Source organism: Lactuca sativa, chromosome 8 (genome assembly GCF_002870075.4).
Source record: "Lactuca sativa cultivar Salinas chromosome 8, Lsat_Salinas_v11, whole genome shotgun sequence".
NCBI lineage: Eukaryota > Viridiplantae > Streptophyta > Magnoliopsida > Asterales > Asteraceae > Lactuca > Lactuca sativa.
In genome coordinates this window covers 19,168,111-19,229,058 of record NC_056630.2, presented here as the reverse complement: position 1 = coordinate 19,229,058, position 60,948 = coordinate 19,168,111, and the positions used below count along the sequence as shown (strand labels likewise).

The following is a 60,948-nucleotide window of genomic DNA, read 5'->3' as shown; positions in this document are numbered from 1 at the left end:
CCAAATTAAGCGCATGAGTACGCGCAACATACACCCCAGTATGCCCACCGTACTCATTTCCTACAAAATTCACTTAAGGGCTAATCTTGGCAACTTGACAAAAGAGAAAGGGTTAAATAGCTTTACCTTAATATTTGGGATGTTACAACATTCTTTACATATTCTAATAGAATATGTACATACAACACATCCTATCTACTAGAACATTATCAACCATCCATTCTACATTCGTTTTAAACACTAATGATTTGGGTATTCTACCAGAATTACAACATACAAACATAAAAGATGAATAAAATTCTAAAGACTTGAATAGTGTAATTGTTAACCACACACACACACACACACACACACATATATATATATATATATATATATATATATATATATATATATATATATATATATATGCTAATTCTAATAGAATATAAAGTAAACTTTTCCTTCTAAAATCGATTTTTCATCATTCTAATAGAATACACCTACTCTACTTTTTGATCTACCAAAGTCTGATGTCAACTACAAACTACCAAAGTTTGATGCCAACTATACCAAAGTCTGATGCCTACAATAAAGAGCATTACAACACAACTTACACTTTAAATTCTAATATCGACTTAATATCATTCTAATAGAATACACCAATTATACTTTTCATTCTACCAAAGTCACTACGTTCTTTACATATTCTAACAGAATATGTACATTCACCACATCCTATCTACCAGAATATTATCAACCATCCATTCTACATTTGTTCTAAGCACTAATTATTTGGATATTCTACCAAAAATATAACATACAAACATAAAAGATAAATAAAATTCTAAAGACTTGAATAGTGTAATTGTTAACCGCATATTATGTTTAAAAACTACCATCCATATTCCTCCAGGAAACACACGTTTTTTTAATTCAAAATAAATACTACTTAATAACAAACCATTTAAAAGTTGAACAAAAAACCAAAAAAAAGAAAAAAAAAAAAAAACAAATTCAGCACACTTCATTTAAGTTCTTAATACCAAAAAATAACAAAGCTAATGAAACCGAACTGCAAAGTTAACATCGACGTATTCCTCTTCTTTTCTTCCTTTCGGCTGCTGATTCTTGCAAAAGTAACTCTCTTTCAAGTACATCAAGCTTTGAGAATTCAACACAATCCCTCTCTAGCATTTTTTTATACACATTGAATTCGGCTTTCATCATTCTAGCCAAATACTTCGTCCTTCAATTCATAACTGCAACTATATCTGCATTTCCTTTTCCTTTAAAACCAGAATCCCATCGCCATTTTCCTTCTCCCATATAACTTTCCATGTGTCTCATAAGATATATTCTGCAATCAGTTCTAGTTTCGCTACGCCCCAATGAATGTTCATCACATGTGGTTCGGCTGCACTTAAAGCTTTTGCTATTGAATGATGTTGTACTGATAAGTAGTTGCACAAAAGTTTCAACTGTCATAATAAAATAAACATTTACGATAAAATAATAAAATAGAAATATATTCAGTGATAGAATGATTATAAATGATTATATTATTCTACTATCACCAAAACCATAGGTGTTGTTCCATATATACTGTCAATGCTTCCTTTGCGGTTCACATGATCAATTATCAAGCAGTTTCCTGTCCTCAGATCAAAGCACACCACGTAATACATAGCCAGATCCACTATTGGGATGAAAACCTGTTAAAAACACAAAAAAACTAAATATTAAATTCTCATGAATGTGTAAAAAAAATTAATTCCAAAAAAACTAACCAGCCCAACATCTTTCAAACTTGGTAACACTGTAAGCTTATGAATGTAAAATCTTAGCAATCCATCAAACAATCTGCATGTTTCGACTCCTAAACCCGATTTGTGCAACATTTCACTTGTCTGTAATAATAAGAAAAACACAAATTTCAGTATTACAATTACTTATTTACATTGAAATTTACAAAATTTTATGTACATTATATACCAGAAATTTTATGTCCAAGAACAATCTACCTATCGATCCTTTGTCCCTGTACTCCTCCATCTTATTAAGCAAAGTTGCCCAACAATCTATTATTCTAGAATGGATATACACATCCCTCTTAAAATGGTACACGAATCCTTGCTGCCTTTGGATTTCTGCCACCATTCAGCCCCTTGCACCTTCACTTTTCATGGTATTTTCTCATCAAATTACCTCTTAAAGTTACTTGATTTGCTGCATTAAAATGGGTTATCAAAACAGTGAGTAAACCACTGTTTTTCTTACTTCTTTGATGGAAAATCGTGACAACAATTAGCCAAAACAGTGGCTGTTTTTCGAGTGTTATACAACCCACAAAAGTTTCAATTTTTGCTTCCATATTTCGAGATCTAAACAGCCCCATAAGGTTCTGATTTCGAGTGTATATAAACCCAAGAAAACCTTCATCTTGTTCCTTAGAATCGTTGTGTTTCAACACTCTTTTGGTAACACACTTTGGATCCAAGATAAACTAGGTGATTATATGATTTCCACCTTTCCTTTTTATCATAAAACTCACTTGTTTTAAGTGAGTTAAAGCTTGATAAAATTCTAACTTATTGTTAATGAATGTCTTTATTTGTTAAGACATCCCAAAAATCATTCAAATCTCAAGCTTCGTTGGAACCGGAAATTTCACGAATCTTTCTCGAACCGAAAAACGTTACGCGACGAAAGTGAGTTTCTATGGATCCTCTTTTGTGTTTTACAAGTTTTTGGGGAGAATACATGCTAAATGATTTCTAGTTAGATGAAATAAAGGCTTGGTTAACTAAAAGTACAAGTTATTTCTCTAAACATTTCTAAACTTAATTTTCAGCTTTTTTACAGAAAAATTGCGGTCTGTTCAAGAACTGTTTTGCCCGTCTTAAAACCTTATGGTTTGCAAAACAGTATAATATGCAAGTAGTTAATATTAATACCTTTTTAGGTACTACTCGCACACGTTCATACGATTTTTCTATAATTTATGATGATTTTTACAAAACTGTCATTTTAGAACATTTCGAACTAGTCTGTAAAAACGGACCTTTACCCTGGTTAGTATTCACATAAAGTCATGGAAAAAAATCATGGACAAAGTAGACTCAAAATCTAAACCTCTAGATTTTACGGATCCTAATTCCGACCCTTGGTGATTTTTGTAGAATTTTTCTAAAACAGAGACAGAATAGACATTTTAAATTAATTTCCCAACCTTGTCTCGTTAGGTTAAATTAGCTTTAAGTGATATAGATGTTGTATGTAGGTGTTGATTTTTAAGTGTATATACATATTTTATCACCCAAATGATAATAAAATATGTACATATATATTGTTATAAAAAAAGGTTTTCCATATATATATGTATATATATGTTATGTACATAAATGGTTGTATTTATATACATTTATATATCAAAAGAACGTAAACGGAAATGTTATATGTGTTCATTAAAATGTTTGCCTTGTGTATGTACACGTTTAAATTTCATTGTTTTCTCACGTATTTTACTACTATAGTTGTACAGGTTTAGATTGTTAAGGTTTTGGTTGGTTTCAAGTAGGTTGAAATCTAGTTTTAGTCAAAACGCAATCATTATGCTGCCTAATTTGGATAGGAACATTTTTGTAGTTTTACACTTAGGATTCATTAAGCTTTACAACCAAAATTTTCTTAACATAAACACTTGGGAATTTTAACTAAAACTTTGATATGAAGACTTTTGTAGCTTTACACATGTATTAAGCTTTACAACCAAAAGTTTCTGAACATAAGCAATTGGCAATTGTAACTAAAACAAGGGATTGTTATGATAGTTTCTCATTCATCAAACTAAGAACACTAACTTAGTGAAGTCCTCTGTAATAACTGTTAATCCTTTGTGAGCATAGAATGTTGTGTATAGATCTATACGTGTTGACAACCTTGTATGTATGGTTATTAGCTACAACCTTCGTGTGACGTGAAAAATCGGATGATAACTCCTTGTTTTTATCTTATTTCTTTTATCACAACGTTGATGAAGCATTTTTGGGACAACAAGCACCTTATTGTGCTTCACAGATTCTTGAACAAGTCACAACTCGGTTATTTACTCCACAAAATCCTGGAAAAATAAATACTAATACAAACTTTGCCAAGATTGTATGTAGTATAAAGATTGTTTGTAGATTGTTAACCAGTTTGCTAGTGTTTATTATACAAACACTTAATATTTCACTTCATGAAAATATGGTATTTTTTACTTATTCATTATAAGTATATTAATATGAATACTTATCTCGGATTACAAGTATTGGGTCTCACATGGTGCACATCGGTAACATTGTTGACTATGCGGATAAACATTCTACATTTTATAAACATTTACTCTCAGATCAGGATTAAGTGTAGTGTATTATTTAAATAAAATAAGCACTTAAGAGTATACAATACGAAATCATGTTGACTTCAACTTATATTTCATAAGTAAATCAACATCCATACTTGTATGGGATTACAAGTACATTTACACTTAGGTCAAGATGACACTTCTCATTATTGTTTTACCACTTTGAATTATAAAAGTAGCATTTTTATACAATCTGATAACGGTTTACTTTTACACAAAATACTCTTTTAAACAATGCAAATAGAGTCAAAACATGTAGAACTCACCAACAATTTTTTTGACATATTCTCGCGTGTATTCTCAAGGAAATCGAAGTTGGATGATAAGCCTCGCGAGTTGGAATAACCTTTCTTGGCTAACCTCTTCAAGCCTTTTTTTTTGTTTTAGTTAAATTATGCCTTGCTGAACTTGTTTTGTAAGCTTGTATTTCGAAGCTTGACTCAATGAAATCCTTGTATTCAAATCTATGAAGACATGTAATGTTCTTCAAGTCTTGTACTATCCAATTTATGCCTTGTAGCTGTGATCCAATTTTCAACGTCGCAACCTTGGCGCTTCCGCCGCTGGCCAGGGTGTGACACTGAGTAATAAAGTTTCTCAAAAGGTTCTCCGACAAACCTTTCTAGAAATTCACAACAACTATGTCAATCCATTCCAGAGAAATCATGATCAGTAAACATGAACGTATCATCTCCAATATATCTATGTGGGTGTCTTGTAAAAACATCGATATAGTTCAAATGCACGTTCAAGTAAATAGCATCAACGTTTTTGTTTACCACGCTTTTTCAATTGAATACCAAAAAATCTACTACAAAAGAACCTAGACGAGAGAAAACTTACTTAACTGGGAGAGAAAAACCCTAGAATCTTGAGCACTTCAACATGATTTTGATAAATAACACATGTAAAGCCCTTTTTAAATAGTTATACGAATGCAAAGTTGACGTTTCATTGATGACATATCATTTAATTGAAGAAATCGGAGGTCTAAAGGCCATGTTACATTTAATTATCGGGTGACCAGCTCGCATCATCTAAAATGGTGTAAATGACACGTAATTTGTCACTTTAGTGGGGTCAGAGGTATGAAAATTAGTTGAAGACCTTTTAAAACCAAATGGAAAACATTATTGTGCTTCTATGTCATTAACCCTTGAAAAAACTAGATTATTAGTTAGTCAACACTTCTATTTTAGTAACATATATTTGTAGTCTTTTCGTTTTCTTTTTACATATTCATCTACCCTCAACTTGTGTCATTGTTTCAGGCAAGTATTTATAAAAATAACAACATACTTACATTTTTTATAAGAAATAGCAACGTACTAGTAAGTTTTAACATAAATAACATGACCTGACTTCATTGTTAACTTGTCTAAAATGATTGCAAGCACGACCCTGTGGCAAAAAAAACTTGACTGGAATGCTCCCTATGTACAAAAACATTACATAATTAGTCCTTATAGCAATATCTTATCCTAATCACTAAGATTACGGATCATCTCTCTCTCTCTCTCTCTCTCTCTCTCTCTCTCTCTCTATATATATATATATATATATATATATATATATATATATATATATATATATATATATATACATACACACACACACACTCACATACGTAAAACCTGCTAATATACATAAGATCACCGGCCAAGAATATTAGCTCATGCTGACGCTGATAAGATCTGATGTTGGCGTTGGCGTTGGTGGTCAGCGACTCAGCGTGTAGTGTTTGACTCATCATATCATAATGTATGACCTTACATTAGGAAGTGGTTATTTGACAGCATTTGAATTTTAAGATGTCTGGTTTTTTTAAGACTCTTAATTTTTAAGAGGTCGGAGAGAAGAGTGGAATGAAAAAATGAGACGGTCGTATGAAATAGAAAAGGAATATGGAAAAAGGTTTGCTGAAAAGTTATGGCATTTCAATAACATGCTCGTTTTTTTATTATTTAGATACAACTCATTCTTTTAAAAATTAAGAGGTACTAACAATTAATAAATACAAATTAAGAGCCTATCAAACGTTTTGAATCTAAAATTTAAGAGTCTCCATCGCCAAACAATAATTCTTTAATTACGTTCCCTTTAAAGTTTAAAGGATTAGAGTTGATTTCTTTTGATAAATTCAACTTTCGTTGCAAACCATGTTTCTTTTTCGAATATCAATAATTTGTCGGATTAGAAAGTAAATAACAATAGATTTCTGTCACGATAATTCTAACTCTAATTTTAGTTGGTTTAATACCGAATTCTATAAAGAGGAATAAGACAAATAAGAAAATAAAAGGGCAACACACGCTTTCCAGACATGCAATATTACATGTCCCTTGGCAATATATTTACCTATAAATTGTCAATTTTACTATTACTTTTGTTTTTCTTTTATAGGGAATCATCTTTATTGTTTCACTTTTTTTTTTTTTTTTTTTTTTTTTTTTTTTTTTTTTTTTTTTTTTTTTTTGTTTTTGTTTTTGTTGTTGTTGTTGTTGTTGTTGTTGTAGCAATGTGTGTGTGAGTGTGAATGTGAGTGTGAGTGTGTCATACCTCAACATAAGCAGCCACCCATGGTGGATGTTTCAAACAAACCATTTTTTCATTCTTTACTATATCTCACAAAATTCCAATTACCATTATCGAAATAATGGATTTTGCTTTATTAGACAATCTTAAAATATATTAGTTCCAACTCTAGTGGGATAAAACGTGCCTCATTTTAAAAAGCTCAAACCCAGTCCTAGATTGACCCGATCATTTTATGTATTAGATCTTACTTTAGATGAAGGACCGAAGAAAACCCGTACGAATTAAAAAAATGTTGACACAAATTATTGGATGCAATTTGACACAATAAACAGATTAATAAATCATTAAATCAATAATTATAATAATAACTTAACATAAGAGCCTAAAAGAATCGTACCCGGCCGATATTAGAGTATTTTTATTTATAATCATATCCATCTCAACCATTCAATTAAAAATATTTTGTCTTTCATCCAACTAGAGAGGTTATCATCACAACCTTAACATCTGTTCTAAAACTAGTGAAGCGGTCCATGTTTTGTATGGGTCAAAAATGTTATTGTTTTTCATGGTGCATTCGATTTGAATTTATGAACACGCAGAATGTAAAAATCTAAAATTGTAAGTGTCACCAATGCAAAACAAGCGTATTAATATGCATATTTTTTAAGAACTTTGGTGTGAGTTCACATGTGGAACCAAAATTGCATTGTATGATAGTTAAAATCTATTTTCTTAAAAATCATTCATTCAGACAACATTTTATTTAGATACGATGCTTTGAAAAGTCAAATGTAAGTCAATTTGCAAAATATAAGTCCATTTGCAAAATAAGACACTAACATTGCATGGTGAGGGTTCATGACCATTCCATAATTCATACGTATCAATCATATCTATGGCTCCTTCTTTTGTTGTTTTCATCAACCTGGTTCAACTTGTAGCCTTGCACTCTCCGATTGATGAGAAACATCAAAACATAATTGAAAGATCAAAACAACCCCAAAAGTGGAATGATTTATTAAATTTCATTGTCATGTTTGTGAGATTTGGTGTTTTCCTTTGAACGTATGCATTTGTTAAAATCAGAATATATACATCTTACAAATGAGCTGAAATACATAAAAGCCTAAATACAATTAGACTCACTAAAAATAGAATATATAAACAAATATTAACACCCGCTAACAGCCCCCCCCCCCCCCCCCCCCTCGGGCAATAAGAACGGGAGAATCATGAACGTTTAGATTCGACCGAAAATCAAGGAAAAGTGGAGAATGTAGACTTTTGGCAATGATATCCGCATATTGAGACGAATATGGAACATGAAGAACTCAAACATGACCAGTGGCAACCTTGTTGCGAAAAAAATGAAGATCAATCTCAATATGCTTGGTCCTATGATGTTGAATCAGATTAGACGACACACACACACACACACTGATATGTGTATTTTTATATATATTTTTATGCATTATATCTTAATATTTTGGCCTTTATTATTCTCTTTTAGAACTAAAAAGTACTCATAATGCTTTGAATTATGTTTTGCAGCTATTCGTTGTCGATAAAACACAAAAGAAAAGACTGAAGCGGAAATCGGGCTTAGAAGCTAAAAGAAAGGAAAAATGCTGGAGGGCCATTTACGCCCCGCGTAATAAACTTCTACGCTAAGCGTAGTGACCAAATTCAAGTTACGCCCAGCGTAACTTTAGATTACGCCCCGCGTAATGGCTGGCATCGGATAAACTCAATCGCGTAGAAATCTTCATTACGCCCAGCGTAATCTGACTTATGCCCATCGTACGTAAGTCGGCTACAAGGGTTATAAAAGTCGATTTTCAGCTAACCAGAAGGGGGGATTCGACTTCCAACTCAATTTAGTTGATATTAAACTTATGTTAAGCCGTTTTGAGAGTCTAGAAGGCGGCCGGAAGGCCGTTAAGCTAACGGGAGCGGAGATCGGAAGGGTTGGAGAGCGGATACATGTCGGTAATCATATGGGTTGTTAACATGACCATGTTTAGCATTCCATTGTGTTACTATTCTGTATTTAGTTTCTGATTTGAGTGTAAAAACCTTTTACTTTGCGTTTATGATTGAATGAAACTTTGATTATTAGACTAATTGCTATATTGAATTGTTTATTTGTGTTTAATTTATCTTGCCAAGCTTGTTAAAAGATCCTTACGTATTAATGATAATTATTTGTTGTTAATTGTTAAGTGAATCGAGTTGTATGAACATCTGTTTGGTTGCTTGTCTCTTATGATTTTGATGACCATCGAGATTATAAGTCTAAGAATAACGAATGTGAAACTAGGATTAACTTGGAAATAAGTAAGTTAATGTGTGAGCCTTGTTTGATGACCATCAACAAGAGGTTATTGAATAACTAATTTGATTAACTATATTTACAAGTCTTCCTTGATACGAACTGAACACTAGGAAGCATGTTAGTTTAACCAACTGATCACTGTTTGAATTGATGTGTTTGCTAAAGGATTAGTTATAGTGAACGCGAATCTAATCATTTTAGGAATCGGTGAACATGAATAAATGAATTTGTGTATGCAATTGTCTATGTTTTTAAGGTGTAATTTATCTAAACCAAAGTACCTAAAGAGATTTGCTTTCCTGTTAGTTTATCGAGAGTTGTTAATTAATTGTTAGTTTGAGATTTATTAAACTAATTCTTTATTCTTTTCATGTGACCTGTAACCTATAATCAAATATATTAAATTAATTCACCACCGTTCCCAGTGATCGACACCCAACTTACCTAAGCTATACTGTAATCTGACTAGGTACACTGCCTATAAGTGCATAGTTAGTCTAAGTTTGTTAGGTTATAAATATTAAAATTAGTGGGTACTTTTGTGCACATCACACACACACACACACACACACACACACATATATATATATATATATATATATATATATATATATATATATATATATATATATATATATATATATAACGCTCACACTATCACAATAGACAATAGTAGCCCGTAGCCCGATGAGGTGAGTAATGAAACTCAAGTAACAAATTTCGTAACCAACATTTTCTCCAACAGTATTAGCAACACCTCAACATTCTGCTTCTACACTAGAATGAGAGATAGTATTTTGGCATTTAGAGGACCACAGAAGAAAATTATGTCCTAAAAAGACACAGTAGCCGGAAGTGGAGCATCTAGTAACCGGAAAACACCCCCCCCCCCCCCCCCCCCCCCCGCGGTCAGCATCAAAGTATGCAACGAGATCACAGGAAGGCGAACTATATAGTTGAAGACTGTGAGCAGAGGTACCTTTAATGTAGCGAAGAATGCATTTGAGAGAAGATAAATGAGGCTCATGAGGATCATGCATGTACAAGCATATATGTTGAACAACATATGTAATATTCGATCTTGTAAAAGTAAGATACTGAAGCACAACCGCTAAACTACAATACATGGTTGAATCAACAACATGAGAACCAAAACCATCCAACTTGGTAGAAAAATCGGACGGGGTACGATCAGGTTTACAATTAAGCATGGAAGCATGATCTATAATGTCAATAACATATTTCCGTTGAGAGAGAAAAAAGCCTGCATCATTCCTGGTGACAGAGATACCCAGAAAGTAGTGAAGGTTACCCAGTTCAAACATAGAGAACTCGCGACTGAGAGTTCAGATGATGCTTGTCAGAAAAGGAGATGAAGATCCAATAAGAACTATCTCATCCATATATAGCAATAAGTATGCAATGTGACATTCATGTCTGTAAATAAAAGTAATGAATCACACTTGCTATGAACAAAACCAATACAGGAGAGAAACTGAGCAAATCACTGAAACCATGCACAAGGTTTCTTGTTTTAGGCCTTAGAGTGATCTCTGAAGTAAACATACATGATTCGGTCTAGAATGGTCTTTGAACCCAGGTTGTTGCATATAAACAGTTTCTTGGAAATGACCATGAAGAAACACATTGTTTACATCAAGCTGTTTGATGGGCCACTTGTGAGTGACAACAATACTAATAACAATATGTATGGTGGCCGGTTTAACCATGAGACTAAACGTCTCATCACAATCAATTCTAGGTCTTTGACTTCTACCATAGCTACAAGATGATCTTTGTAACGTGATAAAATGTCATATGCATTAGTTTTTTTTTTAAACAGCCAAATACAATTGATCACATTAGCAGTATGAGGCCGAGGTACAAGTACCCAAGTCTTATTAGATATAAGAGCACAAAATTCATCAATCATGGCATTTAGCCAGTTAGGATCCTTAAAGGCTTGAGAGTATGTGTAAGGAACAAGAGAAGAAGAATCAACATGAATATTCATTTTTCTAATGGCTTAAAAATTCCATGTTTAACACGAGTTCCATAGGATGAATGGAAGAAGATGGAGCTGTGGTGTTGATGGAAGGAGAGATATTTGTGGTAGGAGAGGAGATAGTAGATGTCGGAGTGTCCGGAGGAATATTTGGAGTGGATGAGGCCGATGGATAGGTAGTCTCGAGAGGAGAAACAACCTTAGATGAGAAAGGAATATAGGAGGGAGATGAGGTATTGTTTTTGGCAATAGGGGTGGGAAGTGTATTAGATGATGGTGTAAGAGTAATAGTGGGTGTAGGTGTAGGATGAAAAGTGATATCCGTAGGTAATGTTGTAATATGATCAAGAAATGTATACAAAAGAGAAGAGTCAGGGGACATAGAACTGAAAGGAAAATTTAACTCGTTAAACACGACATGGCAAGATATAATAATAGTATTGGTGTGAAAGTTAAGACACCATCCCTTATGGTGAGAGGGATATACCAGAGCAACACAAGGGGTGGATTAGAGATGCACAAAACCTGAATCTGATCTGGTTTCGCTTACGTCATCAAGAATCTGATCCGGTCAAAATCTGATCCGAATCCGGTCAAAATCCGATCCGGATCCGGTCAAAATCCGAATCCGGTTCTAATCCGGTTTAAACCGATTTTAGTGGGTTTGAAGTGGATTTTGGGGCGAATTTGGATCCGGTTTTTAGCAAATCCGGTTTACGATCCGTATCAAATCCGATTTGAAATGTAGGATTAGGATCCGATTGAAAATCCGGTTTTGAATCCGATCCGATCCGGTTTGGTCAAAACTAGTTTTGACGCAATCCGGTTTCGGATTGGATCCGGTTTTGAATAGTGAAACCGGTTTTTGTGTGCATCTGTAGGGTGGATCTTGGTGATAATTTATATGGGGTGACAATGTGAGGAAAGTAAAGACATCCAAAAACCCGAAGGTGAGTGTAGGAAGGTTGTTTGTGAAAAAATTTGTGGAAAGCAGTGTTATTGTTTAAAGTAGTGGTGGGAAGTATATTTAAGAGGTGAGTAGCCATGTGAAGAGCTTCCACCCAAAATGTAGGAGGAATTCGAGCATTAAAAAGGAGGGTACGTATGACATTGTTTATAGTCTGGAGCATACGTTCAGATTTACCGTTTTGTTGAGTGGTATGAGGACAATAGAAGCGTATGTGAATACAATTTTGATCAAAAAGTTCATGAAATTTACTATTATTGTATTCACCACCATTGTCACACTGAAAATATTTGATGTCGATTTTGAATTGGTTTTGAACATAAGAGCAAAATTGAATAAATTTAAAGAACACATCAGATTTAACATAAAGGGGATACACCCATAAAAAATGAGAGTAATCATATAGAAAAATAACATAATATTTAATACCACTAATGATTGTAACCGGAGATGTCCACACATCAGAGTGTACAAGTTCAAAAGGAGAATGAGAAACAGACACATATATGATAAAAGACAATTTAACATGTTTGTCCATTTGACATGCATGACAAAGACTAGTGCTTTCAATAGAACACGAAATTAAATTGTTATTGACTAGGTGTTGAAAAACACGGTGACCGGGATATCCAAGAAGTTGATGCCAAAGAGAAGAATCAATAGATGTGAAGGCTTGAGGAGTCGACTTTGTGACAAGACAGAGGTCATCAGAATTGTCACATCGCATGAGAGTGTGTTTACTCTATAAATCCTTCATAGAAAAACCAAACAGGTCAAATTCAATGGAAACCATATAATCACAAGTAAACCGACAAACAAAAATGAGATTTTTTATGATTTGTGGAGTAATTAGGATATTTTTAAGTGTTAGAGTACAATAAGGATTAGAAAGCAGAACAGTGGCATGACCTTGATTGGTCACGGGAATTAAGGGTTCGTCTCCAACTAAAACTAATGAAGATAAATAATTGCTTTTATCTAATAAAGATGAGTATACCTGCATCTGAGTAAAGATGAAAAGTGCCTCCGGTGTCCATGTACCAATTTACGTGCTTGGGATCATTTAGAGACATGATGTTGAACATTTGTGAGAGTGTAGTAGGCTAGGCGGGGGATCCAGTGGACTGATGTGGGGTACTCGAATCAAACGATCGGGTAGCACCCGGATTAAACAGAACATGAGCTGACATACCATTGACCAAAAAGCTCCCTATGCAAAACATAATACACACATATAATAAATTATCAACACAAGATAGAGAAGAATAAACAAATACCAGCCACGACGTCTGGTGCTGCTCGAGCCTCCTCGGTAGTTAGCTGAAAAGTGCAGCTTTTCACCGCTGGAGCCTCCACCTTGACAGGGCAGCCGTCAGTAATCCTCATAGTGGCGGGCGCGAGTGCCGCCACTGATCCTCCTCCTCCTCCCTGCAACCTCAGATAATCGGCCTTTTTATGGCCTGTCTGGTTGCAGTGAAAACATATCAAGCATTTCTTGGGGCAATCCTTACTCATGTGGCCCTGCTGGTGACAAGAGTAACATCCTGATATCCCAGCTACCCGACAAGCCCCACTATGGAACCTCCCACACATGTCACACCGGCCCCGGCCCTGGCCCTGTTGGCCCCTACCCAAAGAATCAGTGGTCTTAGGATTTTTAGCCTGATCCCCTGTAGCCTGTACTTGCTCAGTCTTCCGCTTCGTGCGGGACTCCAACTCCATCGCCCTCTCCCGAGCCTTCTCCACCATTTCGTTCAGGGTTTTGCACCCTATAAAGCTCACAAACTCCCGAATATCATCCCTGAACATATCATGATATCGGGTCCGCCTCATCTCCTCATCCGCAGCATACTGAGGATTCAACAAAGCTTTCTCACGAAACTTGGTGGTGATCTCCGCCGCCGACTCTATGGTCTGCTGCAGCCCATGAAACTCCCTCACCAACCGTTACACCTCAATAGGTGGTGCAAACTCCATATCGAAACATCGAACAAACTCAAACCACGACATCTCAGCCACACTGGCTGCTCCCACCTGGATAGTAACCTTACCCCACCAATCTCCGGCCCTGTCCCTCAGCATACAGGAAGCAAATCCAACCTTTGCCTCCTCTGGGCAAGAACTCGTGTGCTGGGCATTCTTAATGGCCGCTATCCAGCGTCTGCTCACAATAGGGCCCTTGACCCTAGAGAACTCTGGAGCTCCACATGCCTTGAACTCCCTAAACGAGGGAGTTCGGGCTCCGCCCTGATCCGCAGAAATATCGGCCCTGAATGCCCTGAGTCTCTCCTCCATGATCTCCATCATACCTTCCTTGACCGTCCCAAAGATGACCGGGGTAGCGTCAAGAATGCCCTTCATAACCTCGGCTGCAATCAACTCATGCAACCTCTCATTAATACCATCAGTAGGGCCTCCTAACCCAACCCCGGATCCAAATCCCGATTCTGATCCCCCTGCTCCCAACCGTGTCATCACCATGCTGAACTGAAATATCATAAATTAAAATTATTAGGATTTCCATATAAGGAATCTTCCCACTCTGGTCCTCCTCGAGGTCATCAGATCTAGCAATGCTTCGGGTACAGGTCCTGTGCTTCCAGTAGTACGGGCCCACTACTACCTTCCACACCTACCTGTACCTTTCCCCACTGCTCTACCTGATAACGTAAATTCGTCCCACAACCCAACCATACCCCACAATACCGGGTACATCAGCCTCAGCTGAACTAAGATTTGCTCTATTCACATCAACCAAACCAATCATGACAGGCTACTCTATGCATGCAAACTATACACAGAATGGATCAAATAGACTTTCGAATAATAGATTCTACCCTAAGACTACATACAACGAGGAAAAGATTATAAGGCCAAATCAATCATTATGAGGCTATAAGCTCCTAACCGTATACAATTTTTAAAACATACACTTAGCAAGTTCCATATAATCAACGAAGCTCAATATCAGTATAACATGACTATTCAGATTGGGAAACTACTTACTTGGCTCGGCTGATCACGTGCGTCGCACTCTCACCCTTTGGGCTTCTTTTAAATTCCTTTTTGGTTACTTTTGAAAACATTTTATCACCTCCTTAGTTTGAGTCCTGTCACACCCGAGGATGTGCCCGGATCCCTCAAACCAAGACTCTAATACCAACTTGTAACGACCCAATTTTACAAAGAAAAATGTTCACTTTTGAGTTAATCAAAACAATCTCATAAACCATAGATTCCCAAACATATGTTTTCAAATTAATATGCATTACATCTTTGTTTTCCTATTTAAAACATTAGAGGGTCCCAAATACAATAAAAGAGAGATAGAGTGTGCGCCACATCATCACGTCGGGCCCTTGCCCTTGGGCTCAGAAGTACCTGAAACAAATCAACAACCTGTAAGCGAAATGCTTAGTGAGTTCCCCAGAGCATACCACATACAAACACATACACATATCCTGATAGCTAATTTAAGCTATAACCATGCTACAGAAACCATGCAATACAATCAGCAAGAATGCCATGGGGTACCCCACATGGTCTTTACCTAGGACTGCCATGGGCTACCCCACATCGCCTTACATCCAATGGCATGGGCTACCCCACATGGTCTTTACCTAGGAATGCCATGGGCTACCCCACATGGTCTTATATCCAATGCCACGGGCTCCCCCTGGGGACTTCCATACCAACATAATATCACATAACATAACAATTCAAATATGAATAACACACATACAACACGTACACATAATGGGTTGACCTTGGTGCCGTAGACCCATAGGTATGGTGAGAAGACTCACCTCCATCCGATGAATATGAATACTGTCCTCCTAGTAATTCGCAGCCTCCCGAGCTGAATAACAACAATCATAATACAATCAATAATAGGGCCTTAAATAACCCAAATAGAGGCCCAATCATCAAAGTCTACCCCAAGGCCTAATTTCCCTTTTCTTGCAAATGGGCCCCAAAAGTCCAAGTCCAATATCCTTAATGGGCCCCTTGGCCCAATAAGGCCCAAACAATAAGTCCATGGCCCAATCAGGTAAAAAGGCCTATAACTCATAGAATCCAATCAAGCCTAGCAACCAAATGAGGCTCGAAGGCCCAAAGGCCCAAAACAGCTTAGGGCCCAACTGAGCTGCATACGCCTAGTGTACCACCCTGGTACGCGCAACGTATTGAAGGTTTGGGCACTACGCGCCACGTACAGCTGGTTACGCCCAACGTACAAACAACTTAAGCTCTTTTTTCCATTACGTGCTTAATACTCGAATCCATCACGACCAAAAGTTAGATCTAAGTCTGAAAAGATGTCCTAAGGCATAAAGTTGGCAACTTTATGTCCTTGCATGTCTCATACACACCCAACCACTCAATTAACACCTTTCCAAGGTCTTTTACCCATGCATGAGGTCAAATCTCTCATCAAGCTTCCATTTTTATACTCCTAAATGACTAGGGGACCTCAGATCTGACTTTCATATCAAAAGGGAAGGCTTAACTCAACAAAAGAGATCCAAAGTTCATAAAAGGGACAAACCACCAAAACCCTAGCTAGATCTAAAGATTAGAAAGGAAATATGCAAGATTTTTACCTCCAGAAGCTTTGCAAGATGCTTTTGATTTAGGATCTTGAAGCACCCACTTGATCCAAGCTTGCTTGACCACCCCTTCTTCTTGAAATACACACAAAAGGTCACAAGTGCACACTTTAAGGATTAAAAATGATCTCACAAGGTTTCCAGGAGTATATGGACGTTCTAAGGCTGTGGAGGCTCTCTAGGGTTTAGTCCAAGGAACATAAGGTTGCTTAAATAGGCCTCAAGTCCGGATAATTAGGGTTTTGCAACCCTGGCGCGTACGCCCCGCATAATTAAAGGTACGACCAGCGTACCTTGATTCCTCCGCGACCACATCCAAGCAGTACGCTAAGCGTACACTTAAGTACGCCCAGCGTACTTAAGGGACCATTAATGCACATATTACAATCCTTAGGGTTTTAAGACTTACCAAAATTTTGGATGTTACAGTACCGATTCAGTTTATAGTAGAGCTCGATGAGTCTGTGAAAGGACTCGACAAGTTGACTCGCTTTATCGCGACCATGAGTAGCCAGGGAGCTCGGCGAGTCAGAGGGATGAATTGATAAGTTGGATCGCGATTTTAGGGTTTTTGAGTTATAGAACTTGACGAGTTAATGGGTCAACTCGGCGAGTTGAGTCAACCCAGAATGTTGACTTTGACCAGAATGTTGACTTGGACCAGGGGTAAAATGGTCATTTTACGCTAAGAAGGATTATCAGTTTTTGACTAAGTGTTATTGTGATAATAATAGTCGGGGAGTCGTTGGAGCAGCCATCAGAGATTCCTCACGCGAGATTTCGAAGTTAGCTTTGCGAGGTGAGTTTTCTCCTGTAGGAACGGGTCCAAGGCACCAAGGTCGGCTCGTTATGTATGTTAGTATGTTCCGGATTAAGGTTTGATGTCGGGCGGGGCCCGATGTAGGTTTATATGTTTTCCGGGTTTCGATCCGATTTCGGGGTGGTGCTCGAAGAATGTTAGTATGCTTGATGTCTTTGTGATTCTTGCATGTGTTTGTATCTGTATGTTTCTAGATTTTTGTCCGATGCGAGGGCGGTTCCTGAGGAATGTTTGTATGCTTCCGGATTTCGGTCCGATGTCGGGCGGGGCCTGAGGGATTTTTATATGTCTATGATTAGGTGATTATGCTCATGTTATGTGTATTAGTAGTTATGCTCATATGTATGTCGAGCTTTGCTTGATGTCGGGCGGGGCCCAATGCCGGACAAGGCCGATGCCGAGCGATGCCCGATGTAGCAGGGCGGGGCCCAATGTATGTTATATGTGTTTATGTGTATGATATGTGGTAGTTTGGGGAGACTCACTAAGCTTCATGCTTACAATTTTCAATTTTGGTTTCAGATACTTCTGCTAGTAAGGGGAAGAGCTCGGGATGACTGCATTGCACGCACCACAACTTTAAGCCTGGGATGATTTACTCTGATATTTGGACATGTGATTTTGATACAGTGTTTGATATAATGTTTTGAGATATTTCACTTATTATTTTATGAGATATGGTTTACCATGGTTTTATTTATAAATGAAAAATGAAAATTTTGGACCGTTTTTTTGGGATGTTTCAGAGAGAGAGAGAGAATGAGAAGAGTTAGAGATAGAGAGATAATGAGAAGATGTGACGATAGGGAGAATGAGAAGAGTTAGAGATAGACTAAACGAGAAAAGATAGAGAAAAAAAGGAGAAGAGTTAGAGATAGAGAGATAATGAGAAGATATAGAGATACAGAGAATGAAGAGAGTTATATATAGAGAGATAACAAGTAGATATAGAGATAAAGAGAAGAAGCTAGAGATAGAGAGGAAATGAGAAGAGATAGAGATATAGAGGATGAAAATAGTTGGTGATTAATTCTATCTAGATAAAGAGATAGAGAGATAATGAGAAGATATAAAGATATAGAGAATGAGGAGAGTTATATATAGAGAGATAACAAGTAGATATAGAGATAAAGAGAAGAAGCTAGAGATAGAGAGGAAATGAGAAGAGATAGAGATATAGAGGATGAGAATAGTTGGTGATTAAGAGATAATAAGAATAGATCGGGATCTAGATAGAATGAGAAGCGATGGAAACATGAAGAGAGATAAATATAATGAGTAAAGGAGTAGAAAGTGAAAGTAAAAGCTAATCAATCAAAGTAATCCATAAGGGATTATATGTAGAGGATCCCTAAAGTATCATTGTAATGTGCTAGAGATTATATGTAGAGGATAGTAAGGGATAATTGTAATCCACGATGGATTATATGTAGAGGATCAATGAGGGATTATATGTAGAGAATCCGTGAAGGATCATTGTAATCCGTAAGGGATTATACATAAAGGATCCTTAAGGGATCATTGTAATCCATGAGCGATTATACATAGAGGTTTGTTCTAGTGAAGTTACTTGATTCTAAAATCCATAAGTGCTTTATGAGTTAACACAAATAACAAACAAATTGTTTTTTGTTTGGATTTAATCTTGTTGTAAATTTGAAATCATATGTTTTTAAGTTTTCGGGTTTATAAGATGCATTTAATATTGTTGGTAATAAATTTAATGCAAAATTTCAATCAAAATGTAAAAACATGCTGTGACAAATTTAGTAATTTAAGTTTTTGTTAAAGAACTTGTTTTGACTACAAGCTAAGTAACATTATATCTTGTTAATCTTACGTATACGTAACCAACTTAGATCGGCAACTATTTAAACGTTGATTCATAATCAATCGCGTTATAATCGAATATACTTAAACCAAAATTAATTTTCCATTTGATTTTTCTAAAATTCTAGTTTTTATTTTCCTTCCTGCTATTGTTTTCTGTATTTTACATAAAAAAAATCGTCCATCTTTGCATTTATTGTTTATTCACAAATATCAAGAACATATACATTACACAGAAAAGTATGTTACAGTTGGTCTATATCCATCATTTGATTCTTTCTTTTTGTTATATTTTGGTATACATACAAGTGACTTGATTTTATTTTTATAACCCTCATTTATGTGTTGACCTAGGAATCCAAGATGGTTGATATCATGTTTACATTTTGTGGTAATTGGATTTTGCTTTTTTGCTTTTTTTATTTTTTTATTGATTGAAATGATTGATTGGAATCATGTTTCTAGTTTATGGTTTCTCTGATCGTGTGGTGCTTCTTCGATGGTGATGGTGGCGGTTTATGGTTTTCCATAGAAGGCTTCCAACAAGAACAACGATGACGTCATCTCTTCAATGAAAGCAACTAAAGATGAGAGCTTGAAAAGAGAGAGGACTTGAGAAAGAAGGTTCGAGCCCTTCTAGTTAATACAACGGTAATTCATTTTGTTTAAAAATAACACAAATAACATAAAAGAAGTTTAAAAAGTTAAAATATACTAATAATAAGGACCAATATAATCATTTCATGATTCCATACCAAACAAAAACCGTAAGATAATATCAGATAAAACGTTCGGATGGAAAAGAAGTTGAATAAAAACTAAACATGCAAACTATACCAAACCCTAATGACTATTTCTGTAATTCTCAGGTTATCAGGAATGCTTAACACTTGACAACTCCAAAAATATCATCACATTTCCTCACCACACACTTACGAAATTGTCATCATTCTACATCACATTACCTTACTATATGTGTACTCTATGTATTAATATGTTGTACATTTGAGAGAGAGAGAGAGAGAGAGAGAGAGAGAGAGAGAGAGAGAGAGAGAGAGAGAAAAAGAGAGAGAAAGAGTTATGGTCGGCCTTCGTTCGAACCATGACCACATACACCACGTCATCTTTGAAATGGTGTTCATGTCGATAACACCGATCAGGCTTCCACACTCCAAAATGTCTAAAATCTAAATATCCAATATCAAAACTTCAAAAGTGAGACTAAAACATGTCTTCCAATTGACAAGAAGTCACCGCCAAATTAAAGTAGCCTATTAAATAACATATTCATCTAAACAACATGAATTCTCTTTTTATTAGGTTATAATTGTGATCATGGATTTTAGTGGGAGATTGAACGACAAACACCGTCCCATAATGTTGAGGGCGTGTAAGAAGATAGACTATTATTATTATTATTATTATTATTATTATAACAAATTACTATCTTTATCATTTTCTAATAACATATTACCACCTAGTGTGTATTAATTGAGTAATATGATATTGAGGTTGTTGGAGCCAGTTCTCAAAATTTAAGGTCCCATAACAATAAAGTTGAAATGTTGAGGGGGTGTAATTGCAATTTTTTCTATAATATTTCTTTCCGTCATCTCCATCTCCATTCCTCTGCTTTTTATGCCACTACAATTTTCAGAGGTTGAGTCTTTTGAAGCTCTCTCTCCTCCCGAGTCCCGACCATGGTGATGAAGTGATGTAACACGACAGAAAGGCAAAACCCTTTTACTCTTCACCCCAATTGGCACATAAGTAGTGGAAAAGAAGAAACAGTGAAAGATTTAGAGAGATGAAGATCTCCGTCAACTTTTGGCTGAGAGGGTATTCATGAAAAAAAAAAAAAAACTCGAATTTTCTTCTCTGTATAATTAAAAATGGCAACTTTACAACAACCCCAACTGGATTTAGAATCCGGTGGTGGCGATGGAGGCGGAGATGACACCCGCCGGCAGTCTGGATCATCTGATGGTAGTGAAGAGAGTTACAGAACTAGTATTGGGCCTGCAGGGATGGTGCCGGAGGAAGTGGTGGAAACTGGGATATCATCCTCTGTTTCAGAGACCTCGGCGGTGGATCTGGAAACTGGTGGCGGTGGCGGAGGCGGAGGCGGAAATAAGGTACATTTGTTGAAGATCGAAAAGGATTGTAGGATTTGTCAATTGAGTTTGGATGTAAACAATCAAGAATCGGGAAATGGGATTCCGATTGAGTTGGGTTGTTCTTGTAAAGACGATTTAGCTGCTGCTCATAAACAGTGTGCTGAAACTTGGTTCAAGATTAAGGGCAACAGGTAATTAACAAAAACCATGTTCTAAGAGTTAAATTTTTATAACTTTTTAAAGATACCCATTTACATATTTTCCATCTTTCATGCTATGGAACTTCTGTAATTGGGATTGATTTTGTTTCTTTGCTTGATTAGAGTTTAGAATACTTAGTTCTCAACTTTTGTTTACCACTTATTTGTGACTTTGCTTTATGCTAGAAATTAAGTCGTGTTTGTTAGTAAGTTTAAGGTTTTGTTGTATTCATTTAGTTTCTATTTACATGTTCTGTCTTTTTCAGTTTAGTCACCTTTCTGTATCAAAGAATTAGGAATTTGGATGAAAATGGACATCATTTTGTCACTAAAGTGACATCATATTGCGTAAAAAAAATTAAAAAAAAAACATTTTTTTATAGTTTTTTACTGATAAAACGATTTCGCAAAAAAGGTTATTTTATGTTTCATGAAGTAATTAGTTATTTTGTGTTATAAAATTGAAAATATAACATTTTGTAATATTTCGTTTTTTGGTTTTTGTAACTTTTTATGATGAGCCTTCTTTTTATCGTAGGATTAAATTTGTTCAATCATTGATAGGTTCTGAAGAAATATTATTAAATTGTAAAAGAGAATGGAGCCAAAAAGAAAAAAAAACAATATTAACCTTAGTAAAACATGTTTATTATTTCAAAATAGGTAGTGAAATACTTTAAGGAACACAGGGATAAAGGAATAATTTCAGAATAAAGTCAAAAAAGCAACTTTTTATGAAATAAAAATCAAGAAAAAAAAAAGGGGGCGACCCTTGTAACGATGCTTTATTTGCTTTGGAATTTTTTTTGGGACCATTTTAATAAATCGACCACCAATTCGTAATGTGGATTTTTTGGATTACAGATTTGCTTTTTGAATATCTTATTATAAAAATCCTTACAAAATTCAAACTTTACGAAAAGCCATCTTATGTGTATTTTGCAAATAGAAAATCGTTTTTATCTTTTGTAGTTACCCTTATTTTCTTTAAAAAGAATAACCTTGATGACGTTTGTTGTGTGTTTGTAAACAAAAATAAAAGATCTGCAAAATCGTGGTACTCTTGTGTTTATTTTGCACATAGAAAACCGTGTATATCACTACTATATCTTTTAACAGTGATGGAATTTGCTTTCCTCGTCTTCTTTCACTTTTTTCTTATTTGGTAGCTAGTGGAATATTTTATTCGAACCCACAGCAACATAGCAACTTTTCTAAAAGTTTTAAAGATTATTATTAAATTCAATTATTAAGGAGATGACATATGATTCTTGTCACTATATTTTATTGTTGGCATCCTAAGTTCATGGAAAAATTGACCAAGTTTTGTATGATTCTTTTTAGGGAATACATAATATCATAATAACCCAAAGGGCTAATTACAAAATAATACTACACAATACCATAATAACCAAAAGGACTAATCGCAAAAATAACCAAAATGGCAAAGGTAATGTCAAAATATAAATCATATTTTCAACTTTTATCATAAAATGGTCCCACAAAAAAAGTATATGGTGAGATTTTTAACTTTTGTCAAAATGACATAATTTTCTTAAAAAAGATATTTCACAAAATTCATTAGCGAAATAGGTGGCTTTATTACTTTATATGCTAAAAATTGAAAAATGGTATTTTATGATGTTACCTTCTTATATTTGATTCAACCACTAGCAAAGTGGCTTATTTATTGGTGATCACTTGATACAAAACACTTTGAAATGGAGTTGATCAATGTCTGAATCTCATATGCATCAACCTTATGGTGACATGATCACAAAAAACCTTCCCATATTTGGTTATTTTTGTGAGTAGCCCTTTCCCAAAGGTATATTAATTCGTTATTACAGCCTAATTTGATTTTATGTCTTAATAATCAAGAACGTGTGAGATATGTGGATCAACTGCAAAAAACGTTGCTGGTGTAGATGAGGCTGAACCAATAGACCAATGGAGTGAAACAAATGGTTCCACACCATCACGAGCCACTGCACCCATGGCTACATCAGAGACCCGCAACTTCTGGCAGGGTCATCGGTTTCTAAACTTCTTGTTAGCTTCTATGGTTTTTGCTTTTGTCATCTCATGGCTTTTCCACTTCAATGTGCCATCGTGATTGTGAATCATGATCATGAGAATTAGAGGCAAAGGCCATGCAAGCAAAGAAGAGTTAGTAAGGGGTACTTTTTAATTTGTTGGTATTATGTAGTCTTAAGACTTTCATCTATTAGATATTGTATTGTTGTTGTAAGCTTTAAGATATTTATGAATTGTTTTGAGATTAAAGAAAGAACGCCAATTTTGACTTTTGAATGTCGAATTTGGACTTTTGTAGATTTGATTTGTTAATAATTTATATATGTTTTTGAATGAGTTCATGACGTATAGACATGACATAGTCATAAACGACGAGATAAAAGAAAATCTATATTTTTAAGTCTATTAAAAGTATTATATAATAGTTCTTGTGAGACTTATATACTAGTTGTGAGACCCGTGTATTACACGGGTTTATTAAAAATAAAAATTTAATATCAATATTTAAACATTAAATCCCTATTCTAATAAAAGAATAGTTTTAATCTTCTTTTGACATTTGTCATCATATTAAGTCATCTAATTAATGCATATTTTATTCTTCTTATGTCATGTGTCATCTTATTAGATCTCATAATTAATGCATCTCACTTGTCAACTTATTAATTCTCAATTTTAAATTTTAAATTTTAAATTTTAAATTTTCCACTCTAATTACATTAAATTAATAACATCAGAATAAAAATTAAAATAAAACTAATACAAATTATAAGGTGATATAATTTCACATATTTATTTAAATTAACGATTATAATTCTATATAACTAAAAAATGTCACTTAATTAAAAATTTATTTAAAATAACTGATTAATAATTTTGAGTTCTTACTATTAAAGTTTCATTAATTTTGTAATCGTGGTTTCCACGGGTTATAAACTAGTATTTTATAAAATAATACTTTTACATATTATAATGTAATCTTTTGAAACATTTATAAAAAAAAAATCAAATCTTCTTTAGAGCATTTATAAGACTTTATTATCAAATAAGTAGAATGATTCTCTTTCCTTATATGAAATTTTATTTTAAAAAATGGAAATTCTCAAAAAAATGACAATAGAAAAATAATAATTTTAAAACTCCCACAAAATTACATGTGGAAAAATTCTTAAGAATTTGACAAGTGGCAAAAAAAACCTTCATTTATTAAAAATGATTATATAAGTTTATTCAAAAAAGAAAAATGAATATTTAAAAATTTTAAAAAGTTTGAATTTATAAGGAAAAAATAAAAAAAATATTTAACTATTAAAATTAAAATGTTTATTTTTTCTTTTAAATTTGAATAAATAATTCAAATAAAATAGTTAATAAACAATTAAACTAATTGGATTAAATTTTAACTTTAAAAATTAAAAGGAAAGTTGCATTAATGAATTTGATATGCAATTATTATTACATTTATTACGTTTAAATGTTATATAAAATTTAATAAAATAGAAAAAAAAACCTACAAAATAATATATGAATATAATTTAATCCAAAATTATGACATAATGCATGAAAGAATAACAAATGGGAAAAATGATTTTTATTTATTAGAGTAGATTAAAAATATAGTGTGAGAATTGTGGTTTTTTTACAAAATATCATGGTTGCAGAAATCGGGATTAATCGGCGATTAATCGTGGATTAATCGTTTGGCGTTCTCTAACTGTCAAGGATTAAGGCATTAATCAGAAATTTAGGATTAATCAGGTTTGGCGGGATTAATCCGTCAACAAAAGTCAAAAAAGTCAAAAAAAAAGTAAAAAAAAGTCAAAAAAAAGGTAAAAAAAAAATTCAAAAAACCAACTTTCTTTTTTTACTCCAAAATTTTCAAATTTTCAAAATTTCGAATATTATACCAAAATGTTCATATTTTCATATTTCCAAATTTCCAAATTACAATTTTTTCTTATTTTTCAAATTTTGAAGTATTTATTTTTTGAAGATATATTAATATTTAATTAATTTTAATATTTTATTAATAATCTATGGTTCCCAATTAATCTTCGATTAATCCCCGCCAAGACAGATTAATCCCTTAACACCAGTCGACCGTCGAACTCTCGTCAAACGATTTTTAAAACCTTGCAAAATATATAGTTTTAATTTTAACTAGAGTGAATTACCTAAATGGTTACAAAAATTATGGATTTCATAATAGTTGATGATTTTTGACCATTTTAGTCCATGAGGTGGCTGAGTTGGCCAACCTCAACTTTTTGAGATAGACTATCTCCATTCACAATCCAATCATATATTAAAAAACTAATTTTTTTCTCCTCAACAGCTACAACTCAATTAAACTTAATCTTTTACTCTCATTAGCAATCCAATCCAATCCAATCCAATTTTATATTAAAAAATATCAATATTAGTATCATATCGTAAAGAAAAATTAACCACATATTTTGATATATTTTATTTTTTTTACTCAAAATAAAAAGCAATTACTAACAAAATTCGTTTTAATTACAAAAATAATTTAACTTCACCACTAAATAGTACCATTATTAAAAAGAGGTGAGCTTTGGTGATTTTGGCTTGTATATGCCATGCCGCCTAGATCACCAAATACCTTTTAGTTTTGATTTTTCTTTTAATTTATTGACGGTGATTCGCTCACTAAAATCACTCCAATGGAGATAGTCTAAACATTGCCTTACTTTCATGTGGTGTTAAGACTCTTTCCTTGCTCGGCGCGTCTATTTAATTCAATTGACTATTCCAAACATTCAAATTTGATATATATATATATATATATATATATATATATATATATATATATATATATATATATATATATATATATATATATATATATATATATATATATATATATATATATAAAACTATAATTTTTTCTTGAATCTCATGCATTTGAAACCTCCTTTTTTTAACTTCCTCAAGCCACATTTATTTGAAACCCCATTTTTTAACTAATGCAACTCAAAAAATTTCTTAATTATGATTTAACACTTAAAAGTTTTTATAACTTATATTATGTTTAATTAGCATTTAGTGAAAAGTTTACTATAAAAATGTCAATCTTTTGGGAAGACATGCATACAAATCATATATAAATTTCAGTAAGAAAACAAACTTAAATGTTTTTGTGTTTGGTTGAGGTCTTATGACCACTTTTGAAGATATGCTATTATATTAGAGATTTTAATTTGTAAGTTTGTTATACTAATTCGTTTTTATATTTTCTTCGTTTTTGGATTATTGTAATACAGTCGTTGTATATTGTGGTTTAATCGTTAATATATTGATCATATGTTATATAGGGTGATGTCGAAAATATTTAATTAAATATTTTAAATATGTTTTTTTTGTTTTGTAATTGTACCATTCAAAAAGATAATTAATTAAAATTCATATATATGTTACACTTTTCATATCTCTCTCTCTCTCTCTCTCTCTCTCTATATATATATATATATATATATATATATATATATATATATATATATATATATATATATATATATATATATATATATATATATATATATATATTATAATAGAGGTCAAAACACTTCAATCAAAATTCATTTAAAATCTAATATTTCAAATGCTTTTTAATAATGATTGTAAAAATTTCAACATGTGTTACTTAATTGACCGATGAATAAAAATATTAATGTTTTGAAAATCCTAACTCTTAAACTTATATTATTTAATTTTTTATTTAATTAAAATATTTTTCCTACATAAAGATAACATTTTTATGTTTGGTTATTTATATTTATTTATGTAATTAGAAAACAAGGTGTACATTAAATGACTACTTCAATATCACATAGGAATCGATAACACTAGAGATGTGTTGTTTTTAACTGGCGGTAGGAGATCAACATACCATTTTTAATTATTTATATTAATGCTTAGTAATATCTATTTTATATTCTTATTCATCTTAATTTTTTAGGTACAAATTAAGGAAGAGGATTCTCGGCGCACCAACATAAAGTCAAACGTACGCCTTGCACAATATGTAATTAAAATTAAATATCATATTTGCTAATTGACTTATTTTAAAACTCTTGATGACATTTATGTATAATGATATATTTTGTATGACTTCATTCTTAATTTCAATGTTCAATATTTGAAAGTTCATATATAAAACCTTGGATGTTTTGGTGTAATATAACTAGTGTAATACAAAGTTTATTAGTTCAATATTGTTTATTAATAGCTCATTAAAAAAAACTTATTTTTTATTTTATCCAAAAAGTATTATCGGACATAGGAAAAGTATATTATATTAATGTTATACAAAAACTTATAATATATATTGGATATTATAAAAGTAAAACTAAACTTTATAAGGTATGAACTATATTAGATAGTATCAAAATATAAGTTAATGGATTTTTATGTTATTTGATAATTCGGTTAATACCCAAAACATGACTAAAAACGTAAATTTCAACATATTTCTATTTTTTTTCCATAATTATTTTAACCACTTAAATGCATTCTTATGCAACGCGCGAGGTTATGCCTAGTATGTATGTATGTATATATATATATATATATATATATATATATATATATATATATATATATATATATATATATATAGAGAGAGAGAGAGAGAGAGAGAGAGAGTTCAATTGAAAAAAAAAGATTAAGACTAAGGGAATCATCGGTCAATAATTTATTTTTATCGCAAAACTCTCTATCGTACCAGCAGAATTGGGGAAGGGACACACGTATGTATTCAAACCAAATATGTTTTTCCTTAAACTATGTTAATCATTAACTTAATATATACAAAACATGTTTTTGTTTTGTTTTTTTTTTCTAATTTTTAAGAAACTATTTTTATCGAAAAATTATTTTAAATATATCAAACTTTCTAATTTTTATTCTCTATAAATAGATATCCATAGTGTTATAGCTTTAAGTTAAAATAATTTTTTTTATGGTTACAGCTCTTGTTATTCATAAGTGAATAAAAATGCATCATATTTTTATTACAGTACATTCGTTATTCACTTATGAATAAAACGTATGCTATTTTTTTTACAGTTTAAGTATCATTCATATATGAATATAACACGTAATCAAGTTTTTATATAATTCTTTTTTTTTTTCATCATCTTCTGTCATATGTTATATTCATATATGAATAAAACGTGTATTAGTTATCGTCTTATGTTATATTCATCTATTAATAAATATTTATCAGATTTTTTTGTTACAGTTCCTTTTTATTCATATATGAATAATTAGTATGCTAATAAAAGACGAAGTGTTTTGAAAATTCGAACGACTTATTCAAATATGAATAACAAATGAACTGTAACAAAATGATGATCAATATGTTATTCATATATGAATATAACTTATGAGGAGAGCTAATATACGTTTTATTCATATGTGAATATAACATGCGACGAGAGATAATGTAGGTTGTAAAAAGTTTATTACATATTATATTCACATGTGAATAATACTTAAACTGTAAAAAAATTTAAACATATTTTTTATTCTTAAGTGAATAACGAATGTACTATAATAAAATCTGAAGCGTTTTTATTCACTTATGAATAACGAGAGCCGAAACTATAAAAAAATTATTTTTATTTAATCTTAAAAGTATGTCAATATAGATGTCTATTTAAAGAGAATAAAAAATTATGAATTTTGATATATTTAAAATCATTTTTCGATAAAAACAACTCTTTAAAAATTAAAATAAAACTATGTTTTTGTAAATATTAAGGTAATAATTAGCATAGTTTAAGTAAACATATTTTGTTTGCAAACATACGTGTATTTTATTCCGATTTACGCCGGTACGATGGAGGTTTTGTGGCAAAAATAAATGATTGACTGAGAATAATTCCTCTATTCTAGGTAACTTAGAGGACTCAGGATGACTTTTAAGGAAAGTGTGGATAAGTGTAGAAGGTAGTATTGGACCTGTACTATTGGAAGCACAGTATCTATACTCGAATGAAGGAAGTCACGGGGATTCTAAGGAGCTGGTTGAGGGTAGATAGCATGGTTGGATAACCATGACTTGTGGCAGTGTTTCTGTATCTGTCAATCTTTTGGTTATGGTTGTTCAGGCTGAGGATGATTATGGTAATTGTGGTGCTTTAGTGGCAATGTCAGTTTGGGTTTGAATGGTGCAAACCTAAGTGAGTTAGTTGATTTTGAGGTCTCATGAGCCTTGCTCAAGTAGTGCCAGTTGGGCAACGAGACTGAAGAAGGTAGCGGTTGTCGGGAGCGGATCGAGAATTTTTGCCGGAGGATGAGTGATTGGCAGATGGATTGGAATGTCACTATCTATGGAGAGTGTTATGTCCTTCTAGTTTTCCGAGTTTGAAGAAGGAGTCGGCAGTCTTATGACTTTCAGAGTTGGGATGTAAACCCATAATGGGGCTAGTTGGATATGGTGTTTGGAGGCTGTATGACAACATGGGAATGCGTAGGAGGATTGTTGTGGTATGGTGCCTCGTGATGAGACCAAGGGTCTGCTTCTTGGGATATAGGCAGGTCAAGTGCTAGGTGATGGTTTCATGCGAATCGGGAGCGACAACCTTTGTAGTCTCTAGGGCCGATCCATTGTTTTTTCATGCCTAGGGTGAGAATAAAAAATGATGCCTACTTGTACCACGTAATGCACGAAAGATTTATATAAAAAAATTTAGTAAAACAAAACTGCGATAATTTTTTTAATTAATTGAATTACAAACGAGTAAAACTTTACATTTATACCATTCATAGTTAAATACATTACAAATATATATTCACCAACTAAAATTAAGAATCTGCCTCACAATATCGACAATAATCAAGGGTCACACTAGTACAACTTTATATTTATACCCTTCATAGCTAATAACATTACCAATACATTCTCATAAATTGACAATCTACCTCTCTACCTCACTATCTCCAATCATCAAGCCTGAAGCAATCAATGTGCACTCAAACATGAATCTACTGATTAAATAAATGTGAATCCTTAATCAATATTAAACTTTCAACGATTAGATATACCTTGTAATACTTCTATGTTAGCCAAGTCCATTTAACACTATATAAGAGAAAATATGATAAATTAACTATTTTAGTAATGTAAAACAAAACAATAATAAAACTAAAATCACAAAATATGTTAATTGTTTTTTACATTGAAAATCTGCAAAACGGAAATACATAATTTAGTATTTAATACATCAAATGAAACAATAAAAAACAATTTCAAATCTGTATTTACCAATGTTGAGAAAACATATTTCAATCTCAACTAATATACTTATAACTGATAAGCCAGATACAACCTTACCAAAGTTTATGTTTTGACTTGCAAAGTATCTGTTTTGACTTGAAATATATAACTGATCTGAAAAATGAATCACAAACCAAAATCCATTATACTAAAATCTATAAGCAACAATGAAAACTTTATACCTCAAAAAACCTTCAAATATTAAGAAAAATATACCTGAGTCCTAAATGTGAACACAAAAATATGATGAAAAAAATACATGAAATCTAGAAATTCATAAATCACAAGTACAGATAATCATAAATCAAAAAATAATATCTACTCTCCAAATATTATCAGACGAATCAGAAATTCAAAATCTTAACTTTTTAGTCTTCTGTCTCTTCACATTACGGCCACAAAAATCAGGAATGGGAGAACCCCACCACAAATTTGGTATACATAAATAAGAAATTTAGTTGAACCAAAATATGAAAATTACTAAAATTCGAGGTTGGGTGAACTTTGATGAGTTTAGATCGCAGAGTGGTATTGATCGACCCATAAATAAGAAGATGAGAAAGCATCCACAAATAGAGAGATCAAAAAGAGGAGGAAAATTTACAATACTTCTTTTGCACTTGACAGAAATCGGGAGACTGTGAGAGGTTATCTAGTTATTAGGTATATGAGTAAGATCCTCTAGAGCAATCAACGATTGGGAAACCAATCGACTCTTTGTCTTTAACATCTTGACCTTTCGTCTTTCTAGGCGATGATTGGGAATACGGGAACCAGCCTCCAAGAGTTGTAGTCTAGAAGCGGCACATCCGATCACTTCAGAAGAAGTTGAACTCATTTTTGGGCCAAAAAAAACCTATAATATTTATATCGTGTGCTAAATTTATGCCCCGTTCCTTTTGCTGCCCCGGGCAGAGGCCCGTCTCACCCATGTATTGGGCCGGCATTGGTAGTCTCTTATGTATCCGACTATGAGAATGGTGCATTTTTGTATTTATGAACTATTTTTTTGTGATGAACTTATGGTTTGGATTTCAGGCAAGGAGTGTATGTTTTGGGATAGTAAGTTGGTATTTTGCTTATGTATTTGCATGAAATACTTAATGTTAAAGGTGGTTATGATTGGAAATTCCTGATATTCGGAATCTCTTAGGGTTTGCTTAGTCCTTATCTGGAAAATCATCTTGCGTGTGTTATACCTTCCAAGAGTCAGGTATGGTTGGTACTTGGTTGAGTCGGTTTGAGATATGGTTTGGTTGCAGCGCTAGAGGGTAGTAGTTCGAACCCTAAGTGGGGGAGAACAGGATAAGTAGGTATTCTGCTTGGAGGATCTTCGATCTGTTCAAGTTTATGGTGTCAGAAGAATGGTTCATAGGGGTATGTGGTGAAGGGTATGTGGGTTGGACAAGATAAAAATGGAGCACTTTATTCGAATTATATGCATGGTTATTATTTTGGTTTTAGCCTTTGAATTGAACAAGAGTACGACCAATTATCCCATTCTCGAGTCGTATGTGACCATGTTTTTGTAGAATTTTTCATTGGTAGTAGCTTGTATTGTGAAAGGAATTATGCGTGGAAAAAGATTATGGCATTGTTTCACTCGGTTAGCGTTGAGGGGGATGTTGATTGGGTTTCTTCAAGGTAGTGGAATGAGGTTGAGTATCTTTAGGCCCCCGTGGTGCTGGTCGTGAGTTTTCAGGCGAATGATGGAATGTCGACAAGATCGGTGTAATACCAGGAGCATTCCAGATATTGGTTGTGGGCCCAGTGATCAAGATTGTTTATTTCTTCTGCTTGTGGTACTTACGGTGTTGGTGCATTGTTGGAATTTGGGAGACTCACGAACCAGCTGGTTTGGATATAGTGAGCAGTTAAGGGTTGTTGGGAGTATTAGTATTGCATCAGAAAGTCTCTTCCGAGTGTTTGCATTATAAATCTCATTGTTCACGAGTTGTTATTAGGGGTTTAGTTACCAAGGTTGGGTATCGGTTATGGAGTCTCGAGTCATGAAATTCATTGTGAATGTCTCGAGTGATTTTCCACGTGGGTTTACACCTAAGCTGATAAGGGTTAGATGCAATGTGATGAAAATTCTTGGATTGATCATCTTTGGTCGTAGGAGCAGGGGTGGGTAATGGCGTGTCAGGGAGTCAATGGTTTATTTAAGGTTTTGGTACATCTTATGGATTTGGAATTGGTTGAAATTTAGAATCGATGTGTTTTGAGTACTTCATTCCGCGTGTTTGGTGGTGATCATAGTTAAAGACAAGGGGTGGATTCAACGAATGGATGAATATCAGTCCTAGAATATTGGTTTTAAAGTTTAGATCTGATGGGTTCTCGTTCCCGGGAAGCATATTGATAGAGTTGATTCTGTAACATCCTTTTTCAGATTGTCCGTGATTAGTGTTGGTGGGCCACGAGCTGGGCGCGAGAGGGTTTCGGGTTGAGGCGATTTGCTAAAAACGTAAGGGATCTCATTACCTTTCGATATGTATGAGGATTGTGGAATCAAAGATTTATCTTTGAACCTATGAAAGTTTGGAGGGTTGACAAGTTAAGTCCTTAAAGTCAAGAAGTTGGCAGCGAAGTACGTTGGGCGTACGTATGCGTACGCTTAGCGTACAGATGCGCGTGTTTCTTAAGCAAGAGCCACCTAGTATGATGGGTGTACCGGGGGGGGGGGGTACGCTGGGCATACTAGGCACATAAGAAAATCCTAATTAAGTGAAGGGTCCCTATAAAAAGAAAGAGATGGTCTCATTTCTAGCCACCATCCTCAGTTATTAAACCCTCTCAAACCCTAATATCCGTTCTTGAAGCTTGTGGTGGCCATGATGAGCTTGTTTGTGTTCTTGTGGACTTTTGAGAGTTAAGAAGGAGCATGGAAGGGAGTGAAGTCGAAGAGCAAGTTGTGGATCTGAGCTTCCTTGGGGCTAGAGCACCATTTGAAGGTATAAAGCTCCAAGCTTTCCCTCTCTTTTTGTTTTGTGCATTTTAGGGTCCATTTTAGGATTTTTGGTCCCAAGCTTGAGACTTTATGAGTTGATGCACTCCAAAGCTTAATAACATGTCCTTTTAAGTGTATCTAGTGATGAAGAACCATAAAAATGAGATCTTGATCGTATGAATCTACCCATGCATGAGTTATGAGCATTTTGGGTTAAGAAAGTAAGAGTTTTTATGTGTTGTGACCTCATCAGCCATGCAAAGGCTTAAATTCGATAACTTTATGGAGTCAGAGATGTTAGGAAGTCCAGATCCAAGAGATAAATTAAGGTCTTAACGGGTTAAGAACCAGAAATTGATTTAAGCAAAACTGAGAGTACGCCCAGCGTAATCCTAGTACGCCCCGCGTACTGGGCTGAGGTCCCCGATCAGATTTGTGCATGCTTGAGTACGTTGAGCGTACCAAGAGAGGTACGCCCCACGTAACCCCTCTGTGGGCTTTTGGGCTAGGGGATCTTTTGAGCTTTAAGTGTTGGGCCGGAATCCTTGGGCCTGCTTAGTGGAGCCTGTGAATAGAGAATTAAATTGATGTCTTGGGCCTTATGTTGGGCTTGTCTTGTAGGGTGAGGTTGGGCCTTGGGGAAAGCCCATTTATTATTGGGCCTTGGTGGGCCCAATGGGTTAGGTCCGTAATGGACTGGTAGATGGTCTATCTTTAGACCTGGTAATTGAGAAATTGGACTTAGTTCCTGATTGGGTTAATTGTGGGATTTGACACAGAGATTAGAGGTCGGTGTTTGGCAAGCAGCATGATTGGAGGTTGATTCTTCGTGCCAGGTGAGTCTTCTCACTATACGTTACCTTGAGTGGTATTATGAGTTGACCAGAGGGTCTTATATGCTATGTATGAGATTACGTGCTATGTGTTATATGTATGGTGTATGATTGTGTAGACCGGACCGGAGGGTCCAACGATTCTGACCGGGCCAGAGGGCCCAATGAGCTATGACTGGACCGAAGGGTCCGACGAGCTACGGGACTGGAGGGTCCCGCTGAGACATCTTGACCAGAGGGTCGAGTTTAGCCTTGAGTGGCGTATTTGTGGTATGTGGTATTTTGGGGAACTCACTAAGCATTTATGCTTACAGTTGTTGTGTTGATGTCTCAGGTATTAGCGAGGACCGTGGGAAGGCGACGGCGTGACACGTACACACACACCGATGGAGTTTATTATGTGTAGAGATCTTAGGATTTGTTTTGGAAACACTATTGATTATGGATTTGAAATTGTGATGTGATACATTATGTGTTTTTTTTAAAACAAAAAATTATTTTGAAAATTTACGGTGTTACAAGTTGGTATCAGAGCCTTGGTTTGAGGGATTTGGATGCACCTTCGGGCGTATTTGAACTCAAACCGAGGATTTGAGAAATTTTCAAATAAAACTAAAATTTTCTTAAAAGAAAAAGAGGTTTTGGAAGCAAACAGAGTGGAAGGTGTGTACGGTCAGCCAGCGCCCGAACGGTGAATCCCCAAAATACTCTTACATTATGTGTTATGAGTTATGATATGATATAAAATGCATGTTAGAGTAGGCTAGGTAATCATATTAGGACTAGAGTGGCCTGATTTGTGATGCCTTAGCCTAGGAGATTTTTGCTGCTACGAGATGCTTGAGAGTGAGTAGGTAGCAGTGAGGAGCTTACGAGAGGTCTGCGGAATATTAGACTATGCATAGCGAGATCAGAGTGCTTGTGATTTGGGATCCTAGGAGGAGGACTTGGGGTGAACACTGATGCGGTGTGAGCGGTAGTATAGGGCCCGTACTACCGAAGACACCGGATCAGTGAGCAGTCCAAGTAAGAATCCTTAGGGTACTAGGGAAACAAGTGGGGACGAGAGATCAAGGAGTAGTGTCATGATTCGAGTACCATGCGCCTTAGCAAATGGAGGAGTGATGTTGTGGTTCGAGTACCATACATCGGAGCAGATTGAGAAGTGATGTCATGGTTCGAGTACCATACATCGGAGCAGATTGAGGATTGATGTCATGGTTCGGGTATCATACATCGGAGCAGATTGAGGAGTGATGTCATGGTTCGGGTACCATGCATCGCATCAGATTGAGGGGATGTCATGGTTCGAATACCATGCGTCGTAGTAGATTGAGAATAGACGTCATGGGCTGAGTACCATGGTTCGTAGTAAATGACGCTTGTGGTTCTCCGGTTATCCGGTCATGATTGAGTATGCAGAGATTGGGTGCGATGAGGTTTTAGGCCTGAGGGCCACGATTGATTCAGAAGAGGCATCCCTTGAGAGGGAGGTCGAGAGCATTTCAAATATTTTTGGTAAGATGTCAGATGTAGTCGCAAGACTCAAGGATGAGTAGAGATGGTTTTTATGGAGGATTACGACTTGAGAGGAGCAATCAACCGAGAGAAAGGGGACACTTTCTGTGACCTGAGTGGTGCTATTTCCGCTTCCTGTGGGAAACATAAGAGATGTGAGACTTCGGTTTTGGAGTTAGGAGTAAACCTTGCGGGTTGACATTGATGGCGATCTTCCACCAGAGCTTTTGGCAGCGTGTTTGCCGCGAGAAATGATATACCATGAGCAGGTTGTTAGTTGGGACTAGGATGGTCAGGGACCAGGATGCACCCTACTTGAGTATAGTAGGACGTATGCTAACTGTAGCAATGGGTGATCCAGAAGAGTATATCGGGGTGGTGACCCTTATGTCTATGTTGGGTATTGAGTATGGGAGTGGAGTCCCTGTTCTTGTGATGATTCACACGTTGGTTGGGAATACGAGGATGAGGAGTATGATGATTCAGAATTTTCAGTTTGATAGTCATGATTATTACTGGACAATTGAGATGTTCGGTAGTGGATGGTATGAGATTTTGGAGGGACTAGAGACAGTCGTGACGAGAAGTTCTTGGGGACTTCATCGGAGATTCGGGGAATTTTGGGGTTGCTTGATCCCTATGTGGGGAGATCATGGGGCGTCGTGTAGCACCTTCCAAGAGTCGGTGCGATGTTCTGGTAGAAACTGTCTGTGGGATAGTTGTTAGTGCGTCGATTGGTGATGGTTCGAACCCTAAGTGGGGGAGAACCGGACTTTATGGAGGGGATCAGAGATTTGCTCAAGGGCGGTTAGAAATCTGGATATAGAGACCTGCGGTTCGGAATCATGAGACCAGGGTTATTAGTGGTCAAGGCGAAGTGCAGAGCGACATTATGCATGAGGTACATTATGAGAACGGACGTGTGTCTCCACGGCAGGTGGCCATTGGTCAGGAATCTGGTGGTGGTTAGGGATGTTAAAGGTGGTAAGCCCGTAGGGAGGGTATTGGCAACTGAGGACTTATGGTTCGATGTATGGATTGTTATATGCCCTTTTAAGGTATTTAGGAGATAATCGGGCGGCCAACTCCCGGGTCGGTATGTGTATTCTTGTATGGGTTTTGAGCAGTAAAGGAAAGAACTTCGGATGGTCATCAACGCGTTCTGAAACGTTAGCGATTCCTTCGTGTTCCAATGGAGTGTTTGGATACACCGAGGTTGCGCGTTGGGTAAAATGAGGGATTATTTTCGAGATTCGGAGAGAATGTATTGTTGTACCTACAGGATGCTGAAAATCGGAGTCAGTGGTTGAGGCAGGACTTTGGAATGTTTTGTAATGGTGTTTCGAGGGATCTGAGTATAATGCCTTGATGTCCGAATTAATTTTCAGAAGTCTTGAGTTTGTGACAGCAGGTGGTGTATCGAGTATGTATGACTCCAGTGAGAGCCTTCGGGTACTATCATCAAGAGGGATTATTTAGAAGAAAGGATGTTATGATGCTACGGGGAGCCGTAGTACTCATTATTCAGAGGAGGGTGTGGTGATGCTACGGGGAGCCGTGGTACTCACTAGTCAGAGGATGTTATGATGCTACGGGGAGCCGTAGTACTCATTATTCAGAGGAGGTTGTGGTGATGCTACGGGGAGCCGTAGTACTCACTAGCTAGAGGATGTTGTGATACTACGAGGAGTCGTAGTATTCTCTAGTCAGCGAGAGGTGGTTATGAGGGAATACTCTTTTATTAGAGCACGATACATGAGGATCTTGGGCTTGAGTAGCTATAGTATTGAGTTTTTGGGAGTATGGTGGTTGAAACAGGGGCGAGACTGGGGTCTCCGTTCTTGACGGGAATCACTATATTTGAGTTGAGTGGTGATTGTCGCATCATAAGGGATTGGAAAGGTGGTATTTGCGTTGGGCACAGGTTGAGTCATGGGATAAACGTTTCATTGGGACATGAGGTTCCAACGTTGGTACAGACCAAACTCTTGAGTTGAGTTTGGCATTAATGGTGTGTGGGTACACGAAGTGAGATTTTAGAATTCTGAGACGAATCCCTTGCTAAGAGGAGGGATTATTGCTATCACCCGATATCTTAGACCTAGGTAGGGTCGGTCCGCGGGTACGGGAAATGCCATGGGGAACATGAGACGATTCTATCGGGAGTATAGTATCCGGTTGGAGTAAAGAGAACCTTGAGAATTATGTATCACTGGGCAAAGAGAGCTGATACGAGATGGAATTCAGGGAGAGTTTTTCTGCTGAGAGACTGGCGGAATTGTACGAGAGAGAAGTGGTATCGTGGCATGGAGTACCGGATCCGATTGTTTCAGATCGAGATGTGTGTTTCTCTTCCAGGTTCTGGAAAAGATTTCATGAGGAATTGGGACACGTTTTTGCCCTTGACTGAGTTTTCTTACAACAACAGTCATCACTCGAGCATTAGTATGCCACCCTTTGAGCTGTTGTGCAGAAGAAAGTGTCGAACTCCCATTCGTTGGGGAGAGGTAGGCAACGGTTGATGGGTAGTACAAAGATAGTGCTTCAGACAACAGAGCAGATTCATCAGGTCAGACAGAGGTTGTTGACCGTTCATAGTCGCCAGAAGAGGTATGCAGATAGGAGACGATCTGAGCTCGAATTCCAGGTCGGTGATTTTGTACTCCTGAAGGCATCTCCTTGGAAAAGAGTGATTCGATTCAGGAAGAGGGGCAAGTTGGGGCCCCGGTATATCGGGCTATTTAGAGTGATCGCGAGGGTGGGCAGGGTAGCATATCGCTTGGAGCTACCTGCGGAGTTGGATCTGATTCATGATACCTTCCACGTGTCACAACTGAGGAAGTGTATAGCCGATGAGTCGGCAATGGTTCCACTGGAGGATATCCAAGTGGATGCGAGTCTGTATTGTGTCGAAAGACCAGTCGCGATGGTGGATCAGAGGATTAGTGAGTTATCGGGGTTTGACATTCAAGGAGCGAATATCATGGTGATCTTTGAGTAGGCGGTCTGGCGGCGGGTCAGGCCACTAGAGTTTTTAGATTTTGGGATTGAGCATATCAGCGTCAGAGTGGTTGGATTAGTTTTGATTTTGGGAGTTCTATGTAGGTTCAGTTGTCCATGGAAGAAGATTTCGGTATGGTATGAGATTCATTTGGTAGAGATAGTATAAATTCATATATGGCTAAGGGGCGATTTTGAGGGCGAAATCTAATTCAAGTGGGGGAGAATTGTAACATCCTGTTTCAGATTGTCCGTGATTAGTGTTGGTGGGCCACGAGTCGGGCGCGAGAGGGTTTCGGGTTGAGGCGATTTGCTAAAAACGTAAGGGATCTCATTACCTTTCGATATGTATGAGGATTGTGGAATCAAAGATTTATCTTTGAAGCTATGAAAGTTTGGAGGGTTGACAAGTTAAGTCCTTAAAGTCAAGAAGTTGGCAGCGAAGTACGCTGGGCGTACGTATGCGTATGCTTAGCGTACAGATGCGCGTGTTTCTTAAGCAAGAGCCACCTAGTACGCTGGGCGTACCGGGGGGTACGCTGGGCGTACTAGGCACAGAAGAAAACCCTAATTAAGTGAAGTGTCCCTATAAAAAGAAAGAGATTGTCTCATTTCTGGCCACCATCCTCAGTTATTAAACCCTCTCAAACCCTAATATCCGTTCTTGAAGCTTGTGGTGGCCATGATGAGCTTGTTTGTGTTCTTATGGACTTTTGAGAGTTAAGAAGGAGCATGGAAGGGAGTGAAGTCGAAGAGCAAGTTGTGGATCTGAACTTCCTTGGGGCTAGAGCACCATTTGAAGGTATAAAGCTCCAAGCTTTCCCTCTCTTTTTGTTTTGTGCATTTTAGGGTCCATTTTAGGGTTTTTGGTCCCAAGCTTGAGACTTTATGAGTTGATGCACTCCAAAGCTTAATAACATGTCCTTTTAAGTGTATCTAGTGATGAAGAACCATAAAAATGAGATCTTGATTGTATGAATCTACCCATGCATGAGTTATGAGCATTTTGGGTTAAGAAAGTAAGAGTTTTTATGTGTTGTGACCTCATTAGCCATGCAAAGGCTTAAAGTCGATAACTTTATGGAGTAAGAGATGTTAGGAAGTCCAGATCCAAAAGATAAGTTAAGGTCTTAACGGGTTAAGAACCAGAAATTGATTTAAGCAAAACTGAGAGTACGCCCAGTGTAATCCTAGTACGCCCCGCGTACTGGGCTGAGGTCCCTAATCAGATTTGTGCATGCTTGAGTACGCTGAGCGTACCAAGAGAGGTAAGCCCCGCGTAACCCCTCTGTGGGCTTTTGGGCTAGGGGATCTTTTGGGCTTTAAGTGTTGGGCCGGAATCCTTGGGCCTGCTTAGTGGAGCCTGTGTATAGAGAATTAAATTGATGTCTTGGGCCTCATGTTGGGCTTGTCTTGTAGGGTGAGGTTGGGCCTTGGGGAAAGCCCATTTATTATTGGGCCTTGGTGGGCCCAATGGGTTAGGACCGTAATGGATTGGTAGATGGTCTATCTTTAGACCTGGTAATTGAGAAATTGGACTTAGTTTCTGATTGGGTTAATTGTGGGATTTGACACAGAGATTAGAGGTCGGTGTTTCGCATGCAGCATGATTGGAGGTTGATTCTTCGTGCCAGGTGAGTCTTCTCACTATACGTTACCTTGAGTGGTATTATGAGTTGACCAGAGGGTCTTATGTGATATGTATGAGATTACGTGCTATGTGTTATATGTATGCTGTATGATTGTGTAGACCGGACCGGAGGGTCCAACGATTCAGACCGGGCCAGAGGGCCCAATGAGCTATGACTGGACCGAAGGGTCCGACAAGCTACGGGACTGGAGGGTCCCGCTGAGACATCTTGACCAGAGGGTCGAGTTTAGCCTTGAGTGGCGTATTTGTGGTATGTGGTATTTTGGGGAACTCACTAAGCATTTATGCTTACAGTTGTTGTGTTGATGTCTCAGGTACTAGTGAGGACTGTGGGAAGGCGACGACGTGACACGTACACACACCAATGGAGTTTATTATGTGTAGAGATATTGGGATTTGTTTTGGAAACACTATTGATTATGGATTTGAAATTATGATGTGATACATTATGTGTTTTTGTTAAAACGAAAAATTATTTTGAAAATTTACGGTGTTACAGATTCGGTGATTGTAGTTTTGAGAGTCCCCGCCTCTATGGTTCTCACTGGAAGTTCGGTCTCATAACTAGGAAGTTGTGGAATATGCTAGCATTGCATGTGCTTCTCTACAACGGTTATATAGATGAGACTCATAATGGGAGTCGCCTTGTTTTTTGAATGGAGGTTTCAACAGCAGTAAATAGTCAGGGGGTTCTATTTTTCTTGTTGGTTATCATGGCGATTGTGTACGTATGTGCGAGATTAGCATGAAGACGATTAGCCAAGGATGTTTAGAGCCGATCAAATCTGTGGGTTTTCGGCTAGGGGTTCCATCGTGAAGCGGAAGCGAGAGCTGGTTTTGAGGACAAAATCTAATTTAAGTTGGGAGAATTGTAACATCCTGTTTCCAGCCATTTTTGAGCCATGGACTGGAAGTAGATTATGTAAGGTTTTGGGATTTAAGGAGGCAAAGTTTAGTCCTTGTGGAAGAAGGTAATGATAGTTAAGAGATTTAACCCTTGAATTGTGTTCTAGGCCGAAGGGTAGAAAGGGAAAGGTCATAGGCTGGGTTCTTGCAAGAAAAGAAATATGGATTTTTGTACGATACGTTTTTAGTCCAAGATATTTAGATAATATTATAGATCTCTTCAACAAATTTTCGTGGATAAAAATAACGTCAAAACGGAGTTGGGATGAAGAAGTTATGACCGTTTGAAGTTAGGGTGGTTTTGGGTTGAGTCGCGTACGTTGGGCATACTCAACGTGTACGATGGCGTACTAGGGCATCCCTAGTACATTGGGCGGAAATTGAGTACACTTGGTGTACACGATTAGTGATCAAACCCTATTTTCGTGGTATGATCCCTATTTAAGCTCCTTAATTTCCACAAACACATTCCATTCCTAGCCTCCACCTCTCCAACACCCTCTCTTGAAACCCTAATCCTAGATTGAGCCTTGTGAGCAAAAAGAATGTGTTTTTAAGTGCTTTGGAGTATTCTTGGTGCACCTTGGAGAAGAAGGAACTCATTGAAGAAGCGTTGGTTGCATTGGAGCTTGTAGATCCAGAATTTGTTCAACTTGATCTTTCTTCTACAGGTATAAAGTTTGAACCTTGATGATGAAATTGTTAGATCTAGCTAGTTCTTAGTATTATGAGCTTCTGGCCACTTTAACTGCATAAAGTTTAGATCTTGAAAGTTTATGTCCTTGTTATGGATAAAGTTGGAAACTTTATCCATCTAAACATCATTTTGATTAAGATATGAAGGTTGGAGGCTTGGACTTAATGGATTAAGTTGAAAAAGATGTACTTTTGGGTCGCTTTGAGACTTAAAGACTAGATCTTGTTTGTTGGGACCATTCTAATAGATAAATTGGAAACTTTATCCATTATGGAGCTATGATGAACCATAAAAATGTGATCTTGGCTTTCTTATCCCTTCCATGCAAGAGTTGTTATGTCTTACTAGTTTAAGAACTTAGGGTTTTGGATATAAATCACTTTATAGCAATGCAAAGTCATAAAGTTGGAAACTTTATGACTTAGGAAATCATTTTGAGCTTGGATATGAGTTTTGGACATGAATGCTTAGTGGAAAAAGCTCTTAATGGAGTTTTGGGACTTGGCTACGTACGTCAGGCATACTTGGTGGTATGTTGCGCGTACACGGTCAATGCCCCGCTTTTGGTCAACATCAGAGTATGTTGGGCGTACTCTCTTGTACACAGGGCGTACTCCGTTGGGAAGAAATATTGACTTTTGGACCTTGACCGTTGACTTTGACTTTGAACAGGGTTGACCAAGTTTGAATCAAGGGTATTTTGGATATTTTGAGCTATAGTTAAGCCTTGGTCTCTATCTGTTGAATAGGTGACTCGTAGAGCTAGTATTCGAAGCAGTGTATTGTTCAACTATTTGTCATACTGGGAGGTGAGTTTTCCTCACCGTACTTACGGGTCGAAGGCACCAAGGCCGGCCCTTTGGATTGATATCCTGGTTTATCGTATGTTGCTATGTTGTAGTGATATGTTAGATCTGTATCCTGGTATATAGGATGTCGTTATGCCGTAGAGATCTATTAGATCTGTATCCTGGTATATAGGATGTTGCTATGCCGTAGTGATCTGTTAGATTTGTATCCTGGTATATAGGATGTTGCTATGCTGTAGCGATCTGTTAGATCTATATCCTAGTATATAGGATGTTGCTATGTCGTAGTGATATGTTAGATCTATATCCTGGTATATAGGATGTTGGTATGTTGTAGTGATATGTTAGATCTGTATCCTGGTAGATAGGATGTTGATATGCTGTAGTGATTATGTATCCCAATAGACAAGATGTTGTTGTGTTGTAGTGATATATTAGATCTTTATGACTACATGTATCTGCTGTTATTGATTGATTGTTATGATATATGTTGATGTGTTATGGTCGGTTGGGTTGAGGCGGTCCTGATTTGTGCTGATGGTCAAGACACCCAGGGCAGTCCAGATAGATTGAATGCCTACAAGGCGGTCCAGTCAAGCCGAAGGCCTGAAGAGCTGTCCAGATAGGCTGTAGGCTTGGTGGTCCAGTAATGTTGAAGGATCTGAGAGCGGTCTAGATAGTCTGTAGGCCTACGAGGCGGTCCAGTCATGCTGAAGGCTCACATATGCATACTATTGTTGTTATTTCGTGTGGTGGTACTTTGGGGGAAACTCACTAGGCTTCATGCTTACAGGTTCAATTTACTATTTCAGGTATTCAAGAGGATCGTGGGAAAGCGAAGGCGTGATCGTTCACATCTTCCTATTTTTATGACATTGGATCTTAGGATACTCTGATTTTGAATAATACTTTTGAAACATTGGTTTTATAAACAGTTTATGGAAGAAATCGGTTGCTTATGAAAAGTTTAAATTTATTGAAAGTTTTGGATGTTACAATTCCCTAGGCAACAAGTCATCACAAATTCAGGCAACTCTATCATGCAATTCCTGAAGGGATCCTCAACTTATCAACTAACATGGATCTCTAATAGCTCATAAAACAACAACTAAATAATAGCATATAAAAGAAGTATGGATATTTTAGGTAATTACTTTTCTCGAGCTCCGGCTGACTGTACACATCACATCTTCTCTTTCCTTCCTTTAGAACCGATCTTTGTCAAAAAGGTTTATGAAAACTCTTAAATAGTTAGTTTGAGTCTGGAATCACACGAGTGTTCATCCAAATCCAACAAATCAGAGCTCTGATACCAACTTGTAACATCCCAATTTTGACAACCAAAATTTTCGTTGTTAAATTAAGTGAAAACATGTTTCCATAAAACAAGTCAAGAAACCATATGTATTAAGATACATTTATCTCAAAAATCAGAGTATCATAAAATGCAAAATCATGAAAACTATCGATGAGTGTGTACAGTCAAGCCTTTGTCTTCCCACAATTATCTGAAGTACCTGAAACACATTTAAATCCACAACTGTAAGCACAAAGTTTAGCGAGTTCCCTAAAATATCACACACATAACAACATAATAAACAACTATGGGTTATTAGCAACCCTAGGACTATTAGCAGTTCTATGGGCTCATAGTAGCCTTATGGGTTCTTAATGACCCTATATACTATCAAAAGTCCTGGAGTTATCAGTTCCTTAATGAAACACACATAAAATTAATCAACAAATAAGACTCAGCTAGTTTAGCATGCACCCTGCTATGACATAGGTAATATACTGAGAAGACTCACTTTGCAAACAATAGGCTAACACATCAGCTCTTTGATAATGAAGACCGGTACTACAAGACACCTAAACACAGTAATATGAGTACTCTCTCAGTCTACACCCTAAAGCCCATAAGTTGACTAAAGTCAACAATTGTCAAAAAGTCAACAGTCGAAGTTAACAGTCCAAGTCTGCCCTAACCGACTCCCACGTCGTGGACACCCTTTGGCCACATCGTGGTAGCGTTGGGACAAAATAGTCGCAAAGATTGTATGTCGCCACGATGTGGTGGCCAACCCGCCATGTCGTGGAAGCTCCTCATATCAAATTAATACATTAAACTCTTAGTCCTTCAAGCCACTCATTGATACTTTCCAGAGGAGTTTCTTACTTTCAATACTCCATAAAAATCATTGATTTATAGACATGCATGTCCAATGCATGTATTGAGCCCATGTTAGGTCAAAATGGTGAAAATGAGGTTAAGATCTCATGCATGGAACTCATAACTCAATAAATCTCTAGATTTAGGACAAAAGGCTACAAAGGAACCTCAAGGACCCATAAAGTTGCCAACTGTATGAGATCTTAACAATTAAACCACTCAAACATGGAGGAAAATGGACAAAAACCTCGATTGAGCATGCTTGAACACAAAAGGTAGAAGCTTGAGGACTTCCAAGGTTAGAGAAGCTATACACGATGACGAGGATGAAATTTTCTTGTTGGAACAATGCACTAAAACACATTCTTCTTCGTTAAGGGACTAAAACCACCAAAAAAAGCTCACAAGGTCAACAATGGAGGTTAGGGGTTTCTCTAGGTTGAAAGGAAGGTGATGGAGGCTGAGGCTGTGGAAACCCTAGCCATCACATCCCTTATATAACGTATAAAACCCAAAAAATTAGGGTCACTGGCGGCCACCATGTCATGGCCAAGATCTTGCCTTGTCGTGGTACTCATAGATAATGCGTGTTCCTTTATGTCATGAACACGTCATAGTGTATCCTTCACCACATTGTGGCCATCACAAAATCCCATTTTAAAATCTTTAATCACTAAAAATATAATTGAATTATTTACCTGGAATAGGTGTTACATGCATCCAAATTCTTATTTTAGAATTTCAACTTTCAGTTGTTAAACATGAGAATTTTAGATTCTAGATTCCTAAAATTAGTTTTAAACATCAGATTTTCTAGATATCAAAATCCAAAAATGTTGTTATCAGATTCATGATTTCAGACTTCTGAATTGCATATTTTAGAATTCAAAAATGTAGTTTTCAATTTCTGATTTTAGTCTTCAAAAATAGTTTTCATATGTAGATTTTCTTATTATAATTTCAGTTTTAGCCTTTAGAACTTTTTTGATTTTAGAATTTTAGAATTGTAGAAATATAGTTCTAAAACAAGTTATAGATTTTGATAATAGTTTTTGGCTAATTTATAATCTGTTGAATTTTGTCCAAGCAAGAGGCATAAATGCTTTCTGGAAATTATATGTTTAAAAAAATACATTTGGTGTTTAAATGATTTCTAAAATGTTACCATATATAGTGGAATGATTTCCTAAGTGAAATCTATGGATGCTAACTCCATTGACTGATGGAATGATATGGGTGCTACCTATAATTTGTGCTCAAAGAAGGATTGGTTCAAGAACTTTAAAGTGGTGCATATCTACTATTTTGTCCAAGTTGAGACAGAAAGTTATTCTTGAAATTGTGATTCTAAACACTTAAATTTGAGGTTTAAAATATTTCAAAAGTGGTATCATCTAGAAAAGAGCTAACACCTAATGATGTGTTGTATGGCTAGAGATTAGGATGAACTTAGTATTTGGAGGATTGTTGAACAATCATGGCTTTTTCTTGGTGTTTGAGTCTAATAAGTTTGTATTAACCAAAAAGGGTATCTTTATGGTCAAGGACTATGTGGATGGTGGAATGATTAAATTTCATGTAATAGCTAATAAGCCTAATATCAATGACATGAATAACCCTTCCACTTATTTGTTTGATTTTTTTAATGTGTGACATGCTAGACTTAGACATGTTAATTTTGACACATAAAGGTGGTTAATCAAAATTGAACACAATCCCTACATTCACATAAACTCAAAATATAAATGCAACACTTGTGTTGAATCAAAGTTAACACGACAATCATTCAAGTCCAATGAAAAGATGACATAACCACTTGGATTAATTCATACATATGTGTGTGACAGGAAGTTGAATCTATCTAAAGGTGGAAATAAATACTTTATCACTTTTATTGACGATTGCACTAAACTATCTTATGTTTATATACGTAAAAGTAAAGATGAAGTGATAGACAAGTTGAAAGTGTGTAAAATTAAGTTGAGAATCAACTTAACAAAAAATTGAAGTACTAAGAAGTGATTGTGGAGGTGAATATATATCACCATTTAAAGAATTTTGTGCAAATCATGGTATAAGACATGATATTATCTCACCTTATTTGCCACAACAAAATGACATCACGCAAAGGAAAAACCATACCTTAAAGGAAATGATGAATGTCATGTTGTTAAGTTTTAGGTTACCACCTTTAATGTGTGTGTGTGTGTAGAGGGGTGGGGGTGGGGTGGGGGGGTTGTGTTATTAACTAATTACCTTTTAAATAAGGTACCATAAAAGAAAACGAATAAAACACCATCCAAGTTATGGTCGGGTATAAAATCATCTTACAAATACATTCAATCATAGGGGTGTCTCAAAAAGGTTGTTCTACCTAACCCTAAGGTTGTAAGGATTGGGCAATAGATCGTTGGTTACATCTTTATTGGTTATGCACAAAACAATAATGCTTATTGTTTCCTTCTACACGACTCTAAAATATAGGCACAATCATGGAATCAACAAATGAATCATACTTTGAAAATGTGTTTCCATGTCTTAATAAATAAAATGCAATTGCTCCAAAACAATTAGGCACACAAATCCTCTCATGAGGAAGAAATAGATCACGATGGAGTAAAATGGTACAAGTGAGAAATCATTTGGAAATGATTTTTGCATTTATATGGATGAAAGAGAGCATCAAAATTTCAAAGAGGGATTCACTTCCTTTAAAAGACCTCAATGAAAAGAGGAAATTGAAATTGAAATGGATTCTATCTTGCAAAATCACATATGAAAGCTAGTGGATATACCTCTAGTATGTAAACCATTAGGCTATAAATGGATTTTCAAGAGGAAAATGAAAGCAGATAGATCCAACGAATATGAGAACCGGTTAGAACATATTGGTGTATGATTTCAATAGAAATATGCACTAATTTCTTATTTTGAAATTCAAAATCAATTGATACTTTTGTACTCCAAGAGGCTATTTCCATTAAATCCAATAATATTAGTTGGAATTCATGAAAACAAGATAAAGGTTTTGATGAATATTAAGATATTTAACATGAAGTTGAAAGAACTATGAACGGAAATATGGGTATTCTAAATTTGGAATCATATCATCGTTTATGAGAAGATCATACTGGATTAAGTTGTAAAAACTAATAATGATTCTATCATTTGAACTATTAAGTTTGAGAAATCACTTTGGTTTAGTGGATTTCCAAATGAGAAGTAAGAGTTAATGCCCTATTTGAAATATATGTTTGGATTACAAACATAAAAATGCATTGATTAATTTCATTTGTATACTCTTATAATTATATGTGGTTGTAACCTCTTGAAATTTACAAGTATATCATTCTGATATGAAACTAAAACTACTAAACATATATTTAGAAGTATAAATCTACATGGAACTGCCAAGTAATTATCTTACCTGAGGGAAAGCAACAAAATGTGTAAGTCGTGAAGTCATTATATGACTTAAAGCAAGCCTTGAAGCAACAAGTATCAAAAGTTTGAATATGTCATTCAACATCAATTAATGTGATGAAATAGATCCATATAAATGACACTTTAAAGTGCTATTCTATTTTATGACATAGTAGGATCCTTGAGGTAGGATGCCTTAAGAATTTTACATGTAGATGAATAAAGCAAGAAATTACATGTAAATATACTATATTGCAAGGAAACTCATGTATGCTATATTCATAAGTACATATGGCCAATATTATTCTAGATTTGATAGTGGTATATATGGTGTAGTAATAACCGTATTGATAATGGTCAACATTTGTTGGAAAATATAGGAGGACAAATTTGCAAGTTTATCCATGGTTGGATAATGAACTAAAGGGCTTTGTAAGTTTTTAGGTAACGTCCCATGATGAGCCAATATCTCCTATATGTGTACATAATGGTGAGTCAAGACGTATTTATCAATGACATAACACTATTCAATAATGACTCTCAAAATGAATTATCTTTAATGATTATATAAATCAAAATATGTTGCAGATCCACTAACGAATTGTTTGTAATTAGAGGTCGTTACAAGGAATGGGACGAAAACGTATTGATTAATAAGTTATTGCGAATGAAAACCCAACCTTATTGACTATAAATCCTAAGATCTAGGTTCAATGGACGACATACTTGCATATACCATTTGTGAATCACTGTGGGGATCAACCCCAACCCATTCGTAAAATAGACAGTGATGTAGGTTAAGCTTATAACAATATATGATAAATTGGAAATCAACACACATTAGCTTTTAATGATTTATGATGGTATCACCTATGTGAGAAAGAAGTAAGGTTGCTTCAAAGGGAATTGTATAAGCACATTCCTAAGAGCTCTGACAGAACCAGGAAAGTGCCCATGACCATAACGGACACATTAATGAGAGCCTAACTAAGTCAGTGAGAATCATATGAGAAACATATTGATTATTTACACAAATGACAAAATAGTTCAAAGACATCGGGTCAATTGGTCAGCTAGTAAAACAAATATGTCTCTTAATGGAAGGTTCAAAGGGTAACACCTACCTATCATATGCATGATTCAACCGTTGGATTTTATCTAAGTAGCTTGAAAATGTTAGATAAATTTCAATTCATGTGGGGGATTGTGGGGGTTGAATGATGTATAATCGAAATTAATGTTTAATTTTCGGTTACAGTTCGTAATTAAGAACGATATTAAATATAATATCGGTTACGAATTGTGTTTTAATGTCATTTACTTGTTTTGTTGGTTATGCGTTGTATTATAAATACAAACTCTTGACAACCATTTTAGAGACACCAAATAGTGGAACAAAACTCTTTTCTTTTCCACTTCATCTTCTTTTTCTTGATAAATCTAAGTGAAATTCAGGCTCATTTGGGTTCAGGTGGTTTAGAAGAACCACTTCTAGCCGTTTTATCTTAGGAAACAAACATCTAGTAGCGGGAAATTTTATTTTAAGGACAATGTGTTAAACATATGCATTGATTTTTTCTATTTTCTTGTTTATTTTCGTACATTTTCATAATATTATTCCTACATAAAGTCTTACAAGATTACATTCTAAGGGTTAATTACAATTGGTAATCCATTTCATGTGAAAAAAATGGTTTTAATATTTAAGGGCAATATGATCAATTTATTTTTTCTTTTTGAATTATAATGATTTTAAATATATAAACTGATTGTAAATTGTTAAAAAATATTAAAAAAAGGATTGGAAAATACGATACTTTCAAAGTTACTAAGGATAAATATGATATTCAAACTTAAAGCTGAACAAATATGTTATTTTGATACTTAATAAAAGCATATTTTACATTAGCTACTTAGCCTCTTTATAGAAAGAGATGATACTTTTTTTGGGAAGAAGCAGACTCGCCTAAAGAAGGGGGGGGGGGGGGGGGGGGGGGGGTGGAATACGTCTTTTGTTAGATCACACACAAACACACACATAAATATTTGAAAAGGTAAGAAGTCGATCACCCAAATCTCATTGTAGAAGAGGACGCACATAACATTTTTAGATTTACGGTCATTTACAAAACAAATGGTCTGCAAGTTAAAACGTTTGCGTGTCATCTGTTGCATATACAAAGCGGTCAAGAAGATTTTTGGGAAAAACAAAACATATAAGTGGTGTCCATAAATCTAAGGGTAAAGGTACAGAAAAAAAAAAGCCGGAAGTGATTAAACAAAATTGTTTCTTTTTTTTTTTTTTTTTTTTTTTTTTTAACAAATAAGAACACCCGATTTTCGAACCTATTTAAGCCATTTCTCTATTTTTTTAATTTTTTATGCCAATATTTTTTCTCAAAAATCTTACTAATCTAATCCATTTTCGTACAAAGAAATTTGTGCTGCAAAATTTGTTTCTGAAACCCCACGAGACAAACAACTTTGAAAAATATTATGATTCTGAGTGAAATGTTTGCATTGCATAATTGTATTTGGCGTTGACAAATTGTATTTAGGATTCCGAATTTGTATTTGGCATGTAAACTTGCATCAAATATTTATTTATTTATTTTTATTATTTTTTTTTTCTTAATGTTTTTTCCCTTTTTAGTGGGTCCTGTTAAAAATGTAATTCGGCAAAAGATATTGATTTTAAGGTTGGTTTATTTATGTAAAAAAAAAAATTACTTTGTTACAACACTTCCCCATTATGGGATTTTTGTGATTTTCTCACAAAAGTATGTTTGACCCTAAAAGGCTGTTTGACAAGTAAGAGGTTTGATACCATCAATTACCACCTCTTACTCGGTCCTCAAAGCTCTTAATCGGTGATTTTAAATAATTGCTTATTAAGACTACTAAACTACTTTTGCTTTATGCTTTCAATAATGTTGCCTTTTTAAGTTTTAACCTTTAGCAATGACAGCCAAAAATCTTTGAGTAAGCAATCATAAAGATCTAACATGTTCAATTAGAAGTCAAGAGACTAGAGAGCACAGTAATTACAGCTCATTGTACGGTTTTCATAGTACTACATATAATGGATCCAATGTGACAACTTCAGTCTTCTTCACATTCTTACTCATCATCATGCATCTTGGAAGACAAATAAAGATGCAAAAGTTTGAAAAAAAGTATGTTGGTGGTCAATGTAACTATCATTGAGTCTCAAGTCCTAATGGTTGATTTCTTGATGACACGACTCAATGAGACAATCACTGAAGTGAACATGTTGGTAGCACTATATATTATACTAATAACAAATAACAACAAAACCAAATCTCATAGGTACTTAAGTTTGTATCATGTTATTCTTAATAAATCAAAACGATGCACTTTTTTTACTTTTTAGTAAATTTTATAATTTTACGATAAAACGATGCATTTCTTTTGGACAAGGCTGGGATTTCTTTTGGACCCGTCAAAAACAGATTTGGAGCAGCCCGAACTTCTATAGATGAACTCCGAGAAGTTAAAAGTAAATTGGGGACAAAAGAAAAAAGGTAAAATACTATAGGGAACGCACAAATAGGTAAAAGGACATTAGGCATATGTGCAGACACCATGTGATGCTAAAGGTCCCTTTGTTAGCCATTGAGAAAAGAATAGTCTAGTCTTCTTACGTTCACAAATACCTTGAAACTTCAAATCTTTTTTCTTTTGTCATGAAAAGGTATTAGGGTAAAAATGATAGATTTGACTTCATATTTCTTTCCTTTTTTTAATTAGTTTAATGTAATTATTATTAGTTAGATCGGTTTTCAGTTTTTAGTTTAACAATGGTAATTGAGTAATTACAGTTTCATCTTGTCAAGATAAATCTAAAGTATCAAGAAGACAAAATTAAGGTAGTTTTTTTTTTTTTTGCATCTAATGCACTACTAGATGGGTAACAAAACCATGGTGGATACAATCTTTATGTACAATAAAGAAGAGACAGTTGTACCTGAGTAGGGTGATGCATTCTTGTGATGGGCCTAAAATCAATACACAAACAAACCATGCTTTCCTGACACATTAGACACTATAACCCACCACATTTTGGATACATTGTTATATATGTATACATGTGTATAGATCTTTAGTTATTTCTCCTTTTGTGTTTGTGTGTGTGGGCCTACATGGACCATAAAAACCTTTCACTGTTAATATGTTTCATTGATGTTTCACTAGTGTTGACAAAATCCATCATCATTCACATTGATCATCTTTAGAATTCGATACTTTAATGTGATTTAGTATGTGAATCATCATGCTCCAGGTGTTTTCAAAGAATTATGGTGATGTGTAATACCTATACTCAAAATCCTGAATGCACCAGCAAGTTGATGAAGATGGAATTTGAAAACTTTGTTAGTTGTAAAGTTCACTAGCATACTAAAGTATTTTATGTAGATTTTTGCAAATTTTGTAATGAAAAAAAATGGTTTTCTATATATAATGAATTTTAAGCAAAATGTAGTGTTTTGTGGGTATTTTTATAATAATGATAGTTGGCTTATGACAAACAAAAAAGACGACTATACAAAAATATTTCAATTGATAATGTGATAAAAGTGACATATTGTGGGTTTGACATTACAAAATATGATAAGGAAATATCCTTTGATCCGAACCAACGAGCCAAGCGTTCATCTGAAACATCGGTTGGATTTCATCTTGGTCTAACCAGAGATCAAATAGTGCTATTATAGAAGGTGAAGAAAAATAAGGTTAGTTTTGGTAATTATCTTGATGGATCATGTATGGGATATTGTTCTTATTTGATAATTCAACCATATTCATTACATGAATTTCAATCTACAATGATCCACAAGAGACACTTTCAATTTTAAGGGAAAAAAGGAAAGCACCGTACTAGAGTCGTGTAGAATTGTTCAATATTGAGTTCCAAAAAGTAAGGTATTATGAGTATCTATGTTGATTGTTAGGAAGTAAAACGGATAACTAGAAAAACCAAAAACTCACAAGACACAGTATTTACGTGGTTCGGTCAATGTGACCTACATCCACGGCCAGGAGGGGAGTATTCTTTATTTTAGAGCTTTCAAATAGAGATTACAAGTACAATTTTCACAGAGATTCGCCTAACACTCTAGAATTTAAGATACAAAATGACCTAGCATGCATCCATATTTATACATGAGGGATCATACCTAAAACCCTAATGGGCCAAGCCCATATGCATATAGGCCCATGAATGGTGACAACCAATCATATTACACCATACAACAACCTCTAGAACATTCTTCCATGTCATACAACTCATGATGGACCACCTTGACCATAGTGGAGCAATATGATCAACAGGTAGCGCATCATGAACACTACTGGTCTAACATCCATCACGGTGGCACAAAATGGTGTATTTCTTGAGCATGATCATCATCTAAGCATACGTGGATCAACATGGCACAACAAAAGAATCAAGATGGCACATCATGTTCCAAGATGGTACATGATGGCACAAAATCTCCTCCATGGCGCAACTTCCCTTGTTGATGGAGCAAAATCATCTTAATGGCTCAACATATCCTTGGCTCAACATCACCTTGGCGCAACTTCAGACATGATGGCGCATCATGCTATCATTTTGCACAACATCCCAAAGGATGGCGTAGCTTCCTTTTACATGGCGCAAAATGATGTTCCATGTTTCTCCATATTGTTCTAAGTGCTCCAAGTGCTCCATGTTGCTCTAAGTGCTCCAATTTGCTCCATGTTACTCAAAGCCACTCCAAGTTGCTCCAATCAACTCGAAGTTGCTCCAAAACCCCTTTTGGAATATTTGTTCCTATGTCACTTGATCTGTTCCTTTATCTGATGATCCAAAGCCATCTCAGATGATTTGTTCCTTTGTCACTTGCTCCATAAACCTCAAATGCTATTTTAAGATCTAAGTGCCCCAAAGGCTCCATGAGAATGCTCCAAATGATCGAGTCACATTTAACAATCCCTACATTGACTTGAGCATCCTCAAAACTCCTCCTCAAACAAGAACTTCCTCTCACTTCCTGCCATTAAGCCCCGAAGGGGCTTACCTCTTGCAAACATCAACCAAGTCCAAGAAAGGCTTGAACTTCTCCATGGGCAACGCATTTGTTAACATGTCAGTTGGATTCACCTTGGTATCAGTCTTCAGAATTGAGAAGCTCTCTTTTTTTCAAAATGCCACGTATGAAATTCAATCTAACATCAATATGCTTCATATTCTCATGATACATAGGATTATTTACAAGATTCAACGCACTCTGACTGTCACAGTACAATACCGACTTCTCCACCTTAATACCAAGACTCTGAATAAGCCCATGTAAACATATTTCCTCCTTTATTCCTTTCATCATAGACATGTAATCGGACTCAGTTGTAGACAAGGCAACAATATCTTGTAACGCTGACTTCCAACTGATGGCACATTTGAAAAAAGTGAAAATATAACATGTCCGTAACGTGGGATTCAACAAATCACATCTATGATCAGAGTGAGCACATCCAACCAAGTATGTCTTCATATTAGCTCCATACACCAAGCAAACATCCATCGTTCCCTTCAAGTATCACATGATCCACTTGACAACCTCCTAATGAGCCTTCCCTGGATTACTCATAAACCTTCTTACCATACTAACTGAATGAGCCAAATCAGGTTTGGTATAGACCATTTCATATATAAGACTTCCAACACTAGCGTAAGAAACCTTGGTCATGTACTTCCTTTCTTCATTAGTTATGGGTATAGTATTTGGTGAACTTTCTTAATGTACTTTTGTTGAGTAATACACAACCGCCCTACTCTTCTATCCTTTTTAATCTCCATTTCTAATATCTTCTTTGCTACTCCCAAATACTTCATCTCAATTTCATTCTTCAAGGTTGCCTTCAAGTCATTTATTCCAGCCATGTTCTTGGCTGCGATGAGCATATCATTAACATATATATATATATATATATATATATATATATATATATATATATATATATATATATATATATATATATATATATATATATATATATGATATAGATCCGGTAAGAAATTTTTTTTGGTAGGAAGGTAAGAAATCTTTTTTTGGTAGGAATGTAAGAAAATATGCATATAAAAAAATTTCTTACCTTCCTACCAAAAATTTCCTTCTTATTTGATCTTGAATATATATATATATATATATATATATATATATATATATATATATATATATATATATATATATAGGAATCTCGTGACAATTCCTTTGATTAGACACAATTATCAAACTGATTCCGAGTGTAGCCATGCGAGATCATGAATGAATCAAATCTCTTGTACCATTGTCTTGGAGACTGCTTCAAACCATACAAATATTTCTTCAAGAAACATACATGATCCTTCTTAAAATTGAGGAATGCTTCTGGCTGGGACATATAAATCTTCTCTTTTAAGTTACCATGAAGAAATGCAGTTTTCACATCAAGTTATTCAAGCTCCACATCAAAGGGTTTTCTCAGAAAGAAGGCATTCCTATCTTTTAAAGATCCATTTGCATCCTATTGGTTTTGCTCCCTGTGGTAATGGAACTAGATCTCATGCTTCATTCTTCTCTAATGATTGCATTTTTTCATTCATGACCATCAACCAATTTGTTGCTTCATTACTCGCTAATGCATCTTTACACGATTGAGGCTCCTTAGTGTCAATGTCTTCTCCAATTGCTAAAGTAAAAGCAATAGATTCAAGGTCACCAGAATTGAAACATGCCACATATCTAGCAGGTTGTCGAATAACCTTCTTTGATCTCCTGCTTGCTATAGATTCTTGACCATCATCCTTCCTGACATCACTACTGGACGAAGATGCCATGGGTTGCTCTTGGGTTTCATCTTGTCCAGTTTGTTCACTGTCGCATTGCTCTTCATCACTTATCATAATTCTTTCTGGAGTTTGAGATGCAAACTCCACCTTCTGGCTAGCACCCTAATCTTTGTTCCCTGCTTGACTTATATCATCTTCAACCTGGTTACCCATGGCAGATTCATCAAAGGTTACATTTATACTCATGATAAATTTAGGAGTACTTCCTTCTTCTGTAGACCACAATCGATAACCTTTTACTCCTGTCGCATATCCTAGAAATATGCACTTCATTTCCCTTGGATCAAGTTTCATCATTCACATGAGCATATACGTGGCATCTAAATATACGAAAGCCAAAATAGTCATAGGCTTTCTCAGGCCATACCTCATGAGGATTCTTCAAGTCTATAGCAGTTAATGTTGATTTGTTCACCATATAGCAAGCAGTGTTCACTGCTTCCGCCCAGAATTGCTTAGATAAGTTAGCAAATATCTGAACGTACCTTGCACGTTGCATGAGTGTTTGGTTCATCTGATCTGCCACTCCATTTCACTGTGGTGTGTGTCATACAGTGCGGTGCCTCACTATACCTTCTGCCTTGTAGAAGTTATCAAATGAAGCATTGCAAAAGTCCAACCCATTGTCATTCCTTAGAGTCTTGACCTATTTTCCAGTCCTTTTCTCATCCATGTTCATCCACTCCTTGAACTTCCCAAACACCTCATCTTTGGTCTTGAGAAAGTACAACCAAACCTTCCTTAAATAACCATCAATGAACGTCACAAAGTATGAGCATCCTCCTTGAGACTTCACTGGTGTAGGACCCCACACATCTGAGTGAACATATTCCATGATTTCCTTTCTTGTGTGTTGACCGGTACCGATCTTCACTTTGCGATGCTTTCCCTTGACACAAGCTTCACAAAAAAATTATATTTCTAGTAGCCTCTTCACCAAGTAGTCCTTGTTTACTTAGAATTGGCATGCCCTTATCACTCATGTGACCCAACCTACAATGCCTAAACTCTGTCTTATTTTCTCTTTCATTTAAGGATTGAGAGATAGCCACCATTACCATAATCATACTACCATATATAATATAATCCATCCATGATTCATCTTCTCTTTCATTATAACTAGAGAACCTTTGGTCACTTTGACCCATTCACCTTTACTAGTGTACCTCATCCCATTCTTAGCCAATGTGCCAAGAGAGATTAAATTCTTATGAAGTTCTAGAACGTACCAACAATCTAACTTCCTGACCATGCAATCATGTATCTAGATCTGCACTGTGCCACTACCCTTGATACTGCTCACCCAATCATCACCCATCTTGACTATTCCATCTTACTCTTTGAAGGAGTCGAACAAGTCATGATTATATGTCATGTGATAGGATGCTCTAGAATCCAAGATCCAAGCATCTACAAAACTAGATGTACTAACATTCAGTACATCACTATCGTCCATTTCATCAGAAATATCCTGAACCATAGTAGCAGTGTTATTACCGCTTGATTTACTATTGACCTTATTCTTTACTTGTGAAGAATTTCTCTTAAAGTGCCCCTTTCCTTACAGTTATAACATCTCACGTTCGATGAACATTTAGACTTCGATTTTGAACGTGATCTCCCATTGTTTCCCTTTTCTTCTTTTATGTCCTTCCTCTCCATGCAAACAAACCGGAACTTGACACCTCCTCTCCAATTAAAACTTTCCTTTTCAGTTCCTTGATATCAGAGAGTCCTTCACATCACTCACTTAATCCTTGTCCTACCATAGAGCATGGTATCAATGAAATTCACATATGAGTTCAGAAGACAACATTAAAGAATGAGCGCCTGATCTTCATCTTCAATCTTCACATCAACCCGTTGTAGATGTAAGATGATATGATTGAAGTTATCAGGATGATCTTTCACTTGGGTACTTTTCACCATTTTGAGAATGTACAACCTTTGCTTATGATACAACCTGTTCGTTAGTGAGTTGTTCTGGTACATCAGTACATGTCACAAAGTTTATCCTAGAGCCCAAAAGCAGTTGTTTGGTCCACAACCTCCCTCAGTACTTCATATGTCAAAGTCAACAAAATGGCACTATGTGCCTTCATTGGAATATCCACCTTTTTATCACAAAGTTTATCCCAGAGCTAAAAAGCAGTTGTTTGATCCACGACCTCCCTTAGTACTTCATATGTCAAAGCCAACAAAATGGCACTATGTGCCTTCGTTAGAATATCCACCTTTTTATCAACCGACATGTCCTTTGGTAGTTTTGCTTCTCCTTCCAGTGTTGTTGCACATCCTTGTTGAACCAAAAGAGCCCTCATCTTCACCTTCCATAAAGTGAAGTCATTTGAACCATTGCACTTCACCAAATCAAACTTGTGAGTAGACATCTTCAATGAATGCAAACCGTAGCTATGCTACCACTTATTAGGAAGTATAGCGGATAACTAGCAAAACACAAATCACACAAGACATGGTATTTACATGGTTCGGTCAAGATGACCTATGTCCATCGGTAGAAGGGGAGTATTCTTTATTTCAGAGCTCTCAAACAAAGGTTACAAGTACAGTTTCCATAGAGATTAGCCTAACACTGTAGAATTCAAGATACAAAATGGCCTAGCATGCATCCCTATTTATACTTGAGGGACTAGACCTAAAACCCTAATGGGCCAAGCCTAGTGGTCCATAGGCCCATGAATTTTGACAACCAATCGTATTCCACCATGCAACATCTTCTAGAACATTCTTCCATGTCATAAAACCTATGAGCATTAGTAACACACATGATGGGCCACCATGACCATAATGGAGCAACATGATGCACATGTGGCACATCATGAACACTAATGGTCCAGCATCCATCATGCTGACACAAAATGGTGTATTCCTTAAGCATGATCATCATATAAGCATGTGTGGATCAACATGGCCCAACAAAGTAATCAGTATGTGCATCATGTACCAAGATGGTCCATGATGGCACAACATCTCCTCCATGGCGCAACTTCCCTTCTTGATGCAGCAATATCATATTCATGGTTCATCATCTCCTTGGCTCAAAATCTCCTTGGTTTAACATCACCTTGGCGCAACTTCATACATGATGACGCATCATGCTATCATTTGGTGCAACATCCCAAAGGATGGCACAACTTTCTTCTACATGGCGCAACATGATGTTCCATGTTGCTCCAAGTGCTCCAAGTGCTCTATGTTGCTCCAAATGCTCCAGGTGCTCCATGTTTCTCCAAGTGCTCCATGTTGCTCCAAATGCTACAAGTGCTCCAAGTTCCTCCATGTTGCTCCAAGCCACTCCAGGTTGCTCCAAACCACTCCAAGTTGCTCCAAAACTACTTTCGGAAGATCCGTTCCTTTTTCACTTGATCCGTTCCTTTTTCTGATGATCTAATGCCATCTAAACTGATCTGTTCATTTGTGACTTGCTCCATGAACCTCATGTGCTCCATTGAGATTTAAGTGCTCCAAACGTTCCATGAGAATGCTCTAGATGCTCGAATCACATTTAACATTGATAGTATCCGAAAAGTTGATAAGGATGACATTCAAATCGAAAATAGAAAAAAAAATTGGAATTGCATAACTCGCATGAACCTTTTAGTGAAGAAACTTTTCTCAAAACTTCAACTGATAAATGAGTATAGGAACCTAACATCTGTATACATTAAACAAAGGACAAATTAGTATATAATTAGGATTCCTAGACATCTAGACTTTCCTTAGAACTCAAGGGTTCTGGAATAACTTGGACTACACTCCAAGACTTGGAAAACACTCCAAGGAATTGATGATCTGAACTGCCTACAAGCAATCTGTCTCACATATCCGCCAACAAAAATAGAAAATTTCAAACATTATAGGTAATTACTAGAAGTTTTATGGTTTTTGAACGTCAAAGTGACCAATCTGCTTGAGTTGAAA

General features: G+C 35.6%; 1 protein-coding gene across 1 annotated transcript; it reads left to right on the top strand.

Annotated features, from left to right (window-relative positions):
- Positions 1-21,116: 21,116 nt before the first annotated feature.
- On the top strand, positions 21,117-24,146 carry LOC111919738 (uncharacterized). The gene is made up of 2 exons (XM_023915321.3): positions 21,117-21,803; positions 23,694-24,146. The coding sequence occupies exons 1-2, from the start codon at positions 21,388-21,390 to the stop codon at positions 23,926-23,928; spliced, it is 651 nt and encodes a 216-aa protein (XP_023771089.1). The 5' UTR covers positions 21,117-21,387; the 3' UTR covers positions 23,929-24,146.
- Positions 24,147-60,948: the final 36,802 nt, after the last annotated feature.

Excerpts from the sequence above, each read along its gene's own strand:
- LOC111919738 (XM_023915321.3), top strand. The coding sequence starts at position 21,388 with ATGGCAACTTTACAACAACCCCAACTGGATTTAGAATCCGGTGGTGGC. Across the intron at positions 21,804-23,693 it reads TTCAAGATTAAGGGCAACAG|AACGTGTGAGATATGTGGAT; the intron begins GTAATTAACAAA and ends TTAATAATCAAG.